At 51.2% G+C, this 68,880-nt stretch overlaps 2 protein-coding genes and 1 non-coding gene across 6 annotated transcripts in view; all 3 read left to right on the forward strand.

The window, feature by feature from the left end:
- Nucleotides 1-6,304: 6,304 nt before the first annotated feature.
- On the forward strand, nucleotides 6,305-59,665 carry AP1B1 (adaptor related protein complex 1 subunit beta 1). 4 transcript variants are annotated; one of them, XM_029225408.1, is made up of 22 exons: nucleotides 6,305-6,435; nucleotides 26,263-26,325; nucleotides 30,103-30,208; nucleotides 32,734-32,869; nucleotides 33,640-33,885; nucleotides 35,106-35,296; nucleotides 36,332-36,553; nucleotides 39,033-39,153; nucleotides 39,510-39,605; nucleotides 40,609-40,724; nucleotides 41,074-41,239; nucleotides 46,464-46,562; nucleotides 47,034-47,293; nucleotides 47,902-48,103; nucleotides 49,530-49,673; nucleotides 54,210-54,355; nucleotides 55,609-55,738; nucleotides 56,040-56,124; nucleotides 56,757-56,843; nucleotides 56,936-57,090; nucleotides 57,768-57,776; nucleotides 58,577-59,665. In XM_029225408.1, exons 2-22 carry the CDS (start codon nucleotides 26,289-26,291, stop codon nucleotides 58,649-58,651), a joined length of 2,829 nt encoding a protein of 942 aa, XP_029081241.1. In that variant the 5' UTR covers nucleotides 6,305-6,435; nucleotides 26,263-26,288; the 3' UTR covers nucleotides 58,652-59,665. The 4 variants fall into 4 exon arrangements, with proteins under 4 accessions (XP_029081241.1, XP_029081265.1, XP_029081256.1 ...); XM_029225423.1 differs by lacking the exon at nucleotides 6,305-6,435 and adding an exon at nucleotides 20,061-20,078; XM_029225416.1 differs by lacking the exon at nucleotides 6,305-6,435 and adding an exon at nucleotides 23,340-23,519.
- On the forward strand, nucleotides 54,849-54,945 carry LOC114902249. The gene has a single exon (XR_003795426.1). It is a non-coding gene; the product is annotated as a small nucleolar RNA SNORD125 (small nucleolar RNA).
- An 8,330-nt stretch (nucleotides 59,666-67,995) lies between the features above and the next one.
- Nucleotides 67,996-68,880, forward strand: part of RASL10A (RAS like family 10 member A) — a 2,761-nt gene continuing 1,876 nt past the window's right edge. The window contains exon 1 of the mRNA XM_029232732.1: nucleotides 67,996-68,614. Within this exon, the coding sequence (XP_029088565.1) occupies nucleotides 68,396-68,614 (219 nt within the window). The 5' untranslated portion in view covers nucleotides 67,996-68,395. The remainder of the gene's footprint in view (nucleotides 68,615-68,880) is intronic.

Raw genomic sequence — 68,880 nt, forward strand, 5'->3', positions numbered from 1 at the left:
TGCGAATGTTGTTGCATTTAATGTTGTCCCAGAGGTCTCTTAGGCCGTCTTCATTTCTTTTCATTCTTTTTTCTTTATTCTGTTCCACAGCAGTGAATTCCACCATTCTGTCTTCCAGGTCATGTATCCGTTCTTCTGCTTCAGTTATTCTGCTATTGATTCCTTCTAGTGTATTTTTCATTTCAATTATTGTATAGTTCATCTCTGTTTGTTTGTTCTTTAATTCTTCTAGGTCTTTGTTAAACATTTCTTGCATCTTCTCGATCTTTGCTTCATTCTTTTTCCGAGGTCCTGGATCATCTTCACTATCATTATTCTGAATTCTTTCTCTGGAAGTTTGCCTATTTCCACTTCATTTAGTTGTTTTTCTGGGGTTTTATCTTGTTCCTTCATCTGGTACAAAGTCCTCTGCCTTTTCATTTTGTCTACCTTTCTGTGAATGTGGTTTTCCTTCCACAGGCTGCAGAATTGTAGTTCTTCTTGCTTCTGCTGTCTGCCCTCTGGTGGATGAGTCTATCTAAGAGGCTTGTGCAAGCTTCCTGATGGGAGGGACTGGTGGTGGGTAGAGCTGGGTGTTGCTCTGGTGGGCAGAGCTCAGTAAAACTTTAATCCTCTTGTCTGCTGATGGGTGGGGCTGGGTTCCCTCCCTACTGGTTGTTTGGCATGAGGTGACCCAGCACTGGAGCCTACGTGGCTCTTTGGTGGGGCTAATGGCGGACTCTGGGAGGGCTCACACCAAGGAGTACTTCCCAGAACTTCCGCTGCCATTGTCCTTGACACCACGGTGAGCCACAGCCACCCACTGCCTCTGCAGAAGATCCTCCAACACTAGCAGATAGGTCTGGTTCAGTCTCCTATGGGGTCACTGCTCTTTGCCCTGGGTCCCAATGCACACCCTACTTTGTGTGTGCCCTCCAAGAGTGGAGTCTGTTTCCCCCATTGTACACCAATATTTCTATAGCATTATTCACAATAGCCAAAAGGTGGAAGCAACACAACTGTCCACTGATGGATGGATAAATATAATAAAATATGGTCTATCCATACAATGGAATGTTATTCAACCATAAAAAGGAATGAAATTCTGACACATGCCACAACATGGATGAACCTTTAGGACATTATGCTAAGTGAATTAAGCCAGACACAAAAGGACAAACACTATGATTCCACTTACATGAGGTACCTAGAACAGTCAAATTTGTAGATACAGAAAGTAGAATCGTGGTTGCCAGGGGCTAAGGGAAGGGGGAACTGGGGAGTTTAGTGTTTAATGGGTTTAGAGTGTCGGTTTGGAAAGATGAAAAAGCTCTGGAGATGGATGGTGGTGATGGTTGTACAACAATGTGAATCTACTTAATCCCATTAAAGCGTACACTTAAAAATGGTTTAAAAGACAAATTTTGTTTTATCTATAGTTTGTCAAAATTTTAAAGTTCCCTTACTGTTGTTTTAGTAGAATTTCAGAAAGGAGCAGAATCACATGCCCATGTTGAATCCACTACCTGACCCAGAAGTCTCAGGAGTTGTTTAAAATAAAGGGTTTTATTTGCCAGGTGTAGGGGTAGTTTTCTGGTTTTATTTTTAATTTCTAGTTTTGTAGATTGTTATCAAAGAAGGATGTATGAACTCCAGTTCTTCTATATTGGAATTTATTGACATTTTCTCTGTGCCCTAATCTATGGCCTTTAATAAACGTAATCACTATGCTTATTTAGTGCCTGCTAGCTGTTGCTCTAGGAATATTACCTACAACATCTACTGTAATTTTCTTGACATCTGTATAGAGTATTAGTACCACTTTCTAGATAGGGAAGCTGAGGCTCAAAGAAGCTACGTCATGTGCTCACAGACACAGTCAGGAAGTGGCTGAGCTGAACTAATATTAACACAAATAACAGCTGCCTTGAAGGAGGGTTTCTAGGTTGCCAAGCACTCTACAGAAGTTGTACAATTTAATCTCTGTAACAGCTTTGCACGAAGGCTCAATCAGTCCCATTTTCCAAATTGGAAAGTGAGGTCCAGCTGGGGATTTGAACCCAGGTGCGTTTCAGAGTCTGGGCCTTTTCGATTGCACCAGTGGAGGGTCATCCAGCCCTCTCAGGGGCACCTGAGAGAGGAGAGCAGAGCCCTTTGAGAAGCAGCCTGCGGTGGCGGAGAAACCAGGAGGGTTGAGCAGCATTTTGTTCCTGGGAAGCCCAGGGATGGTGTAACGCGAACATTTGCAGCAGGGGGAGATGGGGGCAGCGGAGGAGGGGTCCTGGGCAGACTCTAGGCCCCTCTGTCCTGGGAGCTGTGCCAGTCCTGGCCTGGGCGGGGCGGGGGGAGATGGAGCTGCCCACCTTCAGCAGGTGGGACACTAGCCTAGTCAGTGAGGCTCGTGGACAGTCACCTCCTGCTTCCTTCCAGAAAGGCTCTGCGGCAACTTTTAGAAATGTGTAAGATAAAAACAACAGAAAAAACAAGCACACACAAACTGAAGTAGAGGAATAGTAATTACAGGAAGAAGAATCTAGAAAGAAGGTCTAGACGTAGAAAGGCTGACGTGGGGCTGCCCATGCAACAATTCCATTGGAAGGGAAGGGTGGCAATTAATGTCACCCGTGCGCCCTCTAGTGGGCACAGACGGAAAGAATATTTAATTTGTTCAACCTTTATTTATTATGCACCAGTGTGGAGAGAGGGTGGGAAGGGCGTGCTCTGAGCTTCTGTGTGTCACAAAGAGGAAGGAACTTGCTGAAGGTCACACAGCACCAGGTCAATTCTCGACACCACCTTCCTCTGATTGGATGAGACCTCATTGGCAGGTGAGGATGGGACAAGGGGGAAAGCCTGGGCCCTGCAGTCACCAGCCCTGGCCTGGACTCCCAGCTCGGCACATTGTTGCCTTGTGAAGTTGGGAAAGTTCCTCAGCCTCTCAGGGCTTCAGTGTGCTCACCTGTAAAGTGAGGGTTATCGTAGCACCCACCTCTTGAGAACAGTGAGGGTTAAATAAAGTGATGGAGGTCAAGGGTATACAAAGTACTTGGCCCGTGATGGGTTCAGAGTTCTCAGAGTGGAGAAATTGAGGCCCAAAGAGGTGCACAGGCCTGTCCAACATCAGTCAGCTCAGTAGGGCAGGGTAGAAAATGAAAAACGTCCTCCTCCAATCAGGAGGTGATGTTGTTAGTAATGGTGTATTTGTTGGGAGAAGCTGGTTCTCTCTCCAGTTGGGCTTGGCCATCATCGGCTCTGCTCCACCCATCCTGGAGTCTCAGAGGGCCCGGGTGAACCACACGTGCCCCAGGAGCGACTGTTCTAGCCACAGCGGTCAGCGTTTGATGGTGAGTGTGACTCGGCCGTGTGGCCAGCTGGGTTTGGTGGTGGCGGTGGGGAGGGAAGCCCCCAAGCGCCCCCTTTCCCTGCTTCCGTCTCCCACCTCTGCAAGCTGTAACTATCCGGCCTTTGGCCTCCTCTTATTAGTAGCATCCTTTTAGCTTTCCTGTCAGGCCGAGCTGTGGGAGAGAAGGCCCAGGCCCACAAGGGAGTCGGGGAGAAATCGGCTCTGCCCACTGGCCTAAGTCTTCTCATCTTTCCTTGGAGACAGTCATGGGATTGAATTGTTGGGAGAGTTCAGTGGGTTAATATGTGAAAAAGCCAAGCACAGTGATTCGTTCACAGTAACTGTTAGTAGGAGGAATATCATCCTTCACAGTTCAGGCTGGATGTCACCTCCTCCAGGAAGCCATCCTGAGTGGTGTTATAATTATTCCTTTGTTTGTCTTTCTCCCACACTCCACCATAGCCCCAAGGAGGGATCGTGCTGCCTTTTGCTCATTGTTGTATTCCCAATATGGCTGGTTTAGTGACAAATATATTTTAGGTGAATGAGTGGGACTTGTGAGAACACATATCCAAGGGCTCTGGGGCCAGTCCCTCAGCGCTGCCACTCACACACTGTTTGGCTTAAGCTCTTGGAGTTGCAACAACCCTCCACCTGGATAAAGTGGGGCTGAAGTGAGAAGGAAATGAGACTCTCTGCACACTGCCTGGCCCACCAGAGGTGCTCCATAAACATTCATTGTTGCTCTGCACTTCCTGCTTTGGACTCCCATAGCCCTCAGCCCATCCCCTACCACAGCACCAATCACACTCGTGTCTGCTGCTCTGTCATCCTCCCCAGACAAACAGTAGGGTCAGCAAGAGCAGGGCCTTTGCCTCAGCCATGCAACTATCCAACACCCAGTCCAGGGCATGATTCAGATCAGGGACTTGGGAACTGCTTTCTGAAGGACCCAGATGTCTGGTTCCCTTGCCTTCCTGCCTCTACACTGTTGTCCCTGAATCACCTTTTCCTTCTGTCTCAGCCTATGCAACTGTGTTCTTATTGGGCAAAGCCTAGCACAAATGTCACTTTCCTCAGGATATCCTTCCTGAGCAAACTGACACTGTGACTTCTGTCTCCTTGGAAATCTTCCATCTCTGACTGCTTCTACCACTAACTTGTCACTTTCACATAAGCTGTCCAGCTTGGTACCTTTAAGTTCCTTGGTTTGTTTTGTTGGATAATTCTTCTCTTTCCATGTCACATTCCCAGTGAAATTTTGTTTTCCAATGAGGCTGATGGCATTTGCCAACATTTATCATTAGGGGAATGGTGATTCCTCCAGACAGCTGTATATAGCACATGGAACATGGCATGTACATATAGAATTTTATTTGTTTCCTGTCTACTTCATAAGAGGATTTTAAAAGTGGAGTAAGGTCTGTAATGTAGTTAATGGTATTGTTCCAATGACAATATCCTGGTTTCAATATTATACTACCAATATATAAAATGTCACCATGGAGGGAAGCTGGGTGAGGGGTACATGATACCCTTTGTGTACTATTTTTGCAATTTCCTGTAAGTCTATAATTATTTTAAAAATAACATTTTATAAAAAGTAGTTGAGGAACTTCCCTGGTGGCACAGTGGTTAAGAATTCACCTGCATCGGCAGGGGACACGTGTTCGAGCCCTGGTCTGGGAAGATCCCACATGCCGTGGAGCAACTAAGCCCGTGTGCCACAACTACTGAGCCTGCACTCTAGAGCCTGTGAGCCACACCTACTGAGCCCGTGTGCCACAACTACTGAAGCCCACACACCTAGAGCCCGTGCTCCGCGACAAAAGAAGCCACTGCAATGAGAAGCCCGCACACTGCAACGAAGAGTAGTCCCCACTTGCCGCAACTAGAGAACGCCAGCGTGCAGCAGTGAAGACCCAATGCAGCCAAAAATAAATAAATAAAATAAATAAATGTTAAAAAAAGTAGTTGAGGCTGATTAAACATAGAAAACTATATTAAATATTAAAACAGTAATATCTGGATTAGATGGGACATACAGACTTGGCTGTGCATGCTTATTTATCAATATATTTTATAATATTAAAAGTTTGGTGACAACCTAAGTGTTCAGCTGTAGGGGATTGTTTTTTAGAACAGTGATGCCACCCATACTGTAGAATTCCATGCAGGCATTGGAAAGCACCAAATAGAAATGTATTTATTGTTTTGGGAAAGCTTTACCAATATCTTGGTGAGTTAAAGATACCGCATGATATGTCGAGTCTGGAAGGGTATTCACCAAAATGTTAAAAATGATTGTCTCAGGTCGGTGGGATTGCAGATGATTTTTTATCTCCTTTTGCTTACTAGTATATTTCCATTTCTCTACAATGCAAATATTATTTTAAATATTTTAAAGAGAATGATCAGAAATTATCTAGGAGGAGGAGAAAGTTAATAGTACCAGAGTTGGGAGCGAGATAGCTATAGCAATTGAGGTCCTGGCCGACCCAGCAAAAGGTGAAATGGGACATTATGAAGTTCTCCTTGGAGGGTCTGAGGTTTTCCCCTAAAACGCGGAATTCCCCTAAGGGCTGCACTGAAGGGCTGCAAGCGCTAGACTAGACTTACAGCTCTAGTTTAACTCTTCCCTTCACAAGGTAAGTGCTCTTGAGCAACACCTGCCCCTTTCAGAACCTCAGTTTTCCCGTCTGTAACACAGAAGGGAAACGGACCTCAAAGTCTCTACGAACTTTTCCATCTCCATCACGTTAAATTGCTTAACGGTTAGCTTGCCTAGTTTTTCTCCGCGCTCTACCGAAGACAGCGGCAGAGAAGGACGTGTCGGGGGCGGAGTTAATTCCGGTAGGCCCCGCCCCTTCTGGCCCCACCCCGCGGGCACCAGCCCCCGCCCCAGCCAGTGCACCCTTGACCCCGCCCCCAGCCCGTGCGTCCACCGGAAGTGCCCGCGCGCGGGCAGCTCACTTCCGCCCGGCAGGTGACAGCCGTGGGGCTCGGAGCTGCCGGCGGCACGGACGCACGGGGAGAGCACGGGGACAAGGCCGCAGACTTTTTACTGCCGCGTCGAGCAGCGCCGTGGCTCCGGGAGCCGTTCGGACCTGTGGGTGAGGAAACGGGAAGCCCGACGAGGCCGGAGAAGTGGTGGGGCGGGGAGTCAGGGGTCTGAGGTGAGGGGGTTCTGGGGTCAAAGGTCACGGAGAGGACAGGGAGCTGGAGGGACTAGAGTGGCTTCCCAAGCCAGGACGAGGCAGAAGGGCTGCGGGTTCATTCATTCGCGCCCCCTTGGCCGCCGGCCTGCACCCCAGCCACCCCAAGTCCGCATTCCCTCCCAGGGCGCCCTCCCCGAGAGACTCCTAGATTTAGGCCTGAGGGACCCTGCGCCTAGCCAGACAGGAAACTTCTCTTTGGGTACTGGTTCCCATTGCACAGTCACCCCCGTGGCTATCCTGAGGCCTCCTCGTCGTTCAGGGCCTTATCTCTTTGCCAAGGTTCAAAAAGGAAAAAAAGAAAAACTAAGAAATGGCCCGGCACCGCCTCCTCTGGGGTGGGGTTGGGCTTGGTCTGTCCGTAGGCGCCTCACAGACAAGTTAACTGGGGACACCTGTAATAATGCCAAAAGTACTGATGGAAATGCTAGCTACTGGTTACTGAGCTCCTACTGTATACCAAGCCCTGTGCTAGGCACTTATAATGCCGCATTTAAGCTTCCCAGCAACCTTTGTGAGGAAGCTACTGTTGTTATCCCCATTTTATCCACGAGGAAACTGAGGTACAGAGCGGTTAAGTCACACCTGTAAGGTGAATCGGGTAGTATACACAAGAGCCAGGGTTCCCACCCAGGCTCTCACGGACCTGTAAGTGCAGAGACAAAGGAGAGGCTGGAGCAATGTTGGGGTGTAGGGGCTATTTAATATTTTTAGCTACTTTTAAATTTGCACCTATATAAAGATGTAGCCTTCTTGCTTCTCGTCTGATCTTCATAAGGAGTATTTGATTCACTTTCTTCAGGATGAAACAGTCCTGTAGGCTATTGCTATAACTGATTACCTTTCAGGGCAAGAGAGGAAGTTTTTCCTGACTATTGAGAACTGTGAGACATAAAACAGGCTGGCCATGAAATGAATTTAAGAATATCCAGGACTTCCCTGGTGGCGCAGTGGTTGGGAATCCGCCTGCCAATGCAGGGGACACGGGTTTGAGCCCTGGTCCGGGAAGATCCCACATGCCGCAGAGTAACTAAGCCCATGTGCCACAACTACTGAGCCTGCACTCTAGAGCCTGTGAGCCACAGCTACTGAGCCCACACACCACAACTACTGAAGCCTACGCACCTAGAGCTCGTGTTCCACAACAAGAGAAGCCATGATAATGAGAAGCCCGCGCACCTCAACGAAGAGTAGCCCCCACTTGCTGCAACTAGAGAAAGCCTGCGTGCAGCCATGAAGACCCAACACAGCCAAAAAACTAAAGAAATTAATTTTTTTAAACAAAGAAAAAAACAATATCCAGAACCTCTCTTGAGAGTGGTTGAGCTGCATTCTTTTTGGAGTGAAGAGAGGAACCACGTGACCGCTAGGGGATCTTTTGGCCCTGGGTTCTTGAAGAACATTCCCAAGGGAAGAGTCTGTGTCTCTGAGAAAAGTACAGGTCCCATGGCTTCTTGACTGGGGAGCCACATCTTGTCCAGGAGCTGGTAAGGTGGTTTCATGGCCAGAGGATGAGGCTTTGTGAGTCTGAGCCTTATTCCTTTGCAGAGACATTCACTTGCTCCAGTTCTGCCTCAGTTTCCCTGATAGCAGCACAGACCTGCTGATTTCCTACCCACTCCTAGGTATTATAAGGCTTAACGAACCCTTGAGGGTTTCCACATGCTTCTGAAGAAAGCTGTGATATAAATATTACTGTAGTGCCTGTTTTTAAACTCTACGATCTGTTCTCCTAGTTCCATTGAATTCACGGAAACTTAATATTGTCACCTTATCCCCATCCTTCCAAGAGAGGATTTGAGATGAAGTGACTTGTCACAGATGGTAGGAACATGAGCAGAGCTCAGAGCATCTGGCTCCCTGTCCTGAGTTGAGCCTACCAGGCTCCTTCGACCTCTTAGAGCAGCTTCATGAAGAGTGACTTCACTAGTTTACAAAGACTCAGATCCCTTAGAGGTTGTGTAGAGATTATCTGTTGAGTGTGGTTTGAGCAGAGGCTTCACCTGAGCGACGTGAATAGCTTAGAGGTGTGATGGAAAAAGCACTCCTCGACTCCCCATCAGTTAACCCTGGGTTCCAGTCCCAGCTCAGCAGCTTCTTGGTAGTGTGACCTGGAGCCTTCTTTACCTCAGCTCTCAAATAATACCTTCCCCTCCCCACCCCCCCACCACCGAACATTGGCATATGTCGGGGCTGGACAAGGACATTTGTCAGAGCCTGTTGTGGTGGTGGGTGCCTTGACCCTAGGCAGTTGATGCCCACTGGGGGCCTGGTTTTGGGGGTGTTACTTCCATCTGCAGACAGAGACCTTTATGTACACAGGACTTCTCCCATCCTTCTTGTTTCACTTCCTAAAAGTGTTTCAGAAGAAATTCAGTCTGTTGGTCCTGCTGGCTCTGGGCTTGGACTTTCATCTTTTTCTAGTCATCCTTTGAAGCTGTTGCATGTCTTGACTGCTCACTTCCTGAAAACCCCCACGCCTGGCACCAAAGCCTGATGTGCTGATGGTGAGCAAACATTGCTTGGTTATGAGTTTTGCGCTTTGGTGTATTTCTGAAAACTAAAGGGGCATCTGTTGCTTGTAGGTATTTCTTTTTCTGAACAGGTCTTTTTTTTTTTTGGTACGTGGGCCTCTCACTGCTGTGGCCTCTCCCATTGCAGAGCACAGGCTCCGGATGCGCAGGCTCAGTGGCCATGGCTCATGGGCCCAGCCACTCCGCATCATATGGGATCTTCCCGGACCGGGGCACGAACCCGCGTCCCCTGCATCGGCAGGCGGACTCTCAACCACTGTGCCACCAGGGAAGCCCTGAACAGGTCTTTTTGCCTAAGATAGGTCACTGATAAATTATTAGAGCACAGGAATGGTTTTTGTGTTCTTCACTTCACACAGAGAGGAACAAATAACTCCAGAGAGAGAATATTACTTGGGCAAGTGGGGAATCCTTTAAAAAAAAAAATTCTGCTTGAATATCCATCAGTGGATCCTCATTGCTCTCAGGCTGAAACTCACATTCCTTAGCGTGGCGGTCAAAGCCTTTTGAGCTCTGACCTCTGCGGGGTTCTCCTGCCTCATCTCTCCTACTACTCACTTCCAGCATCTCCCCAAGTTCCAGTCAAACTCAACTGCTTGCCACTTCTGCCAGCCCCAGTTGTTTACCTCTGTGTCTTTGCTTTGTGCTGTTCCCACCTCCTGAGCACCAGTTCCTGTCACACACACCCGCTTCTTTGCTAGACCACTACTTGGTGCTTCCCATCTGATCATCTCCCCCACCTTGCAGGCCTGAACTGGTTGTCCTGTGGCATTGATCACAGTGGGTTGTCATTGTCTGTGTACTTGGCTGTCTTCTAAGTAAACAGCTCTTAATCCCTGGAGAGGACTTGTTTTCTGTGTCTCCAGCACCTAGTGAAATATCTGGCACATAGTAGGTGCTCAGTAAATGTCTGGTGAATGAATGAATGAATATCACATTGAATTTTTAGGATTCTTTGACTCCTAAGGAATTCAGAGCACTTTCCAGATGATGTCCTGTCCATCATCATGTCACCCCAGGGGAGTAAGGAGAAATCTGCCCAATGGTGGGAATAACTACTCTCGAACTACTGCTACCACCCAGCCAGCCATCAGAGTGCTTCAGGGCCTCCAGAGACCTGGGGATTGGGGAGCAGCAGGAGGTGCTGGTGGTAACGGCTCTCCCTGTGTAGTAGTAAAAGTGGCTAACATTTATCAAGCACTTGGTGGGCTGGGTACTGCTGAGGGCTTTGCATGTATTCACTTGTTTTAGCCTCACAAACCCCTCAAGTATGTGACATTGTAATTCTCGTTTTGCAGTTGTGGTATGGTTGTGCCTGTTAGGTTGTGTAGACCCCCTGAGAGCCCATGTTGTACCCTCTGTGGCCACCTTTCCTTTCCCAATCCCTTGTTCTTGAATTGTCTCCTGTTATTTAATGGAGCTGAGGAAGGGCTTGGCTATGGTTCTAGCCTCCCAAGCCTCATGCTTTTTGGGTCTTTGGCCTTGGGCTTGACCTCTGACCTCCATTAAGAGGGTCTCCCTGAAGCTGGGAGGCCTTCTCTAGTTAAGGTAACAGTATGGTTGGTTGACTACAGAATGCCCAGAGGTCATCATCAGCCAGGATGCCTTAGTCATTGATCCATTGTCTCCTCTGTGGACTTGAGCTGCAAGATTTGTAGGTTTGGAAGTCAGGTCTCAAAAGCTTTAAAACTGGGACTTCAATGGCAGTCCAGTGGTTAAGACTCCACGCTTCCACTGCAGGGGGTGCGGGTTCAATCCCTAGTATGGGAAAGAAGATCCCACAAGCTGTGTGGCGTGGCCAGAAAGTTTAAAAAAAAAAAAAGTTTTAAAACCAGCCCTTCAGTGTTGGTTTTCAGCACTGAAGACATTCGTTACAGCTGAGCTCTATAGAGGACTAGCCTTGGGTGACATACTTTTTTTTTTTTTTTTTGCGGTACGCGGGCCTCTCACTGTTGCGGCCTCTCCCGTTGCGGAGCACAGGCTCCGGACGCGCAGGCTCAGTGGCCATGGCTCGCAGGCCCAGCCGCTCCGCGGCATGTGGGATCTTCCCGGACCGGGGCACGAACCCGTGTCCCCTGCATCAGCAGGCGGACTCTCAACCACTGCGCCACCAGGGAAGCCTGGGTGACGTACTTTTTATCACACCCTAATTGCTTTTAGGGTCCTAAACATATTTAGAGTAGAATGACAAAATTTCATTATAGCAAGCTATTGAGTCTCTTCTGTGGTTTTCACTCTCTGATCTCTAAGGGCTGGGTGGCTGGATGTTGAGACACTGAGGACAGAGCCTTCATATGCCCAACATTCATTTATTCGTTCGTTCCTTCCTTCATTCATTCAGTATTTATTGAGCCCTGCTGTGCACCTGGCACTGAGCTAAATGTGGTGACAGGTAAACAAGCCAGACAGTTTCTGCCCTTGGATTGCTTACCACATTCTAGTGGGGGAGAGAGACAAAGAAGAAATAGAAAACAAATGTTATAATTAGAAAAACAGATAAATCATGAGGGAAATGAGGCAGAGCAGCTCACCCCTGTTAAAATGTAAGCCAGATCTCAGGACTCTTGCTTAAAACCCTCCAGTGGCACTCAGCTTATTCAGAGTAAAAGCCAGAGTCCTTACCTTGACCTGTAAGGCCCCCTCCATTCTCTGACCTCATAACCCACTGCCCCCCTCACAGCTCACTCTGTTCAAGCCACATCGCTTCCCTGCTGTTCCTCAAACAGGCCAGGCATACTCCCACCTTTGCACTATTTTTTATGCCTGGAAGGCTCTTCCCCAGGCAGTGTCACCTCTCTCACGAAAGGAGGCCTTTCGTGGCCACCCTGGTTAAATTTCAACCTCCCACTCGTCCTCCCCCACACTCCCTATCCTCCTTCCCTGCTTTCTTTTTCTCCATAGCATTTATCACTGTCTGAGATACTATATATGTTACTTATTTATCTTGCTTGTAGTTCCTGTCTGCCATTAGGATGTAAGCTCTATGAAGGGAAAGGTTTTTGTCTGTTTAATTCACTGCTTCATCCCCAGCATATAAACCTATTTATGGCTCAGTAAATATGTGAATAGGAGTACTGGGCTATGAGGACAGAAAAATACCTACTTAGTGCGTGCAAGGATGGTATCTTTGAAGTGATGTCACCTAAGCTGAGATTTGAAGGATAAATCTAGAAGCTGGAGAGATAATCCAGGCAGAAGGATCAGCAAGTATGAAGGCAGTGAAGAGCTTGTCAACTAGAGGAACACAGAAGGCTGTGGGCCTGGAGGGTTATAGGCGGAAGGAAGGGCTTAGCTGAGCTCACATCATAGCCTGTGTCAGAGCCCCCTCTGCACACCTCCCCCAGTAATTTGTTTCCCCACTTCCTGCAGCTCTGGTCACTCTGAGCTGATGCCCAGGGCTGGGGATAGTGATCTGATGGTGATCTGAAGGAAGTGGCCTGAACATTTCTCCCATTGGAGATGTTGCCACCTGACCTTCTACCCTTTGCCCTTTCTTCTCTCTCTTATCATTTATTTACTTACCTTCCATTTACTGTCTGTAAAATGGGCTAGGGTGTTTGGCATTCTCAATTTCAAAATAGCTTGACAACCAGAACAGATGTAGCTCTGACCCTGGCAAACACCATGAAATCAACATTGGGAAGCTGCTCTCTAGCTGCGGTTGGTTTACAAAACATGAAATTTCCCCAAGAGGAGGATTGAGCACCAGTCATTTGAATATTTACTGAGCCCCTACTACTTGCCAGGTACCAGTCTAGGAGCTAGGAATATGGTAGGGAACAAAATGAACAAAATCCTTGTCCTTATGGAATTTCATTATGGAGAGGAAAAAAATAGATAAGTGTTTTATCCTATGTTGGTGATAAGTACTTAGAGGAAAAAACAAAAAGAGGAAAGAAGGATAGGAAGTGTGGGGGATTTGTTGGGGGCGTGTTCAGTTTTAAATAAAGTGGTCGGAGAAGACCTCAGTGAGAAGGTGACATTTGAGCCAAGACATGAAAGAGGTGAGGGATACATACACTACCAAATGTAAAACAGATAGCTAGTGGGAAGCAACTGTATAGCACAGGGAGATCAGCTCGGTGCTTTGTGACCACCTAGAGGGGTGGGATAGGGAGGGTGGGATAAGGAGGGTGGGAGAGAGATGCAAGAGGGAGGAGATATGGGGATATATGCATATGTGTAGCTGATTCACTTTGTTATAAAGCAGAAACTAACACACCATTGTAAAGCAATTATACTCCAATTAAGATGTTAAAAAAAAAGAGGTGAGGGACTGGGGTTGGGCGGGGAGGAAAGAAATAGGTGCGGGAGATTAAGAGGTACAAACTTCCAGTTACAACATAAATGAGTCACAGGTATGAAATGTACAGCGTGGAGAATATAGTCCATAACTATGTAATATCTGTATGGTGACATATCATAACTAGACTTACAGTGGTGATAACTTGGAAATATGTATAAATATCGAACCACTATGTTGTGTAAAAGGAACTAACATAGTGTTGTAGGTCAATTATACTTTAAAAAACAAACTTATAGAGAAAGAGATAAGATTTGTGGTTACCAGAGGTGGGGGTTGGGGGGAGGGGAATTGAATGAAGGCAGTCAAAAGGTACAAGCTCCCAGTTAAAAGATACATAAGTATTAGAAATGTAATGTACAACATGATAAATATAATTAACACTGCTGTATGTTGTGTATGAAAGTTGTTGAGAGTAAACTGTTAGATTTCTCATCACAAGGAAAACATTTTTTTTCTGTTTTATTTTGTATTTATATGAGATGATGGATGTTCACTAAACTTATTGTGACAATCATTTCATGATGTATGAAGGTCAAATCATTATGCTGTACACCTTAAACTTTTACAGTGCTGTATGTCAATTATATCTCAATAAAACTGGAGGGGGGAAAAAAGATGAGGAGCTGAGCCATGAGACTTTCTAGAGAAAGAGCCTCCTTGGCAAAGTGAACAGCATGTGCAAAGGCCCTGGGGTTGAAACATGCCTGTTGTGTTCCAGAATCAGCAAAGAGGCCCATATGGCTGGAACTGAGGGAGTGATGGGGAGAACAGTGGAAGAAGAGTTTGAAAGAGATAATGACAGGGAGGGTGTGTGTGTGAGAGACAGAAGTGGGTATGCATCTCATCCAGGGCTTTGTGGTTCATGAGGCCATGGTAGGGACTTTGGCTTTTACTCTGAGTGAGACGGAACCATTGGGGGATTTTGAGCAAAGGGTTGCCATTGTCTGATTTAGACTGTCATAGGACCATTCTGGCTGTTGCTGGGATGGGCTGTCAGGTGCAGTGTGGAAGCAGCTTTGGTAGCAATCTCAGTGGGAGGGGATGATGGCCTGGGGCCAGGTGGTAGTGATAGAGCTGGTGAGAAGCCCCTTCATGGACTTGGAATTCATTTTGAGGTTAGGCCCGACAGGAATTGCTGATGGATTAGATGTGTGATATGAGAGAGAGTGTGTTATCAAGGGTAACTGAGGTTTTGGGCCTGAGAACCTGTCAAAGATGGTTTTGGTAATAACTGGATAATGAAGACTGCAGGATGAGTCAGTTGGGGGATAGGAGGAAGCAAGTGGCAGTTTTTATCATTTTAAGTTTGAGCTGCCTGTTAGCCATATAGACATTCCAGTGATATCAGGCAATTTGAATATATGAGCTGGGAGTTCAGAGGAGAGGTTGGGCCTGGGGATGTAAAGTTGTGAGTTGTCAGCACATAGATGGTACTTAAAGGCATGACACTGGATGAAGCAAGCAGCTGGAGGAGGGAAGAGGGCCTCTGGGAAAGGGCAGAGGAACCAGGCCTGAGCCCTGGGGCACTCCAGGTGTTGAAGGAGAGGGAGAGGAGGAGGAACAAAGGAGACTAGACAGTGGGGTAGAAGGGAAAGTAGAGAGCATGACACCCTGGAATCCAAGGGAAGAAAATGTTTCAAGGAGGATGGAATGATCAGTAGCATCAAATGCTTGTTAGCATGAGACTTGTCATAAGATCACTGCGTCTTCTGCTGGCAGGGTCCAACTCACCCTGGCATCCAAGGCTGTCTTTGAATCTCATCCTTCCCTGACTAACCTCATCTACTCCTTTCCCTGCCACGATCTTGCCTTCAGCCAAGCAGGGGTCTCACAGACTCCTAAATATGTGTGCTTGTTTTGGCCTTGGATATGTCACTCCTCTCTCAGCATCTCTAACTCCTCATTTTTAAATAGGTTACTGGAGAATTAAATGACACAGGGGCTCTAAATTACTTAGCACAGAACCTGTGCCCCAGCCAGTGTTTGTGTTGGTTTAGTTATTCTCAATTCACTCCCTGTTATGCTGTCATCTTGTGGGTCTTCTCCATGTCACCTTCGCCCCACCCTTTCCAAATCCAACACATATTTTCATGTCCAGCCAAGCCCCTTTTAATCCAAGAGGGCTTCCTTTGATGCTCCACCCATCTCAAAGTCTCCTCCTCAGAGCTTTGGTGGCAGTTATCTGGAGGGCATGATTACTCTGCTGTTCCCCTGAAGTCCTTCACCTGCCCTCTGAATCTGTAGGAGCCATCAGGAAAAGATTGTTCTCTGTCTACTGTGTGTGAGCTCCTGTGTGGGGCACAGTTACAGGCTTGGAGCTGATGGTGCTCCACACTGTTAAACATGCTATATCCAAAATGTGACAGATTTTCAGAAAGTGTTCCCAACGTATAGGCGGGAAAACTGAGGTCTCAGGAGCCTAGTTCTTTAGTCTTTGGCCTCTGTTTCCTCATCTTCATTGATTTAAGGATTGTTCAGAAGAAGCCCCTATTATTTCGTTTATTTATTTATTTTTGGCTATGTTGGGTCTTCATTGCTGTGCCCAGGCTTTCTCTAGTTGCGGTGAGCGGGGGCTACTCTTCATTGCAGTACGCAGGCTTCTCATTGCAGTGGCTTCTCTTGTTGCAGAGCAGGGCTCTAGGAGTGTGGGCTTCAGTAGTTATGGCTCACGGGCTCCAGAGCGCAGGCTCAGTAGTTGTGGCGCACAGGCATAGTTGCTCTGTGGCATGTGGGATCTTCCCAGACCAGGGTGCGAACCTGTGTCCCTTGCGTTGGCAGGCAGATTCTTAACCAATGCACCACCAGGGAAGTCCCTATTATTTCGTTTTTAAGGAACTTTTCCTTGGCAGCAGATCTTTCCATGCATTACTGCTTGTAGATTAGTCGAGAACTGGCCCTTGATGCTAGAATTCAGTCCTAGAGACTCAGTGCTGATAGAAGAACATTTGCATGTACCATTTGCCTGCCTTTAGTTCCTTTTCATTTTGAGACTTTAATTGCTAGTGGGTCTCAGAAGATTGACTTTGACTAATCAGTTTTCCTCCAAATCCCAGGAGACCCATAACTGGGTGATCTCATCCAGACAGGCTTTCACTAGGCACATTACCAAGCTTGACATCCCTGCTGTCCAAACTGGATGGGCTGGCCCTAAAATAACCTGTAATTCAACCTTCGAGGGACTCGGCAGGGATGTGTGGCAACATACTTCACATACCATTTAGCCTAGAGTGTGTGTGTTTCTGCCAGGGTTTCATCAGAGAGGAGGAGCTGCCTCACTGGACACAGTGGGATGTGTGTGACCTCATTATGGGGCAAGAGTAGAGTGTGTCGGCGCTACCATTTTCTAGCTGTGTGACTCCAGACAAATGCCTTGACCTCTCTGGGCTTCAGTTTCCTTATATGAAAACTTGGGATATTATCAATACCTTCTTCACAGATTACTGTAAAGCTGTTTACGTAGTTTCTGGCCCATAGCACATATCCATCTGTCATTGCCACTTCCACCGCCACCTTTGTTTCAATTCTTGTGCCAAGCCCAAAGAAGAATACAGTATTTTCTCATAGTAATTGAACTGGCTTTAAAGAGCCTATCTGAGTTTGGTGACCACATTGTCTCAGAGAGAAAGTCTGAAATCTGGTTTCTCTACTGCTGACTCACCTTTTTTTTTTTTTTTTTCTCACTCTTGTGGCCTCTCCTGTTGCGGAGCACAGGCTCTGGATGCGCAGGCTCAGTGGCCATGGCTCACGGGCCCAGCTGCTCTGTGGCATGTGGGATCTTCCCGGACCGGGGCACGAACCCGTGCCCCCTGCATCAGCAGGCGGACTCTCAACCACTGCGCCACCAGGGAAGCCCCTGACTCACCTTTTAATCTTCAAGGTGGCCTTACCTGTTTACCTGTCTGTAATGTGAACTTTAGTACTGACTTGCGAGGACCTTTTCCTTTTTTTTTTTTTTTTTTTCAATTTATTTATTTTATTTTTCTCTGTGTTGGGTCTTCATTGCTGTGCACGGGCTTTCTCTAGTTGTGGCGAGTGGGGGCTACTCTTCATTGTGGTGTGCAGGCTTCTCACTGAGGTCTTCTTGTTGTGGAGCACAGGCTCTAGGCACATGGGCTTCAGTAGTTGCGGCACGCGGTCTCAGTTGTTGTGGCGAGTGGGCTCTAGAGCGCAGGCTCAGTAGTTGTGGCACATGGGCTTAGTAGCTCCACAGCATGTGGGATCTTCCTGGACCAGGGCTCGAACCCATGTCCCCTGCATTGGCAGGTGGATTCTTAACCACTGCGCCACCAGGGAAGTCCCTCTAGCTTAGTCTTGACTGTCCTTGAGCAGGTTTCTGAAAGCTATTCATCAGGCAAGGGTTTAACAGTGAAATTCAGCATTGAAGTTGGAAGCCACCAACACAGACTTTTAAGGATCAGTTTTCCCTGCCCGGATATCCTTGAATTCAGAGATGGGTCTTGGGAGCTGGATCAGACCTTGTCAGATGTCTTTCTCCCCGTTTCGTTTCCTCAACTTCTCTGGCTGGTTTCACTACACCGATAGTCTCCCTGGTTCCATCACTGGATGCCGATGGCGTGCAGTCCACTGTGCTGGTGCTGCCAACTTCATGCTTCTTGTCCGACTGCAGAGTATGGGCTGCTCTGACATGAACCACTGCCCTGAGACTAGAAAAGTCCTCCCCTGGCCATTGGCTGGCCATTTGGGGAATTGCTTGGCTTGTTACTGTTTTCCCTTCTACTGAAGACCTAATGAGGTTTGCTGGCCCTGGCTGCATTCTGAATTTGTTTTCTTTTTTGTCCCCTTGGAAACGTTTTCTGTCATGCTCTGTGAATGATCATGCTCCATTTTCTCTTGTTTGATACCCAGGAAGAACACTCTGGTGAGGAAGTGGATTCCACCTCTAGCAAGGAATCATAGAACATGAGATGCAGGAGGGATCTTGTCCTTTAAACTTTGTCTTCAAACTTTGTTCTGTGGAACTGTGGGGTGTCTGAAGGGCCCCCGGTGAGGAGGGGGAAAAGTGGACATAGTGAAATGAGTCAGGCTCTGGGCCCTCACCGTTACTTCAATCAGAGCAGTTCCACTTTTATTTTAAACAATTTAGAAATGGGGTGATGGGGGGTGGGGCTTGAAAAGCCATTGATCTGGTTGAATTCTCTTGTTTGACAGTTGGAGAAAGGAAGGCCCAGAGATGGGGGGGTATTTGCCCAGGGTCACACAGCTGTTGGTAGCAAAGCTAGAATTCCTGGCAGCCATCTTGGCATTGGATCAGCCGTGCCATGTTTGTGGAAAGTTAGCTGCAAAGCCTCATGTTCCCGGTTTGCCCAGTTGTCGCTGTCTGGCACTCATCAGCGAGTCCTATTGTTTTGATCTATTATGGGCCCTTGGTTTTCTAGCTTCTCTGGGAACCTGTCCTTTCATTTTGTCAGCAAACATTTGGTGAACTCCTGGAATATGTCAGACATTGTGCCAGTCACTGGGTTGACAGCATTAAACAGGAAAAATCCTAAATTAGAGTTGTGAGGAGGGCTATGGAGAAGTCCACAGTATGATTGACTCAAATGTCGAGGAGGCTTCTGCCCCTCTGGGTCTGGAGAGGGGTCCTCTGGGGCAATGGTGTTTGAGCAGAGACTGAAGGAGGAGCCCGGGGGTGGGGATAGTGTTTTGAATTAGATGCACCATTGTTTTCTAAACTGCATTATGTTTAAAAGAGATGATACATGCATAGGATATAAAATTCCCAAGATAGACAAAGGTAAACGATGAAGGGTCAGTCTCTTACCCCAACCATTGGTAATCCAGCTTCCTTTCTTGAGGCAACCACTGTCCACTTTTCTTATTTACCCTTTCAAGGATAGTCCATGCATTTGCAAACACTTGGTATTTATGTTTTATTAATATTTTAATTTTTAATAGAAATGGTAGTATACTACATATAGTTTTTCATCTTGCTTTTTTTCACTTAACATCTTAGAGAGTGTTACATACAAGTACATGTAGAACTGCCTCATTCTTTTTCATGATTGCACAGTATTCCCCATGTCTGTATGTAGTGCCGTAATTTTTTGTTTTTTTAACATCTTTATTGGGGTATAATTGCTTTACAATGGTGTGTTAGTTTCTGCTTTATAACAAAGTGAATCAGTTATACATATGTTCCCATATCTCTTCCCTCTTGCATCTCCCTCCCTCCCACCCTCCCTATCCCACCCCTCCAGGCGGTCACAAAGCACTGAGCTGATCTCCCTGTGCTATGCGGCTGCTTCCCACTAGCTATCTACCTTACGTTTGTTAGTGTATATATGTCCATGCCTCTCTCTCGCCTTGTCAGAGCTCACCCTTCCCCCTCACCATATCCTCAAGTCCGTTCTCCAGTAGGTCTGTGTCTTTATTCCTGTCTTACCCCTAGGTTCTTCATGACATTTTTTTTTTCTTAAATTCCATATATATGTGTTAGCATACGGTATTTGTCTTTCTCTTTCTGACTTACTTCACTCTGTATGACAGACTCTAGGTCTATCCCACCTCATTACAAATAGCTCAATTTCGTTTCTGTTTTAAACCAGTCAGTCCTCTGTGGGAGGACATTTAAGGTGTTTACAGTGTTTTGCTATTATAAAGGATGCTACATGAGTAACTGTATCTACATAGTTTTATACATATAGAAGAAACCCCTGGAAGGAGAATTGCTAGGTCAGTGGGTAAGTACCTTTGCAATTTTGGTAGCTGCTGTTGCCAAATTACTATAGAGGTTGTAGCAATTTAGACTCTCACTAGCATCGTATGAGGGTATCTATTTCCCCACATCAACACCAACAAGGAGTGTTAGCAGACTTCTGGGCCTTTACCAATCCAATAGCTGATGGATGGTATTTCATTGTAATTTTAATTTCCATTTCTCTTACAAGTAAGCCTAAATCGTTGTATTTCATTTTCTATGAATGGGTCACATCCTTCGCCATTCTTCTCTTCGTAGTCACTTTTTATGTATTAAGGAAAATAAGCTTTTGTGATGTGATGCAACTTTTTTTTGGTGTGTGTTTCTTTTGTTTTGTATGCCATTTGGTTTTTATTGGTTTTGGCCATGCAGGAAAACTTGATTTTTATATAATTGAATTCATAGATCTTTTAAGACTTCTTGATTTTATGTCATACTCAGAAAGGCTTTATTTCCGTTGGATTATACAGTGCTCTATTTTTCTTCTCCAGCATTGGGTTCTACTTTGTTATTTTTTTTTTAAAAATTAATGTTTGTTTAATTTACACCAAGTGAAATGCTCAGCTCTTACGTGTACAGTTTGGCCAGTATCTGCATCAAAATACAGATCATTTCCGTCACCCCTAGAGTTCTTTCACCCACGCATAAATCAGTCCTTCCCACCTAGAAGCATCCACTGATCAGACTTCTGTCACTATAGGTTAATTTTGCCTCTTCTGCTTATTCTAGAATTTCATATTTACGATGTTTATGTTTGCAGTTGTCAGTGTCTTTCATTCTCACATTATCCCGTCAGTGGTAAATTCCCCATTTTTTTTAAATTTATTTTTTTATTTATCTTTGGCTGCTTTGGGTCTTCGTTGCTGTGCGCGGGCTTTCTCTAGTTGTGGCGGGCGGGGGCTACTCTTCATTGCGGTGCGCGGGTTTCTCATTGCAGTGACTTCTCTTGTTGTGGAGCACGGACTCTAGGCGCACGGGCTTCAGTATTTGCGGCTCGCGGGCTCTAGAGTGCAGGCTCAGTAGTTGTGGCGCACGGGCTTAGTTGCTCCGCGGCATGTGGGATCTTCCTGGACCAGGGCTCAAACCCGTGCCCCCTGCGTTGGCAGGTGGATTCTTAACCACTGCGCCACCAGGGAAGTCCCTGAGTTCCCCATTTTTAAGAGATGAAGTTGAATTGTAGAGACGCAGTAAACTGTAACCTCAGCTCAGTATTCTTCAGTTAATTATTATTAGCAAGTTTGAGACCTTGGAGAAAAGTTGAAATATATTCAATATTTTCTTTTTTAAAAAATTTATTTATTTATTTATTGATCTTGGTTGCGTTGGGTCTTCGTTGCTGCGTGCGGGCTTTCTCCAGTTGCGGCAAGCAAGGGCCACTCCTCGTTGCTGTGCACAGGCTTCTCACTGCAGTGGCCTCTCCCATTGCAGAGCACGGGCTCCAGGCACACGGGCCTCAGTAGTTGTGGCATGTGGGCTCAGTAGTTGTGGTGCACGGGCTCTAGAGCGCCAGCTCAGTTTCTGGCGCACAGGCTCAGTTTCTCTGCGGCATGTGGGATCCTCCTGGACCAGGGATCGAACCCATGTCCCCTTCATTGGCAGGCATATTCCTAACCACTGCGCCACCAGGGAAGCCCCTCAATATTTTCTCAAAAAAAAAATTTTTTTTTTTTTTTTGTGGCGCTATGCGGCATGCGGGATCCTAGTTCCCCAGCCAGGGATCTAACCCATGCCTCCTGCACTGGGAGCATGGAGTCTTAACCACTGGACCACCAGGGAAGTCCCATAATGTGTTTTTTAATAGATTTAAATTCATTTTGTTAGCTTAAAACACAGAAAAGATACTTTTAATCTCCTGGTCATAAAATTACATTTAGATTTGTGATGACTCAAAAATTTTTAAAGTGTTGAGGACTTTTTTTCTTAAACCCAACCCTAACTCCAGTTGCTAAAGTTCAGTCTTTAGCTGACAATATTTTTTGTGAGTTTTTTTCCTTTCCTTTTCTTCCTAGGGCCTCATTTTTCCACTCTTAAATTACATCTTTGTCCCTGGCCAGTACGTCAGTGATTCTCACCAAGGACTTCTTTATAATTCTAGAAAACGTAGGAGAAAACTACTCTGTTTCAGGCCTTATTACTCAGTTCATTTCTTTACACCTAGTGACAAGGGAAGCAGCCCTTGTCAATAGGATTTAAAACCAAGAAAAAAGTGAGATTAACAGGAACTGGCCCTGGGATTGTGGCATCAGAGTCATCTACTGAGAATGGATGTGGGGAGGGAGGACAGAGGTGGGGACAGCAGCAGTGTCTCCTCCAAAGGCAAACTGGTCCCAGGTGTGACCCAGGTGTGCCCCGCTTTGAATTTGGACAGTGCCATCCCCTTCAGGCATTCCTTGGCCTGTAAATACTGAAACTGAGGGGTATCCCAGCATAGAATGCTGTATCCTTAGCAGAAGTGACTCATCACATTGGCCAGAGCAGCTTCTGAAACAAAAATTCCCTCCAATTATTGCTTTTTTTAATGCGCTCTTCCACTTCCAAAGATGGAATCCAAACCCTAAGCTTTTTCTTGCCTAAATTGGCTGCTTGCTTTCAATTGTGGCTCATGTACATGGTCAGAGTCTTGGCCCCTGTGGCCTCCATTAGCAGGGATACAATGCATAGCAACGGCTGAGAGCAGGGCCAAGAAAAGCACCAGTCTTTCCTGTGGCATCTGCAAGTCTGAGCTCAAAGTCTGACTGAACTGTAGGGTTTTTTCCATTCCTGCAGAGAGAATGAAAAATCTCTCTTGCGCTGATACCCTAGGCAACTGCGGTGAAAGAACATGCGGAGATAGCCACCCTCAGTAGATCCACATGGTGCTGGTGATCTTTCATGGTGAGGTGAGGTTTTTTAATCGGTGCTCTGGGGTGGCTTTGCAAAAGCATTTTCATTTCTCTCCATCTTCTCCTTCCTCCTCTACCTTAATTTCCTGTATGTGAAACAACTTCAGAGGGATACAATTTCTGCATCAGCAGTCCCACTGGGCCCTCTGCAGAGGGATATGCGAAATAGATACTGTGGAGGAAAGAGGCCGCCAGCGCCAGCCGTTGCATGGGGTGGCGGTTTAAGTTTGTGAGTAGTTGCTTAGCACCTGTAAAAGGAAGAGTGTCATCAAAAGCTCCAGCTGTAGGGGCATCAGCAGCTGTGGTGGCTTCACTAGCTGACCTTGCAGCTCTCTTGCTTTTTTTAATCCCCCAAAGAGAAATTTTCCCACCCTTTCCTCCATCTGGGTGGTTGCATCCAACACAGATCTGCCAGGCTGTGTTCTGGGAATTCAGGGCCCTTGGATGTTGTGTTGTGCCTGCAGATGAGGGGAATGCCTGTGACACCCTCCTCTACCAGAGAAGGAAGAATTTCTGGGCAGCGCTGAAGTTGGACATCTAAGGTAGTTTTTGCTTTGTTCACTTTGATTTCCTTCTAGATTTAACGTTGGAGGGGTTTGTACGTTACTTTCTGTGATTTTTTTGGCCTGTGATTTTTAGCCCCTCTTGCCTTCATTGATCCCTCTTCTTCAACTAAATTTAACCTTGGGAAACCCAAGGTACTCTCCTATTCTGGATACCTCTGGTTATGCTCTCAGGCCTGTGACTTCTGAAGCCATACAGCCTTTTATTGTGTGACAGACGTGCCATTGCCTTCTTTACCTGCTCATTCTCAGAGCTCCACAAAGAACCTCTAGGTTGGTGAGGTTTCTCTGAGAAAATGGCTTTCTCTGTGCTCAAAATGAAATTATTTTTAATGTATGTAAACTCCGGTAGGAAACAAATGCTTAGTAACCTCACAGCTGTCGGAGAGCAGGCTGAGGGTTCCTGGGCTTTTCAGTGGCTACTTTTCATTTCTTTCAACAACTATTGACTGAACCCTGGCCACGCTTGTGTGGAGGATGGATGCAGCTGTGGACCAGGCCGACTTGGGTCCTTGCCTTTGTGGATCTGTTTGCAGCCCTGACTCCCGCTGCCGAGACTGGCAGTTAGTGGCCCCGCAGTGGCACTGGCATCAGCAGACACAGGGGTCTCTTCTGCTCTTTCCCATAGGTCCCACAGAAAAGTGCCATCATCCCTTTTCAACCTGACAAAGCAAAAGGAATGTGGAATTGTGTCTTTTTCTTTATACTTTTGTCAGTGAAGCCTTTATTCCTTTATCCTAATGGGATCCACAAAGGCTTTAAGGCAGCCCTGAGGCAGTACTTATTGGTTCCCTGTTGGTTACTGAAACAAAACCTATGGGCAGGTGTCTCAGTTGGGAAACAGCCCTGTTGCCATCCTGCCATAAATACAGGCTTAAACTGGAGAAATACAGTTGGACTGCAGGGGAGCTGTGTTGCCATTGTTTCCAGAGATTTTTTATAAAATAAATTTATTTATTTTATTTATTTATTTTTGGCTGTGTTGGGTCTTCGTTGCTGCGTATGGGCTTTCTCTAGTTGCAGAGAGCAGGGGCAACTCTTTGTTGCAGTGCATGGGCTTCTCATTGCGGTGGCTTTTCTTGTTGTGGAGCATGGGCTCTAGGTGCACGGGCTTCATTAGTTGTGGCTCATGGGCTCTATAGCTCAGGCTCAGTAGTAGTGGTGCACTGGCTTAGTTGCTCCGCGGCATGTGGGATCTTCCCGGATCAGGGTTTGAACCCATGTCCCCTGTGTTGGCAGGTGGATTCTTAACCACTGTGCCACCAGGGAAGTCCCTCCAGAGACTTTTGAGATGTTCCTTGACTCCTCACATCCATCCCAAGAGTAACCTTAATCTCCCCCCACCGATAGCAATGAATTGGAAGAAGATATTAATGGTTTACATGTTTGAGTCTCTTCTATAGAGGCAACAGAAGGGACCAAGTGAGTGAGTTTTCTCCATGCAAATGTCTGTTCTTTGGGTTGTGTGGTTTTATGTACCATGTGAAACTATAGGTAGGACTGGAAGTTGAAAGTCTCATGGCTTTTTGGACTGAGTCCTTAAGCCACTCTCAGGGTTCTGTCTTTTCTCTCAGATGGGGAAGCAGAATTCCCTCCTCTCTAGAGCACAGGTCCTGAGCTCAGATGGACTTGAAATTGTCTCCCAGTCCAGCCACTTACAAGCCATGTGACCTTGGGCAAGTTACTTAACATCCCTGAGCCTCAGTTTCCTCATCTAAAAAGGGGGTAAAAGCAATTACTTTATTGGTAGAATTAAATGAGATAATGTTTGTAAAGCTTTAATAGGGGTTCAGTAAATGATAGCTTCTTAATAAATGTTAGAACAACCCCTGAAGCCTCTACCATGCATCCAGGGTACTTGGCTCCTGTGTAGCTTCTTATATCTCTCATCTGTTGACCAAGAAAAACTATTGAAGTTACATAGTAAATGCTCAGCAAATTGTTGAATGAATGAGAGGGCCTTGGTACATTCTTTGCCCTGTTGCCTTAGACCAGTACTTCACAGCGTGAGTTTTACCCTAGGAGGTGTCCTGAGAGATGCTTTGAGAAAACTGACCAGTCAGATTTGGGGAGTGCTGTAGAGTCTGCAGTGTGTAGTTTCTAGCCCTCTCTAGAGATGAATAGTGCCTATCACTGTTTAGAGAAGCTTGGGAAAGTTGGGTAGAGAAGAAATCTCTCTAGCTTTTTAACCTTGGCGTTTTCCAAGCTCCTTTGACTATATAGGCAATGATAGTGATAGTACTTCCATGAGGCTGTGATGAGGCTTCAGTGAGTTCACATGTGAGAAGCACTTAGTACTGGGCAGAGTGAGCACCACAGAGGGTCTGCTGTAACCATGATTGTTCAGTGCTTTTTAATCTGTGGACTCTTCCAAAGTATTGAGCCATTCCCTACCGATGGACATTTAAGTTATTTCCAGTGGTATATTGTTATGGACAGTGCTGCAGGATATAAAACCCTTTTATCCTGTGCAGATATTTCTGTGGGAGAGATTCCTAGAAGTAAAATCGCTGGGTCAAAGAATATGCACATTTTAAAATTTGATAGATCCTTTGGAATTACCCTCCAAAATCTAATCAGCCATTATCTAACAGTTCATTTGCCCAGTAAAGAGATGAGAAGCTATCTCCCCTCATCAGGCATGCACTGGATCCCTCTCCCCTCTTGTGAAATGAAAATGGAATGGAACACAAGGGCAAGTTACCTCTTTTCTGTCTTGCAGAGTCTGGCCACAGATAAGGGACCAAAATGACGGACTCAAAATATTTCACCACAACCAAGAAAGGTACTGTTTGTTTCATTGTGGGGTCTTTTCTTTCTTTTTTTTTTTTGGCTGCCTCTGGTCTTCGTTGCTGCACACGGGCTTTCTCTAGTTGCAGCAGATGGGGGCTACTTTTCATTGCAGTGCACGGGCTTCTCATTGCAGTGGCTTCTCTTGTTGCAGAGCACGGGCTCTAGGCGTGTGGGCTCAGTAGTTGTGGCTCGCCGGCTCTAGAACGCAGGCTCAGTAGTTGTGGTGCACGGGCTTAGCTGCTCTGTGGCATGTGGGATCTTCCCGGACCAGGGCTCAAACCCGTGTCCCCTGCATTGGCAGGTGGATTCTTAACCACTGCGCCAGCAGGGACATCCCCATTGTGGGGTCTTATCCTCTTCTTTCCTTGCCCGACCCTTCTGCTTGCTCCCTGTGGTAGTGGGGGGTGAGGGCTTGTGGAGGCCTGGAAGCAAGTGGCAAGAATCCCTGAGAGCATTTTGAACCTTGTGGATCCAGAAATTTGAACTGTGGATGGTGTAAGAAGTATGACTACTTCTTTCAGAATTCCAGAAGGAAAAAGCATTAGCTCCACATATAGAAAAAAGCCCTCTTTTGTTCCCCATGGCTTTAAATTGTTAAAAATGATGCCCCACTGCCCAGAGGAAAGAAAGCACACAATCCTGTCAGCAACTGCACAGTGGTATCTGTGCATGTTTGGTCCTTATCGTTGGGCACATGTTTTACGTGGTTGAAGTCAGAGTTTATATCCTGTTTTTCATCTGGCATTATCATAAACGTTTCCCCACAGTTCTGAAGACTCAGTCTGTTGAGTTGCTGCATCAAAATTTGCTAAGCTAGTCTTGTATTGTTTGGGTATTACACTTGATTTTGCTTTTCGGGAAATGGAGTTGGTTGTAGTGGCTGACAAATGTGCTTTAACCCTGTAAGCAATCTTTCTGGCTGGCCCTTCCTTCCTCCTTCCTTCCCTCCAAGTGAGATTAACACTCGCCTGCTGACCAGATGAGGAGAGTTTGTTGTTGGGTCAGCTGAGCCAGGACCTGCAGTCCCCTCATCAGGTGGTTCATTTCTCAGTCCAGCCAGTTTTCCTGTGTCTCTTCCATGTGCAGTGGAGGAGACAAATGGAGTCTCTGACCTGGCTTTGCTTGCCCTTGGGCAGAGACGACAGTTTATTTATTTATTTATTTATTTTAATTTAAAAAAATTTTTATTTTATTTATTTATTTTTGGCTGTGTTGGGTCTTCGTTGCTGCACGCGGGCTTTCCCTAGTTGTGGCGAGCAGGGACTCCTCTTCGTTGTGTTGTGCGGGCTTCTCATTGTGGTGGTTTCTCTTGTTGTGGAGCACGGGCTCTAGGCGCATGGGCTTCAGTAGTTGTGACGAGCGGGCTCTAGAGCGCAGGCTCAGTAGTTGTGGCGCACGGGCTTAGTTGTTCCGTGGCCTGTGGGATCTTCCTGGACCAGGGATCAAACCTGTGTCCCCTGCATTGGCAGGCAGATTCTTATCCAGTGCGCCACCAGGGAAGCCTGAGAGGACAGTTTATTAAGTAGTGATCACTCTAAAGGGCAGTGGGTGCTGTGATAAGGGAGGGGCGGGGCCCGTGGGAGGGTTGGGGTGGAGCTAGACAGATAAAGTGGGGTGGAGTGAGTGCTGTCCCAGGTCCATCAGGGAAAGGAAAGCCTAGGCACAAGTTACTGAAGAGTGTGATGGAAGAAAGGTTGGAGAGGTTTGTGGTGCCTGGTGAGCCAGGTCAGAGTGGGTGAACAGTGCCGAGTAAACTGAGGTGTCAGTAGTGGGGTTTTTTTTATGGGTTTTCTTTTGAGGAGAATATCTAGAGAAATATCTGGGACCAAATTTGACATCATTGATGGTTTTAGGCAGGTGGAGGTCAGAGGCAGATTCTAATCAAGGATCGAAGTGGGTGAGGCTGTGGGGAGGCAGGGAGATTAGAACCACAGTTCTCATGAGAGATGATGCTGCCTGAGCTGGGGAGGAAGGCGGGGGTGTTGGGGATAGAATTGGATGCCTCGTATGTGATTGATTGGTAACTGGTTGGATTTGGGGCACATTATAGGAAGGAGGCATTGCTGAAGCAGGCAGATCCCCGGATCACCTCACTAGCCTTCTTGGGGCCAAGGTGACTCGGGCCTAGATCCATCAATTGACTGCCAGTTGTACTGAATCTGGCCAAACACCTCAAACAAAGCAGGGGCAGCCCAGCAGCAAGGCCCAGGGTCAGTCACATGGTCTGTTGGATCCCATAGCAGGGACACAGCCCCCTTAGTCCCTTGGAGGAGAAGGGCGTGTGTTCCTTCAGCTCTCCAGAGCCTTGGATTTGAACTGCAAGGTCTGCAGATTCCTTCTGGCTCTGTTGAGCAATATCCTCAATGTGGCCTTGCCCGGGCTGTGCTGCACGATTGTTCTTAATTAACCTGCTTACTGTCTCTCATCTCAAGTCTTTGCTGAACACCACATTGTTCAGTCATTAAAAAAATTTTTTAAAAAAGAACAAAACAAAAAACAACAACAAAAAAGAACAAAACAAAAAAACCCTGTTAGTTTTCTTTTTTTCACTGTAAATCCATCTAGAACTTCTTCTAGCACTTCCCCCCACATGATAGTTTCTGCTTCACCCCCAACCCAAGTAACTTGAGAGGGAAGCCCGGGACTCTCCTACAAAAGAGGGAGCCAAGACAGAGGTTCACGTGGTAAATTAGTAATAATAGTGACCACCTTTAATGCAGGCCACTGAGTGCCAGGCACTGAGCTGAGCGTTTTGCATCTGTTACATGAGAAGAGTCAAGGCCCCAGGCAAGGCAGAGAGTACAGACAAGGAAATGGTTTCAGAGAAGCAGGGTGAATGTCCTGGGTCGGCCAGAGCACATGGGCTTTGGAGCTGGCAGACCTGGTTTTGAATCTTAGCCTTCCTCCTCATGGCTGTGTCCTTGGGCAAGTTCCTGAACCTCTTCTGGCCTCCATTTGCTCATCTGCAAAATGTGGGCAAGTGTGGAGTTGTTGTGAGGATGCAATGAGAAAAGGTGTGGGAAGAAGTTAGGGAGGTGCCTGGCTTAGAGAAAGGCTCAGGAAAGGCTGGCTGCAGCTGGTTTAAGGGCAGGAGGTCTGTCTCACTCCAGCATCTGCCCTCTTAACCTGTTATTGGGGTTATCAGGCCCCTGACTACCTCTCCATGGCAGGGCCCTGAACAGTCCTACTTCCTCGTTTGCTTTTTCCAGATCATCAATTTCTTAAGAACAGTTTATTAAATGCTAGAGCCCTCGTGGGACAGCTGAATTCCCATTTTCAGAGCCAAGCAACCACTTGTGGATCAGGAAGTGAAACCCTGAGTGAGCTCTTTTAACTCTAAGCTCTAGGAAAACAGGAAAAGCCTATGTGTTGAAACTGAGCAAATCCTGCCCTTTTCCCTTAAGTCCCCAGGTTCCATCCCACGCTGCTTTGAGGGCTTTGGGTACGGGTGGCTGAGGAGAGCTTTGCTTCCCTCGGCATGTTTTTAGCCATCTGGCTGAGCAGGACCTGGCAGCAAATTTTTTGTCTCCCTCAGAACCTCTGTAGCTTCCATGGCTCCTCTCCCCTAGATCTGACGTGATCTCCAACCTTCCTTCCTGATAATTCAGAGTTGTTTCTGCCTGCCCCCCAGGGCCAGGGCCTGAAGCTGCCTTCAGCGGGCAGCACAGCATGTCTTCCCTGCCTCCCTCCCATTCTTTTGGAAGCTGGGGACTGGGAATCGCCCCTTGGCAGAGTGGAAATGGATCACTCATGCTGCCTCCTTTTTTAGGGGAGATCTTCGAGCTGAAGGCAGAGCTGAACAGTGACAAGAAGGAGAAGAAGAAGGAGGCAGTGAAGAAAGTGATTGCGTCCATGACCGTGGGCAAAGATGTCAGGTGTGCAGGGGTAGGCTGGCTGGCAGCTGGAGGCAGCTGACAGAGGGAAGCTTTTGAGCTTGGGTCCAGTTCGATCCCTCCTTTAAGATATCCCTAGGGACCCATGTCTCCCCTGGTGTAGCTCCCTTCGCAGATCTTTCCAAATAGAAGGTTTTGTTTGCAGAGGGGTCATGTGCTCAGATGTTGATGGGGCCGGGCAGTAATGGAGCAAGTGAAGTGGGCTGGGTCGAAAAGGCAACAGGCAATGCAGTGGATGTGCTGTGAGTCCTGTCAGGAACTCCAGAGGATGCTGCCTGCTGGGGAAAATGACCCCAATGGGACCAGGTCTTTTGGTTTTTAAAAAGAACAGGGAATCTGGATTTTTCATTTTAAATCTCCTTGTTTTAGATTGCCAGATGAGGGAATTCCCTGGCAGTCCAATGGCTAAGACTTGGCGCTTTCACTGCTATGGCCCCAGGTTCAATCCCTGGTCAGGGAACTAAGATCCCACAAGCCACGTGGTGCGGCAAAAAAAAAAAAAAAAAAAAATTGCCAGATAATACTAAACAAACAAATAAACACTATGCAAGTAAAACACACCTGCATGTTGGGCTTGTTAAATTTGTTGTCAGTTTGCATCCCCTGGTGTGCATCTGTTGCCAGAGCACATCACATGTAGAATTGTGGCCACTCCTTTGCTCATGCATCTCCCCAGCCTGGAACGTCCCTTCCCCTTGTCCATTTACACTGCTGCCTCCCTCATCATGCCAGCTGACTACCCTGAACACACAGCATTTGCTGTGTTCCTGTCGCCTGGCACTAATTGTAGACTGTCCTCTTCTTATGTATACTTGTGCTTACCTGCCCACCACATTGTTGAGTCCCCAAGGACAGGAGCTGGGTTCTGTGACAACTTAGCACTTGCACAGTGTTTGAGAGTCAGCAAAACACGTTTAAATGTTTTCCTAGCAATTCCCATACTGTAGGTAAGGATATTTTTCCTGCCAAAGAAACCAGAAACAATGACTGCCCCATGGTCACGTGGTTAATGGAGGAACTGGACTCATGCTCAGCCCTTCTGAAATCCAGACCCAGGGTGCTTTCCCCCATTCCCTCTCCTTTGGGCCCTTTTGGTGCCCAGTCCTGTGCCTTATAGGCCTGGGTGCTGACGTGGAGCAGCTCCCCATCTGGATCCCTCAGCAGGAACCCACAGCTCCGGACTTCTCCATGGATTTCCCTGTCCCATTGCCATGCTCATCGAGGGGCCTCCTGACAGCGCACAGTAGAAACAGTTCTGCATAGAACCCTGCTGAGGACACAGTGGCAAAGGAATCAGGCGTCTGCTGGAAAACTGGGCCTCCTTCCAAGACAGATTCTTCCCAGGACAAAGCTGCTTTCCTTCAACTAGAACACCCATGTCACAGAGGAGGCACCCCTGTCATCTCAAATGAGCTTGTTTTGCTGATGGGACGGGCCCAAAAGAGCAAGTTAGGCCTCTCAGCTCCCCCCTTTCCTGGTTCGTCATCTTTCAAGGTGATGCATCAGCTTCAGCACTGACTGGACTCTCCTGCCTGTCGGGGCTCAGGAAATTCACTTTGACCTCTTAAGTCTGTGTTACTGGGTCCTCGCCCATAAAATCACGAAAATTGAGAAGGGGGGTGATAGATAATTCCAGAGACAGAAAATTGACCACTAACCATATTTCACATGTCAAGGGGCCTGTGACCCTGGGACTGTGGGGTACCATGTTGGGAAGGGTTCTGCCCAGTATAACAGTGGTCCTGAGCATGGGCTGTGACTCAGACCTGGTGCCTTAGGCAGTTGTTTGATATTTGTGAACCTCAGTATTGTCTTCCGTAAAGTGGGGATAATCCACTGACTTCTCAGGGCTCTTAAACGAGATCATCATGTAAAGCCCCTAGCACCAAGCCTGGTGTGTAGCGCGTGCTCTGTACACATGGGCTGATTCTTAGTGGGTGCCTTGTAGTGACTGCAGCCCAGCCTACCCCTGCTCTCCTAAGCCCTCTGCAACCAGCAGCCCAATATAAGTGGCCATGTCAAGTATCAGAGAAGGAAAAACAATCGTTTTCATTTCTGTAGCAACTCCTAGATGTCAAGGACTAGATACCTTAAGTATGTTGTCTCTTTCAGTTATCACAAGGGCCCTGTGAAATGGGGTTTTGTTATATCTTTCTTGCAAATGAGGAAACTGAAACTGGGGATAAAAGAATTTTCCCAACTTGATTCAGCCAGCAAGAGGCAGAGCTGGGTTTGAGCCAGGTCAGATGGGCTCTAGAGCTCATGTTTGAACCTTGTGTAAAGAACAGAGGACTTCTTTGCTTTTAAAATCACCCTTTGGAATTCCATTTCAACCAACAGATGTTCACGTTAATGGAGCTGTTGCCCTGCCTTTTACTAAGAAGTCCTGTTAAGTTTTCCTTCCCTCCTTCCCACTCACCCTCCTCCCCAGCTCCCATTAGCTGCCTGAAAAGTCTTCCTCTTCTTTTTTTCACCTTTCCCACATTGACGCTACTTTGACCTGCCAGTGCCCTCTTCCCCGACGTGGTGAACTGTATGCAGACGGACAACCTGGAGCTGAAAAAGCTGGTGTACCTGTACTTGATGAACTATGCCAAGAGTCAGCCCGACATGGCCATCATGGCCGTCAACACCTTTGTGAAGGTAAGTAGAAGCTTGGTGTGGGGCTGGGTGCTCACTGCTCCATCTCCCCTCAGTCTCCCGGGGTGGGGCGCTACAGCCCTGGGTAGAAACACGGAGGATCCTTTCCAGGCCGTCTGGCTTCCAGCCTGGGGGCCTCTTCCTCCAGCAGAGGGCTCCCGTTGTCTCCAGAAAATCTGATGCCACAGACCCTGCTAACTCATTCCGTGTGAGGTCGCCCCAGGCCTTTCGATCCCCGTGTGCCCTGGCGTGAGCCATGGCCCTGTGTCATTTGCCAGCTGAGGATGCAGCATGTGTCTGAGGGCTTCCGTATTGCCCTTCTGGACTTCGCTCCTTTCTGCATGTTCTGTCCTCCAGATTGAGGAGAAACAGGGACTTGCGTTGTCAGCTCTGTGCACCTTTAAAACCTTAGCTCCCCAGCCCTGTTGATGCTTAGATGTGGGCGAATGAGGGTTCTGTGGCCCAGTGGGAACATTGAGGGTTGTGGTGCTGGGTGGACGCGGCTTGAAATGTGGCTCTGCTCTGTGACCGGGTGAGCTCCTGACCTTCCTGAGGGCCTTAGCTCCCTCACCTGTGAAATGGGAACAGTATTGTGTGTCTGCTGTGAGGATCAGAGGGAACAGTACAAAGCCTGGTATCTGACAGATGCTACGTGCTAAACACACGGCACTTACTTTTGGTGCTGTTGGCCGCAGTCGGTGGGAGATCCCACAGCAGCTGTCTAATGTTGCTCAGCTCGCCCCTGTCCTCGGCCAATGGCTGGTTTCCCTCAGGACTGTGAGGACCCCAACCCCCTGATCCGGGCCCTGGCTGTGCGGACCATGGGCTGCATCCGCGTTGACAAGATCACAGAGTACCTATGCGAGCCACTCCGGAAGTGCCTGAAGGACGAGGACCCATATGTGCGCAAGACGGCGGCCGTGTGCGTGGCCAAGCTCCACGACATCAATGCCCAGCTGGTAGAGGACCAGGGCTTCCTGGATACCCTTAAAGACCTCATCTCTGACTCTAACCCCATGGTAAGTCTCTGCCACCCACCCTGCCACCTCCACCACCTCCAGGGTTGCTTGGGAAGACCTCTGCTTGACCCTCCACCAGGCAGCCCCAGTTCTTGGAAGTCAGAGCCCTGCGGAGCGGGCTAGCTGTTTTCCTACCCGCAGTGGTTTGGGCGCCATCTTTGGAGTGAGCTAGACCTGGATTCCCTTCTCTGCACAGCCCTCTCTAAGGAGCTGTGTGACCTCAGGCATCCTACCTAACCTTCCAGAGTCCTCTTTTCTTCATTAGTAAGATGGATCTAATTCTGCATGACTGCCGGGGGTGTTGGGAGGCTTAAGCCGCTAAGGTAATGTGCCTGGCATAGCCTGGCACAGCCTGGCACACAGTGGGTGTGCACCCAAGACTAGTACCCTCCTTCCCCTTCCAGTCACTGTCATTGTCACCGTCCTCTCACCAAGACTGTCAGAGAGCTCTGAATGTGAGGTACTTCTCCCTTTCCTCACTTCTTTGCAGGGTTGTAGAGAATCACCCTTGAAGTAGTGTAGCCTGGAGGACAGGGCACCAGAAAGCAGCTGGGAGGGAAGCTGGTCTCCTCACGGCTGGTGATGGCAGCAGTTTGGAGAACAGTTCGGTAGGGCCATGTTTAAAATGAAGTATACAACCCACCCGGCCCAGACGTCTCATTCTGTGTCCCTCTGAAACACTGATCACATGCGGGTGCCGAGTGACCAGTACGACAATGGCCGTGGGAGCATTGCTTGATTACGGGAAAGTTGAAAACCACGCAGAAAACACATAAAAACAGCTGCTCTGGTGGAAATGGGTTGCAGCCCCAGAGCTTCACCTGGCAACCCCTCTGTGCTCCAGCCCCTGAGGGGCTCTGCAGGAGGAACCTTCTAGCTCTGAGAAGCACAGTTGTCAGCTCCCACAGTGAGCTGCTGTAGCTGGTAGAGCGGGACTGCGTGTTAGGTAGCAGGGAGCACTATCTGTTGCAGGAACCTGGAGCTAGATCTTTCTTGTTTTGTGTTTTTCTTTATTGTCAGGTGCACTGACTTTAGTTTCAGCTTACAGAGGAGTCAGTAGGGTGCATGCTTGGAGTGGGTCTCGGTGCTCCAGACCCTGCCCTTCAGGTCATATTCCTTTCAGGATGTTTGAGCTCTGACTGGCCAACATCATTAGCCTCACTACCTCCCTGGCCTGAGAGCAGCATCCCAGCCTCTGTCCCTTCTACCCTCTCAACCAGGTGGTGGCAAACGCAGTGGCTGCCCTCTCGGAGATCGCCGAATCTCACCCCAGCAGCAACCTGCTCGATCTGAACCCGCAGTCCATTAACAAGCTGCTGACAGCCCTGAACGAGTGCACCGAGTGGGGCCAGATCTTCATCCTGGACTGCCTGGCCAACTACACACCCAAGGACGACCGGGAGGCCCAGAGGTAGGAGGCTACCCTTGCTTGCCAGCCTCTCCAGGCCCTGGGGTGGGAGGCTCCAACCATGAGCTGGCCCCAGGCCTCCGGGGGGCTTCTTTCCAGGCCTTGCCCCACAGACCATCCTCAGACACAGAGCCAGCAGGTTGACAGTGGTGTTGCTTCAGGCAGTCAGCTCACTGCTCACTGAGGGCACAGAACAGAAGCCAGGGCCTGACCTGGGAGCTGACAGAGAGATCTTGGTCACTGCGGGCTGAGGAAAGAGGTGGACAGCATGAGAGCCACCACTCGTTGAATTCTTACTGGGTGCCTGGGGCTCTGCTGGGTGCTTCCTACGCGTTAGATAATCTTTAAAGAAACTCTGTGAAGGCAGCCCCATCACTGTCCCCGTTTTACAGGTAGGGAAACTCTGACTTAGGGAGGTGGAAGAAATCACCTAGGTCACCCAGCTGGGTCTCCCCTCACTCTTGGTCCTAACCAACATGGTATCCTGCCCCTTTTTTTTTGTTTTTGTTTCTTGCGGTACGCGGGCCTCTCACTGTTGTGGCCTACTCCCGTTGCGGAGCACAGGCTCCGGACGCGCAGGCTCAGCGGCCGTGGCTCACGGGCCCTGCCACTCCGCGGCACACGGGATCCTCCCAGACCGGGGCACGAACCCATGTCCCCTGCATCGGCAGGCGGACTCTCAACCGCTGCGCCACCAGGGAAGCCCTCCTGCCCCTTTTGAATGCCCTCACAACAGAAGGGCGTGAGTTGACATTCATCCAGTGTTTACTGACTGCCAGGCACTGTGCTCAGTGCTGTACATGCATTGTCTCATTTAAGCCACCAGCGACCGTGTGAAGTTGGCATCATCATCTCCATTTTTTTAGATGAGGAAACTTGAGGCTCAGAGTGGTTTTAAGCTGCTTGGGGTCAGTTAGCAGGAAACAGAACCAGGAGCTAGGTCTTCCTCCTACAGAAGACAAGCTATCTTGATAACTAAAAACAGGGTGTTTCCCCTTGCTTGTCTCTCCTATTTGTCCCCCTCGGAATGGACCGCAGCATCTGTGAGCGGGTCACCCCCAGGCTCTCCCACGCCAACTCCGCTGTAGTGTTGTCTGCTGTGAAGGTGCTGATGAAGTTCATGGAGATGTTGTCCAAGGACCTGGACTACTATGGCACGCTGCTCAAGAAGCTGGCCCCGCCCCTGGTCACACTGCTGTCGGCCGAACCGGAGCTGCAGTACGTGGCCCTGCGAAACATCAACCTCATCGTGCAGAAAAGGTACTGGGACCACCACATATGGGTAGTGTGAGCCCTGGCGCGGGGTGGGGGGGATCTCCTGCTGGGAACAGGGGCTCTGAAGGGAAAGTGACCTGTCACCGTGCAGGATGTCTCAACAGCTTAACCCAGGGGTTCTGAGCCATCGGCATCTTTGTCCCACAGGGGACATTTGACAATGTCTGGAGACATTTTTGGTTGTCACACTGGGGGCTGCTACTGTCATCTAGTGGGTGGAAGCCAGGGATGCTGCTCAACATCCTACAGTACACAGGACAGCTCTGCCCCCCCATAGAACTATCCACACCAAAAAGTCTGTAGTGCTGAGTTTGGGAAACCTCGGCTTAGCCTAACCAGGTAGCATGCCAGATAAAAGCTAGCGTGCACTTCTTAACCTTGGAGAGTGGATGGTCCACAGTCCACACAGCCTTCCTGAAACAGGCTGTAAGATCGTGTATGTGTGCGCACACTCATTTTTCCTGGGAAAGAGTCCATAGCTCTAGAGGCTGGAGGACTCCAAGATGAGGCACCATGGATTTTGCATTCGCCTCAGGGCCACTCAGAATGCTGAGCAGCCAGTTTCAGTCCACCGAGTAGGAATGACCACAGTAGTGAGCCACTGCTTAAGGGAAGGTACCTGACACCGGGGTGGGTTGGGCTAAGAAACAAGGACCAATCCAGTAAGGGTGCCAGGCAGCTCCGTGGAGTGGGGCCAGACTCTGCAGTTCTACTTCCAGCCTCTTTGGTCAAATGGCTGGATCAGCAACTAACTCAAAAGCAGAACAAGGGCCTCTTGTGGACAGGGAGCATGTGTGGAAGACCACACATGCTCCCTGTCTTTATAGCTTCAGTCTGGTTCTTAGTACACACATCGGGGCCCAGAAAAATCAGTGGAATTCAGACATTTGCGAAGGTTTGGGAGGTAAATTGGGGCAAGCTTCCTGAGTGCCTGAACAAAGGGATGAGACTAGGGATTCACAGTTGCAGTGTGGGGTTTAGTGAGGTGTCGTGACCTATGGATCCCAATCAGCAGGAGGGGCTCCCTGTGCTATATTTAACAAGGCAAACCTCCTAAGAAGTTGACCCTGTTGCTGAGGCACTACCAGGCCCAGACCCAACATGCTGTTGGGTAGCTTGTGCCGAGTCCTGATGGCAGAAATCACAACTTCTGCCGCCCAGCTCAGGATCCTGCCTCGCTTTGCCAGGACCTCCCCGCAGCCTGCTCAGCAGCACTGAGGACCACCCTGGGCAGGGTCCCTCCTTTCTCTTTGCTGGGTCTTCTCGCCTCTTCACCATCTGTCCTCATTCCTTTTTGTTCCTGCTCTCTTTTCTGGGAAGGGTGCGGGAGTAGGAGTCAGGTAGGGGAGGTGACTCTCATCTTGCTCCCACCCTTATTAGCACTAGATGTGTGACCTAGGGCAGGCCCCTCCCCCCTCAGGTTTCCTCAGCTAAGAAAAATGAGGTGGGTGGTGCCGGTGAGGGAGGAGCAATGACACTGGTGACAGTTCCTGCCTAGCAAGTGCCTTCTCTGAGGCAGATACGGATCATGCTAGATGCTTTGCATCTACCTCTCACAACAGCCCTGTTATGTAGGTCTCTGTGCCGGGATCCCCAGGACCACCCCCCCACACACACACACACACTTAGAGATTCACTAGAAGGACTCACAGGAGACAGCATATCATTGTTTTCATAGCTGAGGTTTATCATCGACCTCATAGGGCTGCACAGCTGGATCATGAGGGAGAAAGACAGGTGAGTCTGGAGGAATCCTCGTGCAGGCTTCCCATGGGGGGTCACACAGAGCATGTTCCTCCCCCAGCAACAGTGCAGCAGCATGTGTGTAATGTTTCTGCCCAGGGATGCCTGTTTGAGACTTAGCACCCTGGGGTTTTTTTTGGGGGGACGAGTCATAAAGGCACCCTCTGCCTGACACCTACCAAAATTCCAGGCTCCTAGAAGGAAAGCAGGTGTTCAGCAAAAACCATGTTGTTTATACAAACAGTCAAGGCACAGTTAACCACCTTTATCATTTAGGGAATGGTGAGAGCACTCCCAAAAGCTGAATTCCCAGATGCCAGGCCTTTCTAAGACTGGCAACTCGGGCCTGCAAAGGTAATGCTTCTGACACAGAACGCTTCCTATTTCATGAGTGAGGAAATGGGCCTGAGGTCACCAGCTAGGATTGGAACTGAGGCCTGACTCCCAAGCCTGTTGCCTGATGCCTGTGGCCTCTTGAATGTGAACTGTTTCTTGCTCATATTCCCTCTTCCCTTCCTGGAATGTGGTTGGACACACAGGGGCCAGTCAGAACCTTGGTTGGCAGGTCCTGTGCCCAGGAGCGTGCAGCCATGGGGGCGACTACTTTCATGGATGTCAGCTTCCATGTCCGACCCCAGAAATGTCCCAGCAAACGTGGAAGGGTTTTCTCACAGGGCCTGTGACTTGCTCTTTGCTCTTCGGGCAACTTGCCCACCACCAGGCCTGAGATCCTGAAGCACGAGATGAAGGTGTTCTTTGTGAAGTACAATGACCCCATCTACGTGAAGCTGGAGAAGCTGGACATCATGATCCGCCTGGCCTCCCAGGCCAACATCGCCCAGGTCAGCAGGGGTGGTGCCCAGTGCACCGGGCTCTGTGAGCAAGCTCTCCACAAATGTTAACTGATATTTTTGTGATTAAAGAGTTTGTTCTCTCTGTTATTACTTCACATCCATTGAAGTGGTAGTTAGGTGGATATGTTAGCTAGATCAACCAAACTAAGGATTGTCCATCCCTGCCAACTAGTCCTTCCTGTTTTCCTCTTGGGGCACCTGACAGCTATCTCCCTCCCTTGGAACTTCCACTTCGAACAGGAGGCAGAATCCCACCCTTCTAGGGGTGTGTACATACCCACAGCCCAGGGGTGTTCCAGGAGGTTGCCCTGCCAGATCCCCCCAACTGCATCTTTGGGCCACAGGTGTTGGCGGAGTTGAAAGAGTACGCGACAGAAGTGGATGTGGACTTTGTACGGAAGGCTGTGCGAGCCATTGGCCGTTGCGCCATCAAGGTGGAGGTGAGGCTCTGAGACTCTGTCCTTGGCGGGGGGAAGGAGGAAAGGAAAGGAAGCTGAAACCAGTCTGATTCCAGCAGAATCTGCCAGCTGCTCATGGTCCAGGAAGGCCTGAGGGTCACGACTGGAGCCCCCAAGGTACCCACGGTACAGATTTGGTTGGGCTCCTTCTCATCTGTAATCTCCCTTGGGCCTCTGAGTTGCTGCAGGTGAAATTAGCCCGTCATCGTCAGGGGTCTCCAGCAGCATTAGCTAAGACAGTGTGGCAGCCCAAGCTGGTGGTGGCCCTGGTAGACTTAGCTCTCACTTTGTGGAGCTTTGGGGCAGGGGCTCTGCCTATTGGACGTTTTGGCAGATATCATGATTCAGCTGTCCATGTGCCCTTATCTTCAAATTCCCAAGGCTCATTCAGACCCCTGTGTCCTGGCACTTCGTCCCTCCCATTCTTTGCCTCTGGAGAGGTTCCTTGATCACTGATCTGGCTCTCCTTAAATGGGTCTCCTGGAGGCTAGGGGATCTGGGACAGCTGGTCACTTCAGCCCAGCCCCTTGAGACGTTTTCCATTTGGCACCCGTGATGGCAGTCTGAGAAATCTCTCCCATAGAGCCTAGTGCAGCGTGTTGGAGTAGAGGGGTGTGGGGAGGGCTGGTCCAAGCAGAGACCTCCTAAATGCTTCTGGTCACGGGAGCCCATTTTGTGGAACAAGTAGAAGTGAAACCCTGCTCTCAGGGCTTGGCCTAGAAGAGCTCCAAAGACCCTCCCTGCTCTCAGAAGCTCTACTGGCCTTCTCCTCAGTCTAATTCTATCTCCCTGTGTCCCTGCCATCCCAGGACCATCATTTTGTACTCATTCTCCCCTGTTACCTGCAGAGAGGGTTCTCCTGTTTTCCTGCTGTGAAAAGGAAGGTGGGCAAGGTGTGACTGAGCCCTTGACCAAGGCATGTTGGTCAGAGGTTCTGCTGGAAGTGGGTGCAAGGCCTTGCCCACACTCTCCTCTTGCCACACAGCAATCTGCCGAGCGCTGCGTGAGCACGCTGCTCGATCTCATCCAGACCAAGGTCAACTACGTGGTCCAGGAAGCCATCGTGGTCATCAAGGACATCTTCCGCAAGTACCCCAACAAGTATGTGGCTGCCCCCCCGCCCCATGAGGGTGTTGTGGCTCTGCCGGGGACGGACTGGTGGGGAGGAAAAGCAAGGAGGAGCCTCTCCCTCTTCCTTATTTTTCTGCCGTAAACAGCATTCTCAAGAGAAACCGTTTATTTTTTTCTTATTTCTCCTGAGCCGCCCCTGCTCTGCTCCCCAGGCCCAAATAAGAACTGAAATGTAAAGGATAAAACTCAAATCCTGTTACTTGCCAGCCTCTCGGGCTCTTGTGGGACAGCTGCCCGTCTCTGTTGGCCCCTCCCGGGCCTCCCCTGGGTGGCCCGGGCTCCCTCAGTGCTCACGTGCCGGCCGTGCCCTGGTCTCCAGGTATGAGAGCGTGATCGCCACGCTGTGCGAGAACCTGGATTCCCTGGACGAGCCTGAGGCCCGGGCCGCCATGATCTGGATAGTGGGCGAGTACGCCGAGCGGATAGACAACGCAGATGAGCTGCTCGAGAGCTTCCTAGAGGGCTTCCATGACGAGAGCACCCAGGTGAGATGTTGGGTGGCCGACTTGGGCATGGCCGGCAGCTCAGCACCTGCGGTCCCTCCTGCCCTGAAACCCTCCTCTCAGCCAGGAGGCCTCAGGGCCCTGCCCCTCCTAAAACTGCACTGACGGTGTGGACAGACACAGGAGTGCCGTATGGGTGACAGGTGTGGCCCCTTGCCTCCCACACTGCGGTACCTAAGGGGGACATGTGAGGACACTCTGTGGTGGTGGATATTAAAGACTGCAAAAGTTTCTGGTTTTGTTTTAATTTTGTATTTATGTTTGGATAGGTAGTACATTGACTTAGTTCAAAATAGAAAAGACACAAAAGGATATATAGTGAAAATTCTGTTTCCTACCACTTTCCTGGTCACAAGTTCTCCTGGAGAACACCATGTTATTTATTGGTTTCTGGCGGGTACTTCCAGAGAGAGAGTTTAGGAACACACCAGCCAGTTCCTCTACAGAGACATGAATAGTCAATTTTCATCGTTTGTGGTACTTATAATACATAAAGTCAAACACTGATTTAGTAAGTGCTAAACCATTGCTTCCAGGAGAAATATAGAGTTGGGTTCCTACAAACCCCAGTCACAGCATTTTTATCAGCTGGTCAAGGTAAACCTTGTTTTATGTGTGTCTCTGTTTCGAGACACCTTATTTATTAATATATTACTGTTGATTCATTAGCATTGAACTCATAGCCAGCAGCACTGTAACTCACGCCTGAACAAAGCTCATCTAACACATGTATGTTCTCTAAAAGGCACATCACAGCCTTCTTGCGCTTAGGAACACCAGATAGCGCTTTAGCACTACACTGGGGGTGGGGTGGGGGCATTTTAAACAGCAAAATCACCAACAAAAAGCGGCAAAATGTGAAAGACATGGCACTAAGTAGACTGTGAAGAAGTCACTTGTTTACAATATGAGAGTTGAGACAGACGGCAGGGCACCGCCTCACTCGACCTCAGCTGGGAATGTGTACTTCAGGCAACTCGAATTTTTCACTGCTGTGCATGTTTGTGAATGACCGTGAAAACGCCACAAGCACTGATTTCAGGGTCACCAGTAAATTTTAGCAAGCAGACAGATTTGCAGATGTGTCCTCTGTGAATAATGAGGATCAACTATATATATATATATATATATATCCTTCTCACTTTTTTAAAAAATTTCTTTATTTTTGGCTGTGTTGGGTCTTCACTGCTGTGCATGGGCTTTCTCTAGTTGTGGCGAGCAGGGGCTACTATTCGTTGCAGCGCGCAGGCTTCTCACTGCAGTGGCTTCTCTTGTTGCAGAGCACGGGCTCTAGGCACACGGGCTTCAGTAGTTGTGCTACACAGGCTCAGTAGTTGTGGCTTGTGGGCTCTAGAGCGCAGGCTCAGTAGTTGTGGCACATGGGCTTAGTTGCTCTGTGGCATGTGGGATCTTCCCAGACCAGGGCTCAAACCCGTGTCCCCTGCATTGGCAGGCGGATTCTTAACCACTGCGCCACCAGGCAAGTCCCCTCACTTATTTTTAAATACTGATAGTAAACTATACAAATTGAAACTGGTCAGTACCTTTCATTTTTCCCTTAAAAATACATTGGAAGGCCATGCCATAATTAATTTTTGCCATTATTAATTTACAGTTTCAGAGGAGTCCTTCATGCAGAAGGACGATGTTTGTTTAACCAGCCTCCCCTGACAAATATTTAGGTGTCCAACCTTCTGCTCTTTTAAACAGTACTGCTGTGAATAACCTGTGGAAAGCACACCTGCATGTGCAGCTGGAGGGTGAATTCTTAGAAGCATGATGCTAGGTAGAAGGACCCGTGCATCGCAGGTTCAGGTTGCTGTAGCAGATTTCCCTTGGTGTGGAGATTGTTCTGGTTTACACTCCTGTCTCAGAGGTGGGAGAGTCCTCTCCTTACCTCCTTTGCCAGCCTAGTGCATGCTCAGACTTTATTTTTGCCTATCTGATTGATAACAAATGGTACCTTGGTATAGTTTTGTTTGCATTTCTGTTTTGAGTGGGGTTGAACATCTGTACATTTGTATTCCCTCTTACGTGAACTGTGCTCATGCATGTGGGGCCTTTAAAATGTCTGTGAGCACAGAAATCTTAGCTGCCCAGCTGGCGCAGTGGAACCCAGTGGATCAGACTTTGGACCTTGAATCGGAGATACCAGAGTCCAAACCCCTCTTCTGCCCCTTCCTGGCTTGCTGCCTTTATGCTAACCCTTTACCTGTCTGAGCCTCAGTTTCCTCATTTACAAAATGAGAATCATAAGACTTTCCCTCATCCTGTGCTGTGAAAGTTAAATGGGATGCTTTGTGTAATGTCCCTAACACGTGCACAGCCCCTAAATTAGAAGCACTCATTAATGGTGATGTCAGTGTTGGTCGGAATTGGTTTAAAAGCACACTTGTCCAGGCAGAAAAGGGGACCTATAGGTTCCTGTAGCTGAGTCCAAGGAGCGTTCTCTCTTCTGCACCCCTGGGTGAAGGTGCGTGGGTGGTGGCAGTGGGGCTGTCTCTGCCTTCCTTGGGTGGCATTGCCCTTGGGCAGGCTCCCCACCAGTGAAGCTTGCGAGGTGTCAGTGCTTCCAGGCTATGTCCTTCTCACTTAGCAACCCCGTAACTGCCTTCCTCTCAGTGGTTCCAGCAACAGTTCAGGCCTGTTTGCATTACCCTGAGCCAGTCCCTGTCTCTGTGGATTGAGAGGGCCAGAGAGAAGGACAGTCCTCTGAGGGAAAGCCAGCGTTTCAAAGCCAGAAGATCAAATGGATGCTGGTGGGAAAAACAACAGGTGTCTGTCACAAAATAATAATAGTAATTCTCACCGACTCCCACTGCCACCTGCCACATCCAGCTGGCAGCCTGCCCTAGGGCTGCCTCCACTTCCACCGCACTAGCCTCCCTCCCTTGTCAGAGAAGCAAAGCCCGGTCTGGGCTGGTTTCTGCTCCTGTAGTCAGGTCCTGCTGGGATGACTGCAGAGGATGCCCTGTGGGGGTGTTTCTGCCTGTGGCTCCTCCCCCATTGTAGGGTCTGGAGCGTTCAACCCGCCAAGCCCATTTCCTCATCTCTAGCACAGGGTTCCTGCAAAGCTTATTGGATGTTGTGTGTAAACTGTCCGCTCCAGTGCTCAGCAAACAGTAGTTGGGTGGTGGTGGTGTTTTAATTAGGTGGCCTGTTTCCTTTGTTCCTGGGTTCACAGCACAGTTCAGAGCTTTTATAAGAATACTTAATGCTTTGCAGTTTGGGAACTTATTTATTTATTTTTGGCTGCATTGGGTCTTCATTGCTGCGCGGGCTTTCTCTAAGTTGCGGCGAGCAGGGGCTTCTTATTACGGTGGCTTCTCTTGTTGCAGACCGCGGGCTCAGTAGTTGTGGCGCACGGGCTTAGTTGCTCTGCGGCATGTAGGATCTTCTCGGACCAGGGCTCAAACCTGTGTCCCCTGCATTGGCAGGCAGATTCTTAACCACTGCGTCACCAGGGAAGTCCTAGGAACTTACTTTAGATTGTCTCTTTGAGCCCCCTCATCCTGGCTCCTAAGCCTCTCCAGCCGTGGACAGGGAGCGCTGCGTCTGGCCTGTCTGAGGGCAGGGGCAGCGGCATCTTGGCAGGGGGACTGCCCGGACCTGCAGGCTAACGGGAGCCTCGGTGTGTGTGTGGGGAGACGAGGTAGGGAGCTGAGGCGGCCCTGTTCCCAGGCAGCACTGCAGACCCGACAGTGATGAATGAGCGCTGGCAGCCAGCTGCCTGGGATTGGGGAGAACTTGGTAAAGAGTCCCTGTGTGGCAGTTGTGGTGACGTTGACGATGATGACAGCTGTTGTGCATTGAGCAGAGGACACAGTTCTTTCCGTTTGTTGTCTCATTGACTCTTCCCATCAACTCTGTGAGGTGTTGCCTCCATTTTATAGATGAGGAAACAGACTCAGAAGTTAAATGGCTCGTCCAGGGTCACCAGCTGGGAAGTGGTAGAATCAGAGTTCAAATGAGGTGTGATCTAACTCTGGCTCCAAGTGAGCTGCCATAGATTGGTCTTCAGAGCTCACAAGAACCCCCTGAGGTAGGCCACACATCTCCCTCAACGACTGAGGGTAAGTGGCTTTCTCTAGGCTACCCAGCCAGCGACTCGAGCCAGGTCCGGAAGCCAGTCCCCGAGCCGCCTCCTGCCTTGGACACAGCTAGCCTGCTCCTCTGCCATTGGCCCATGTGTCACCAAATTGCAGGGACTCCGGATGCTTAGTCCCAGAAACAGACTGCATCCCCTCAATCCTGCATACCAGGGCAGCTAAGCCATTTGTTTTTGTAAGTGCCCTCCTACCGGACAGGCCCAGGAGGTGCAGCCAGCCCCGTTGCCACCCTTCTGCCGCAGGCCTGTCCCTAGCACAGTCTGGGGAGCCTCAGGCTGTCCTCTTGTCCCAGGACTGACAAAATGCGATGGGGCTAAGGAAGGTCTATGCACAGAATTGTTCTTTCAGAGGTATGTTTTTAGTCAGCAGGTTTTTCTTAAGTGCGCGTTGCACACCAGGCACTAGAATGAACAATAGCCAGGGATGCAGCAGTGACAGACACGATCCCTGACCTCAAGGGGATCTCTCCATAGGGCGGCCCAGTGGCTTGAAAGCATCTCCAGTACTGTGGGGTGGTGCCAGTGAGGGGGACAGGAGGCTACAGAAGTGGGGAGGGGGCACAGGAGGTACGTTCAGGTGAAGACAGTGGCAGGTGAGAGGTGGGGCTGGTGGGGCGGGGCAGGAATGGTTCCCGCCCTCTGGTGGAAGCACAGTTCCTCACAGCAGGCTGACTGTGTGGGCCCTGCTGCCCCAGTCTGCTGGGCATCCCTGGCACCTGTTCCACTTGTTGGCAGATGGTCTTTAATAAGCATACCAGGCACATGTGTTGCCTCTGTAAGCTGCGAGCTCCTGAAGGCTGTGAGGCCTGGAGCCCTGATGGGTTTCTGGGACCCTAGCACTGGGCAGCAGCCCCCACCTGCCTGGGGTTGCCAGATAGCACCGTGGCCAGCTCCTTCCTGAGCGGTCGGGCGGAGGTCCAGGCTTCTCAGCACTACCTCTCCCCTGCTGGGCTTGGCCTGTTTGTGTGGCCAACCCCAAACCCCAGAAAGCTGTTCTCAGCCTTTGAACATCGTTTTACCTCACTGAGGTCCTCACCTGGTTTCCTACCGTCCCCACAAGAAGCTTACACTCCTTCCTCGCCTCCTGTCTTCCTGCAGGTCCAGCTGCAGCTGCTGACAGCCATCGTGAAACTCTTTCTGAAGAAGCCGACAGAGACTCAGGAGCTGGTGCAGCAGGTCCTCAGCTTGGCCACTCAGGTGGGTGCGCAGCCTCCCTGCTGTGCCCAGCACAGCCCTTGTTCCACGGAGGGAGCTTCAGTCCAAGGAGCCAGACCTGGGTGGTCCTGCCCCTAAAACTGGCACCACTGGGATTTGGTCCCAGAGCATTCCAGGATCCCTGCTCAGGGAGCTCAGTCACAATCAAATAGAGGTGGGGCAGGGGCAGGTGGTGACTTTGAGCCAGACCATACATGAGAGAGGAGAGGGAAGTCCCTGAGAACTGGGAGGGCAGACAGTGGAGGAGGCAGGGAACGGAGGCAGGAGTGGGCTGGGGGGAAACCGGGGGGCTGGGCCACATCTATTCAGGCAGTTTACGGGTGTGCTCCCGCCAGCGCTCAGGTTGCCATCAGTCGCCCTGTGATCCCACCCATGTCATGGGACTACGGATGGGGCTCCCCCTTCCCCTCACCTGGTTGCTCCGAGTTTCACTGGCTTCTCATCACCTCCCAGGACTCAGACAACCCGGACCTGCGAGACCGCGGCTACATCTACTGGCGCCTGCTCTCCACGGACCCCGTGGCTGCCAAGGAGGTGGTGCTGGCGGAGAAGCCGCTCATCTCGGAGGAGACAGACCTCATCGAGCCCACGCTGCTGGACGAGCTCATCTGCTACATTGGCACCCTGGCCTCCGTATACCACAAGCCGCCCAGTGCCTTTGTGGAGGGGGGCCGGGGCGTCGTGCACAAGAGCCTGCCGCCCCGTACCGCCTCGTGAGTACCAGGGGCCACTCGCTGGCCTGAGCCTCCCCATCTGCTTCCTCGGTTCAGTAGCACAAGCACTCGGGCCTGAGTCTGAGCAAAATTACGATTCTAGCAACTTTTTAGTGAATGCTTACTACATACCAGGTATTGACTCGGTGACAACAGCTCTGAGAGATGTCCCCTCTTAAGAGATGGAGACAAGAGGCATAGAGAGCTTGAGTGCCTGGTGCAGCATCCCAGGCAGCAGAGCTGGGCTCAGACTCGATTCTGCCTGACTCCAGAGCCCCGTTCCTCTCGCCTTCCTGCTCTGCGGCTCCCAGGGTTGTTGGCCTGGTTGTCCAGTCCTCTGGGGACCAGCACCCGCTCTTCTCTTTAGAGTGGGCTGAGTGAGGGGAATACAGATGGCCCTCCCTTCCCTCAGCCCATGAAGCTGGATGTCTCGGAGAGCCAACATGATGGATCAGGCGTCGGAAGGGGGAGGAAGAGGGGATATAGACAGGCTTCTGGGATAGTGAGGAGACCCAGGTGCCTCTCCTGAGGGTGGAGACTGGGGGCTCTGACCTCCCTGAGATAGCCTGACCCCCCACCCTGCTGAGTCTCTTTCCCTGTCCTGACAGGAGTGAGAGCACAGAGAGCCCAGAGACGGCCCCTGCCGGAGCGCCCCCTGGCGAGCAGCTGGATGTCATCCCCACCCAGGGCGACCTGCTGGGCGACCTCCTCAACCTGGACCTCGGCCCTCCGGTGAGTGGCCCACCCCTGGCCACCTCCTCGGTGCAGATGGGAGCTGTGGATCTTCTTGGCAGCGGCCTCGACAGCCTGGTATGTCCTAGGGCCCCCTCTGGATGAGGTTGATAGTGATCTTTGGAGGACCGATCGTTGAACGCCCTCTCTGCCAGACGCCAACCAAGGGCTTCAGGCACATTTGCCTGCAAAGGTGATCATGTAGCTCCTTACACATCGGTGAGAGACTGAGGCTTAAAGAGGTCAGGTGACCTTCCTTCCAAAGAGAACACAGCTGCTAAGTGGCAGACACAGGATTTAGCCCCTTGCCCGGCTGCTGAACCCCAAGAGACCTGGAGCAGTGTAGGGCCTGTCCTAGCCCCTTCCCCTGAGTCTGGCACCTCGGCCCTGTAAGGCTGGAGGAGCCATACCTGCATGCACTTACCCCACATGCTGCACTGGTTGGGGGTAGCAGCCCAGCAGGCCTGAGAGAGGCCCATGAGAGGTCAGGGACAGTCCCTCTTCCCCTGTGAAAGGGGGTGGTAAGACTGGCCTGGGTGTTTCCCTTGGATTTCTTCAGGCAGCTGGTAGAGCCGGGTGAAGGGGGCAGTGGCGCCCTTGTCACTTGGCTATGCCTGGCTCAGGTCCCCAAGGCCACAGCATAGGAAAGGGTAGGAAGGACGAGGGTGGTCAAGTGAGGCCAGTGGGTCATGCCCTTCATAGAGACAATGTGGGCCCCTCATAGGCCCGGCACAGCTTCACACCAGGCCCCTTTTGGTTGGAGCAGCAATGACTAATTTTCTCCCTCTTTCCCTCTCTTTCTTATCTCTCTGTGTCTTCTTTCCTGGCTTTTCTCTCTGCATGTGGCTGCCTGTTCTCTTCACCCTGCCTGCTTCTGCTTGGAGATGGGGGATGAGCCTGAAGGGGTATGGTTCAACCCTTGTGCCACCAACCCTGCTGCTCCTAGATCGCCCCCCCCAGCATCCCAAGGGTCGGATGATGTCAAAGCAGTCCCTCCCTGCTAGCCCTGGCCTCTGTCCAGTGTCCTGGCAGCCTCTGCATTGACTGCCCAGCATCCAGCTGCCCTTGGGCCCCCATGTCCATTAATTCCTCAGCCCATCCTCACTGCCCTACAATGAAGTTGCCTTGTCATCCTGAGGCTCGCCGGCCCTCTCAGTCCCCACAACCCCTCTCTGACATCCTGGGGTGCGTGCTTTCATCTGCTGAGCACAGCCCCCTCACAGTATTGTGTCTCAAGTACCCCTTTATCCATGGGCTGTTAGTTTGTGAGTGTCCCCAGCCCTTTCCCTCAGGGCCTGCGGAGCACGGGAGGGCTCGGCCTCTCCTCTCCACCCACCTCGCTCTGTCTTGTTTCTGCAACTTAGAGTTGATGTGATGGCAGCCCTGCAATACCCCCTCCTGGCCTGCCCCCGTTTTCTAAAGGGCCAGGTGGCCACACTCATCCTGGGGCCCTGATGTCCCTGCCTTTGATGCCCGCCTTTGACCCGTTTCCCTTCCTTTCTAGATCGGGGCCTCCAACTTCGTGTCACCCCCAGCAGCAGCAGTACCAGCCAACCTAGGAGCACCCATGGGCAGTGGCCTGAGTGACCTCTTTGACCTGACCAGTGGTGTGGGCACCTTATCAGGATCATATGTGGCTCCCAAAGCAGTAAGTGCCATGGCTTCTCTTGTGGCAGGACGTGTGGCTCCTTAAGTGGCCCACTGTGTGGGATTGGCCCTGGCCGGCCAGGATGGGCTCCTGGAGCAGCAGTTGGCCAGCACGATGCTGAGGGCAGCAGGGAGCACAGGGAAGGGATGCTAAGTCAGGCGTGGAGGCCTGGGGAAGGGTTCGCAGAGGATGGTGTTGCTGGAGCTCAGGCCTTCGGATCAAGTCAGAATTAGCAAGGCAAAAATGGGGAGCGGGCTCCAGGCCCAGAGTTGAGGGAAAGCCCACACCTTCCAGAAAACTGGCAAAAGTCCCATCTAGTTGGGTCAGTGGTTCTCAGTGCTGTCCTACCCAATGCTCCTAATTGATAACAGGGGTTTTATAATGCCTCCTCCTTTCATAATAAATGAGATCTGTGGACTGTACATCCTACCTATACATATAATTTCAAAAATGGTAAGATGTTGTCATCGCATAAAAGAGACTTAAGGGCTTCCCTGGTGGCGCAGTGGTTGAGAGTCCGCCTGCCGATGCAGGGGACACAGGTTCGTGCCCCGGTCCGGGAAGATCCCACATACCGCGGAGCGGCTGGGCCCATGAGCCATGGCCGCTGAGCCTGCGCATCCGGAGCCTGTGCTCTGCAACGGGAGAGGCCACAACAGTGAGAGGCCCGTGTACAGCAAAAGAAAAAAAAAAAGAGAGACTTAAAAGGAAGAGAGTAAAATGATGTATTTCAGTGTTGTGGAGGCTTGGGCATGCCCGCCCCAGATCTGATTGCATTGTTGGGTGCTGGCAGCAGTGCAGAGTCACAGTGACACCACAGCTATAGAGAGTGTTTGTAGCTCACGTGCCATGAGTGATGTGGCCAGAGGTGCCATTAGTTTCTGAAATGGTGACTGACTTCCAGTTAAGTTCCAAACAAAACAAGAAACAGGCTTCCCTTGATTTTCACCATCATTAGTTTCCTGGAAATTGCAGGGCATGTTGAAACCATGCAGAAAATAGTCAAGGGCTGCAGGACAGTAGCTCATTGTGAAGACCGTTGTCCTCAAGGTAGCATCCCTGACCCCAGCCCACTAAACACAGTGTGTCCCCCCCACACACCATTGCCTGCCTGGCGGTGCCTCACAATGCCCACTGGGCCACCCAGGGCAGTACCCCTGCCCCCAGACTCCCGCCTAGACCAGAGCTGAGGAGGGAGGAAGCTGGCAAGGTCGGCTGCACCAGCTTTGAGCCTTTGTTCTTGATCCTGGTGCAGCAGGAGACATTGGAAGGTTTTAAGCAGGGATGAAGCAGATTTGCACTTGATAGCGATCCTCTGGCCACCATGTGGAGGCCGGACTGGAAAGGCTAGAGCAGAAGCAAGGAGCCGGTGGGGAGACTGGCAGGAGTTGGCTAATGGCTGCCGGACAGCAAGGCACTTGTAGGGGTGGAAAGGAGGCTGGACTGGAGGCAGGCATGGCAGGACGTGGCAGGACATGGGGCTGGTGGGGAGGGGGATTCCAGCTGGAACAGTGGGCAAGGGGCAGGGTGAGGGAAGGAGAGCTGAGTTCGGGGTGTGAGAACATGTGGGCCTGGCACTAAGGAGAGCACAGTGTGGGCCAGGCTTTTAGCCTCAAGGAAGCTGCCAGAGGGGACAGACGTGGCCTGATCCCTCACAACACTCAGGTCACACATCATGTCTGCCGCTTCATTCCCAGCCAGAGCCGCTCTCTATTCCAAGGTCCCCTCGCCAAAGCAGGACACAGCAGGGCTTCAGGGGCACAGGGACATCTCCCTCATGACTGGGGAGCTATGAGCCAGCACCTGCCCTGCCCTGCCCACTATACCACAGTGGTGGTGGCCAGAGTCCCCAGCCAGGATTCCTGGCAGGATCTGGGCCTGAGGGGCCCCCAGCAGACGGCAAGTCTAGTGCTAGCAACCACACACTTCCGTGCTGGGTACTGCATGAACATGGCATGGCCACCATCCCACTAAGTCCTCCCAGCAGCCTTATGATGCTGTTATTCCCATTTTTGCAATTGAGAAATCTGAGTGCTTTTTCCTAAGGTCACATAGCTGGTAAGTGACAGAGTCTGGAACTAAATGTAGGGCTGTGGCACCAAAGCCTCTGCCCCCAACCCTTATGCGATCTTTTTGTTTTTCTTTAAAGATTTAATTTCATTTATTTTTGGCTGCATTGGGTCTTCATTGCTGTGCACAGGCTTTCTCTAGTTGTGGTGAGCGGGGGCTACTCTTCGTTGTGGTGTGAGGGCTTCTTTTTGCAGTGGCTTCTCTTGTTGCACAGCACGGGCTCTAGGTGCGCGGGCTTCAGTAGTTGTGGTTTGCGGGCTCTAGAGCCAGGCTCAGTAGTTGTGGTTCACGGGCTTAGTTGCTCCGCAGCATGTGGGATCTTCTCGGACCAGGGCTCGAACCCGTGTCCCCTGCATTGGCAGGCGGATTCTTAACCACTGCGCCACCAGGGAGGTCCCCCTTATGTGATCTTAAAGTGTTTAAGAACCTCAGTGTGCCTATCTTAATGTCAGGGGTTGTCAGAATCAGCTGGCCCTCGAGGAGCTTGCCCTCTACATTGGGTTCATTTTAACAGGTATTATCACTGCTTTGTCTTAGTGGAGGGCCAGATGAGTGTACCAACTGGAAGGAGAGGTGAGGGGATTCCAGGTTAGGAGTAATCAGGGCAGGCTGCCTGGAGGAGGAGTCCTTGCAACATGGGCAGGACTTTCTCCCTCCCGCTACCGTAGTCACAGGCGGGTTCTGGGATGTGGGTGTGCTCTCCCTCCAGAAGCAGTGGCTGTGCGGGCTACATTTTCCTGACAGCGCTGTGACTACCTCGAATAGTTTGTCCTGTGTGCATTCCCCGCTCCTCCTGGTCAAGGGGAATGAGGCTCTCTGTACAAGAACTTGGAGTTCCTCAAGCACTTGGGCCAGTGGATGCTGACAGTTCTAGACTCCATGAACCTACAATGACCAAGAGAGATGAGGTCCCCACCCTCGGCAGTCAGGATGGTGACAGTGCCAGAAAGAGCCAGTTCTGCAAGAACCTGGGAAAGGAAGCCAGGTTCCTTGGAGGGGCAGGGAGCAGGGAAGTCACCGTGGGAGCCCTCTGAATGCTGTGTGCCAAATCACAGCTCATGGCTAAAGCCATGAGATTCTGCCCTCATAGATTTGTCTGGGGGAAGCAAAGCATGATCAGAGTTAGCAATTAGGACGGGGTTAGCGTGGGGCATGCTTTCCAAGCAGAGGGAACAGTGTGTGTGTGAGGACCAGAGCCCAGGGAGAGCAGGGCACCAGGCCTCGGAGGCCGTGGGCAGTGGAAGCATTGCAGGATTGAGGGCGTTCAAGGGTGCTGTGATCTGATTTGCATTTTAAAAGATGGCTTTGGCTGCTGTGGAAATTGGGGATAGAAGAATTGGGCAGCTATGCGAGTGGCTGCCATCTTACCTGGGGAACTCTGATGGTGGCTCAGACACGAGCAGTGCCTGTGGAGAGGGGAGAGCAGAGAACGTGGTGGCAGATGGGAGGAGGTGGTGTTGACAGGACCTGAGCTGCATGACCATGGGGGTCATGGGTGGGCTGAGGGCTGGTGCCCAGATGCTCTGGTTCCTGGCATTGGCGACTTGAGAGACAGTGGGGCGTTCACTGACACAGGGCACCTGGAGAAGCTGGCCTGGGGCGGGGCTGTGAGCTGTCCTGGTGAGAATGGCAACTTGAGAGGCATTTGCGCGTCCACAGGATGGCCCCCACTGGTGTCCCTCATGGGCAGAGCTTTTAATTCATGCTGTTGCTTAGCAAACGTTCCTTGCATACCAATCTCACACCAGGCTCCGAGCCAAGGATGCAAAGACAGAAAAGCAGAGCCCTCCCCTCGAAGAGAGCTGTCTGGGGACCGAGAAGACAGTTTATTTGCTAAAACGTCACTGCAGCGGGAGCCTGGAGAAGGAACCTGGGGGCAGGCTTCCAGGAGGAGGTGGGCTTGAGCTGAGACTCGGATGACAAGGGCAGCCAAGCAAGCAGCAGAAGACCTGCCAGGCGAGGGGTGCTCTTAGTACTGTCCTTGGTCAGGCCAGTTGGTACAATTAAAGGCCAGCCCTGCCTTCTGTGAGATAGGGCAGGCTGTGACAGCCAGGGAGGCCTCAGGCTCTGGCTGAGGCCCAGAGTGCCCTTGGCTCTCGACTCTCCTTGGCTCGTCAGGAGGCTGGCAGGGCCCGCTTGTCTCATCGCTTTCCTCAGCCCTGCTTCTGAGTCATCCTTCTCTGACCTCCAGAGACTCAGCTCAGCTTTGGGCACACCAGGTTCCTCCCTGCCCTGCGCTGCTCCAGCACGTGGCCACACGGCTCGGGGGTCCTGGGCAGGCTGTGCAGGAGCCTTCCTCCCATCCCATGGTTCACATGGTCGTCCCCTGATGGTAAAGGCAGGTGTGATCAATCTGAGAGGCCCCTTTAGGTGTGAGGGAAGGGGGGTGGGGGAAGGACCCTCACGTGGGCTATGGAGTTGGGGACATGGTGAACACCAGCCCCCTTCCCATCGTCTTCCCTGCAGGTCTGGCTCCCAGCTATGAAGGCCAAAGGATTGGAGATCTCAGGCACCTTCACCCGCCAGGTGGGGTCCATCTCCATGGACCTGCAGCTGACCAACAAGGCCTTGCAGGTCATGACCGACTTCGCCATCCAGTTCAACCGCAACAGGTGAGCTCCCTGAGGCCAGCCTGCTGAGAGGCCATGCTGGTGACTGCAGGCAGGCGCTGAGGGCTGTGGGCCTGGAGCCTCTTTCTGGTGAAGGAGGATATTCCTCACAACCACAGCTCAGGCCAAAACTCTCTAAAGCAGTGATTTTTCCCCACAGTAACCTCTTTATGTGGACACCAAAGTATGAGGTGGAGGGGCAGCGCACCTCCCTTTATTTTTGCCTTCCCCCACTGCCCCGGGGGCATTTTACTGACATAATCTCCAGATCTGAGCAGCTCCCGTCTCAGGAGTCTCTAAGAAGGTGGATGGGGAGTGGGCCTGCCCGCCAGCCTCCCCCATGTGGCAGGATTAAACCACCAGACAGGGCCTCTGTGAATGGTGGCTGCTCCAGGCTCCTAACCCCTACCAGGTCCCCTGTCAGCAGGGAAGTTCTCCTGTCTGGCACCATCAGGGTCTTCATGGACCAGGCCAGGTAGGCCAGGGCTCTCTGGGGGACCCCAGCAGCCTCTCCTGATGATCCTTCTTCCTGAGCGGCTCTAGTGATGAGCAAACTGAGCCTCTAAGAAGTTGACTGAAGGGGCTGTTTCCTCAGGGAGAGCCTGTGGGCCAGTGGTTTCCGACCCTCTGTCAGACCAGGGAGACCCTAGAGGCCACAGAAACACTCCAGTGTCTCTTACGCTCTTGGGCATCCTCCTGATTTGCTCACATGCTGCTATACCAAGAAGCAGGGCTTTTCTGAATCTCTGTGGCCATCTTATGATCTAGCCAGTTCTGGCCCAGACAGTAAAACCCAGTGTCTCGTTTGGGATGGTCACATCCCTCCTGGGAGATGGAGGTTGGTCACTGAGAGTTGGGCAGTCACAGAGTTTTCAAATTAAAAGAAGCTTAAAGGCTCCCTGGTTTGTTTTGTTTTGTTTTTTCCCCTGGTTTTAAATGGAGCTCCTTGAGGGCAGGGCAGGGGCACTCTTACCTGGGCCTGCCCAGCGCCTCACCCAGAGGAGAAAGAGGAACAGAGATGGGCTTCAGGCCTTCAGCTGTCCCAGATTTCTCTTCCTGTTCCTGTGGCCATTGAGGGGTGGGGAGTGGGGGTCAGGAGCTTGTCCTTCAGGCCTGGGTCTGGGCCTGGGATGAGGCCGGCTCAATGGAGAGGCTTCTCGCCAGCTGCTGCCCAGGCTCCGGAGCCCCAGGAGCCTACCTGTCCTGTGTCAGCACCTGTTCCCCCGCCACCCCCACGGGGGCTTGTCTCTCCCCAGCTTTGGCCTGGCCCCCGCCGCCCCCCTCCAGGTCCATGCGCCACTCAGCCCCAACCAGACTGTGGAGATCTCCCTGCCTCTCAACACAGTGGGCTCAGTCATGAAGATGGAGCCTCTGAACAACCTCCAGGTGTGTTCCAGGCAGGGCTTGGCACCCCAGTCCTTACCCACCTGCCCCGGGGAGGAGCCTGGGGGAACCGTCTGGGGCCGGGCTGGTGCTGGCAAAGGGCTGTCTGTGGAATCTTGCCCTTGGACACAGACTGGGGGCAGGGATGGGGAGTGGGGGAGGCCGGTGGGAGGGGGTGTTGGGCATGGCTTCCGGGGAAGTCATGAGAGGGAACCTGCTCAGGTGGGCTCACAGGGAGCAGGCACTTCCTGGGGCCTTAGGGTGTCGAGCATCAGGGACTAATCGGGGACCCCCTTGTTCCTAGGTGGCCATAAAGAACAACATTGACGTCTTCTACTTCAGCACCTTGTACCCGCTGCACATCCTCTTTGTGGAGGATGGGAAGATGGGTGAGTCATGAGGGTGCCCCTGGGATCCCTAGAACAGATGGATTGGCTTTGCCCCACGATAGAGTCCATGAGTCACCGGCTCCCCTGCAGAGCCTGGAGTGAGGGTCACAACTTCACCGGGGCCCCCAGGGTCTTATCTGGCCAGCTCTGCCCCTCAGTCTTGCCTGCAGCCTCTAGACAGTCGTCGCATGGGCCCCCCAAGGCAGGGAGCCTCGGCCATGTGTCACACCTGATGCCCATCCCCTGTGCCCCAGCTGGAACCCCTGGGAAGACTCATCCCAGCACCCAGAGGGCATGGAGCACTTTGCCCACGACACCTCTGTCACATCAGAAGCTCTGTAACACCGCTGTGACTAATGAGCAGGGTGCTCGGCTCCAGAGCAGCAGGAGGTCGGATGTGGGTGGTAGTGGGGAGAGCTTCGAGGCCCAGAGGCAGGAACCCTGGGTCTTTTGGGAACAGCACAAGTGGCCACCCTCACAGAGCTCAGGGTTTGCTCAGGGAAGCAGGAGGGGCTGTGGCAGAGCCAGTCCTGTCCTCAGCTGCAAGGTGGCACTGCCCCCCGACCCACTTCCTGCTGAGGGTTACTGAGCGGGACCAAAGGTGTATCAGGATCCCACCTCTACCCCTTCAGACCGGCAGATGTTCCTGGCCACGTGGAAGGACATTCCCAATGAGAACGAAGCCCAGTTCCAGATCAGAGACTGCCCCCTGAATGCGGGTAGGACTCCTGAGCCCCGCCCCCACTCCATGCTGCCCCTCGCCTGTGCCCCAGGCCTCCCCATCTCTGACTGGGGGCCTTCTGACCCCCAGAGGCCGTGAGCAGTAGGCTGCAGAGCAGCAACATCTTCACCATCGCCAAGAGGAACGTGGAGGGCCAGGACATGCTTTACCAGTCCCTCAAGCTGACCAATGGCATCTGGGTGCTGGCGGAGCTGCGCATCCAGCCCGGCAACCCCAGCTTCATGGTGAGGGCCCCCGCTCCTGCCTGCTTGCCATGGGGCCTCTGCCTTCCTATCTGGGCAGGCTCTCCCGTTCCCCTCCTTCCCGGGCCAGGGGTCGGCCCTGATCGGGGGGCACTCTAGCCCAGCTGAGCTGGGATCCCTTTGAGCCTGGCATTGGAGGATCATCAGAATTCTGACCTTAGAAAGCTTTCAACTCAGTCCCATCTAGTTTCTCAGATAAGACACCAAATTGGGTCTCAGAACAGTGAGTTGGACCAGAAGATTCTGTAAAATTGGGCCCTGTGAGGTGGCCCAGTTGGCCCAAGTCCCGTCTGACTGGGAAGTGGCTCCGCTGGGCGCCGGCCCTGGCCCTCCGGCTCTTCCCCACCTGAGTGTCCTCCTGGGAGGACGTAGATTCTGAGCAACTCATCCTTCCTGACCTTTGAGTCAGACCTCAGTCAGGACGTGCCTTCCCAGAGGCCAAGCCGCTGTTCCAGGCCCCAGAGAGTCCAGACTTTGCTTCTCCCTGCACCCAAGTCTCGGGCAGGCATGACCCTCCAGAGACTGCTCCCTGGGCTCCGCTGGTGGTGTGGGCGCAGAGGTCGGGTGGGGCCTCGGCGGTGGCTTCGGTGGTGGTAATTTCCGTCTCCCTGTGTTCGGTTGCTGCATGTCCACCTTCCCTGCTGGTGCCCGTGGTGCAGGACTTGGAGGTTAGCGGATTGCTTTTCTCTTCCTCTTCCCCTCCATCCTCCCAGCTGTACCTCGCACACCCCATCTCTTGGCCCGGCTCTCCCGAGTTGGCCTCACCCCGCTGCTCCCCAAAGCCGGGCAGACACGCATGCAGGCTGCAGGCAGGAGGATTGGCTGCCCTGTGCTCCCCAGCCTGGTGCCTTCACTTCCCACAGTCAGTGTGCACAGAGCCCTTCAGAGGAGACTGGGACCCTGACTGCTAGAGCGCCACGTGCCCCTCCCCCTTCCCAACGGCCCCCTTCAGAGCAGTGATGTTGGCAGGAGGGGTGGCTGCGCTTGTCTCCGCTGCCAGGGCTCTCCAGGCTCTTCCCACAGTTAGAGCCGAGCCAAGTCTGATGTGCCTGCTTCCTGTGCAAGAAACCAGAAAGACCACCCAGCGTCCCCATGGCCTCCCTCCTGGCCCCAAACCTCCTCTGCCCTCCATGGGCTGTGGGGGGCCTGGCAGCTCTGCAGGGTGCGGCCAGCACTGCCTGGCAGCCTCGGGCTCGTGATTCACGCTGCAGAGGGCCATGGTGGTGGGCGGACAGCAGGCATGTGGGCTGCGAGTAAATTTGGTCCCCACCCGGCTGGCTGCAGCGGCCGCCCCCTCACCTAAACCACACAGCTGCCCCAGCCGCTGCTGCCACCAGGCCACGTGTGCGCACCACCCTCTCCCATCTGGTTCCCTTCTTCTCTGCCTTCCCCGCCTGTTCCTTCCCAGCCCTGGAGAGGAGCTCCGGGAATGAGCGCTCCCTGTCCCCCGACCCCTCTCTCCCTGCAGCTATCCCTGAAGTGCCGAGCACCGGAGGTGTCCCAGCACGTGTACCAGGCCTATGAGACCATCCTCAAGAACTGAGGCCCCGTCCAGCATCCGCTCCAGCCTTCCACCAGCCGCGTCAAGGAGCCCCCTGGGAGGTGGCAGCACCTCCTTCTCCCAGGAGGGGCCGGGCAAGGCTCCTGGCACCCACGGGCTTCCCTGGTTCTGACAGTAGGGCCTGCCTGGGTCCTCGGGATACTCGCGTGCTTGAGACCCCCCTCTTTCCATTGCTGCTGACGTTTAGCATCAGGTGAGGAGGGGACCAAAGGAGCCAGTGCGGCACAAGAGCTGGACGGGGAGATCCAGGGTTCTTCTCTTGCTTTTCCCAGCACCTGAGGGCGAGCACACAGTTCCCTCCTCGGCTCCCAGCCCAGGAAGCCCCCTACCCCAGTCTCTCTTGGGGTGGTGTTAGTCTCTCTTGGTGGTGCCCTCCTCACCGCCCCTCTCTTGGGATGGACCCTGGCAGGCATCCTGGCATGTGTGGAGGGTCCACTGGGTACCAGGAGAGCTGCTCTGTCAGGGCCTGGGGGCTCCCAGGGCCTACAACCCCACCCTCCCGAGCACTGAGCCGCTCGGGGAAGACCATGCAGAAGCTCCCAGAGCCCCTCCTGGGCTCCTGCTCCCCTGGCAGACACACCCGCCCGCTCCCCCTCTTGCCCGCGAGGAGCTCTGCCTCTGATACATTCCTCGATGTGTCCAGGGTTCCTGGAGCGGAGACACGGCTGAGAGGTGGGGCATGTGGGCGAGCGTGGTGCATCCTGTCTGGGGTTTCTCCTTAGCATCTGCTGCCCCCCTCCTGGCCTCCTTCAGTTGTGTCTGACAGAGCATTAGGTTTTCCTGTTACTGCTGTTTAATAATAAAGAAAGATTCTGCTTTTGGCAATCACGGACACTTTTTTCCTCTTCCACCAAATGTCAGAATTAAAAACTGCTTCCAAGTGGTTGAGGATGGTTTTCTTGAGCCCTGCAGTAACGATGTCTAATATATATAAATAGAGACTATATATTGTATGTTTACTCTTATTTTCAGAAAGAGAAAGTGAATAAAAATGATGACATCAAGTGTGTCCCTGGCCAGTGTGTCAGGTCCTGAGGCTCTTCTGGGCAGGGTCCTGGATCTCCTGGGGTCCAGGGTCAAGGGCTTGAGCTGTGTCAGCCCCTGCCTAGCCCTGCTGACAGTACCTTTCCCTCTCTTGTCCTTGGAAACTGCCTGCTGAGGCCTGCTGGTCTCCCAGCACCTCTCCCACCCTTGATCCCAGCTCCACCCGAGCCCACGCCGTCTTGCCTTTAGATGCTGGGAGGGCCGAGCCCATCTTGGTTTTCCTCAGCTCCTGGGAGCGGCAGGGAGGCCCAGCACCAGGCCTGTCTGGGCGGGCTGTTCCCCGCCCTGCATCTGCAGCGGCCTCCCCAGCCACCACCAGGGACACCTCATGTGGCCCCAGTTCTGGCACTGGCCTGGCTCCCGGGGTGGGGAAGGAGGTGGGGGGACTCTGGGCAGGGCTCTGTGGGCAGAGCTGCCAGTGGGTTCTCAGTGCCTCGTGGCTGGTGGGCCCTCAGCCCCTTCTTGCCATGGCCACTCCCTGCACCCTGCCCATGCTGGACACACTGCTGTAGGCATTGTTAGGGGCGCCTGGCCTTCCACTGCCCCACCTCTGACCCCTGGGGTGTCACCATACTGCCCTGGGACCCCAGAGTCTAGAACCAACCAAGGCCCCTGACCGCACAACCCCAGTTCTCGCCTCACCTGAAAGTCCCCAGCTCAGAAGGCCACACACAAACGCAGCTGGAGTCCCCTCCGTCTGTGGACTCACTGCAGCCTGCCCTGTCGCCTGCCATCCTGACCTGCTGAGGCCCAACGCCCACCCAGCCTTGTGAGTGCACTGCTGTCCCCAGTGGGGCGATGATGAGGCCCAGGACCAAGCCCCTGAGGTGAGGGGGAAGTGCCAGTGAGGAACGCTGTCCTGGCCAGACAGAGGCCCTTGGACCGTCATCGGACACCTTGGGTTCGTGTGCTCAGGCCTCAGGTGGTCGTGGGAGGAAACTTACCATGATTTTGTCCCTCGCCAGCTTTCCTGTCCCTCCCTCACCCCAGTGACACCCATCACAGTGCTCTCCACAGTCCCGGTGTGCTCAGGTGTCCTTATTCTCAGCTCTCTATGCTTCTCAGGGGCCTTGGCATCTTGCAGAAGATTCTCCAGGGTCCTGAGCCTTCCCAGCCAGTCGGGGAATTCAACACAGCAACCAGTTATTTGAGAGGGTCCAACAAACACCCAGGGGCCTGATGGGTTCCCTGTGTGCCAGACACCCTGCCAAGGCCTGCGGCGTGACCTCATTGTACATTTTTTTTATCTTCAACTAGTGGTTTGTTTTATGGAGCGAGTGATTCTGGACCACGGTGAGATCAGTCACACAAAGGATAAAGTTTTCCCTTCCACACTTCCTCAGTTCTTATTTTCCTCCCTAGAGGCAAAGTTCGTTGCTACATTTTGGTTTTCCAGGAATAATTCTGTGCCTGTATAAAGCAAATCCAGGGACGTGTTTACTAAATAAATAGCACACCCTAGACGCTACCAGCACTTTGCTTTATTTACCTATCAGTACAAATAGAGCCACCTTGGAATTTCTTGTGCAGTTGGGCTGGTGTCTGCATACGGACATTCTGGCTGTTTCCATCTTCTGGAGTCCAAGCAAAGGTGCAGTGAATATCTTTCTAGACATCCTTGCTCGTAGACACAAATGCAGCTATAGGATCTAGCCCCAGAATTGCTGGACCAGAGGGTATAAGCATTTCACATTTTAAATTTTAGTTCTTGTTTTGAAAAGGTAATGCATTCACATGGTTCAAAATCCAAAAGGCAAAACGAACGTAGAAGTGAAATAATCCTTCTCATTCCTCTCCCTAAAGGGACCAGTGTTACCTTCCAAAGAGACTCAATGACGTCTAATACGATTTTTTCCCTTTTTATACACAAAGAGTAGCATGGAATACACCCCGATCTGCATCGTACTTGTATCTTGGAGACTTTTCCATTATTAGCCCATTATAGAGAGCGGCCTCATGCCTTTATGTAACAGCTGTGTGGTTTTCCATTGAATGGAGGCACCATGATGAACCAGTCCTCGCCGTGATGTCCTCTTAATTGTGTCTTTGGTGGTGTTGGTGCAACTGATACTGCAAAGAACATTCATTTTCATGTCAGTAAATTCCTCAGAGTGAAATTGCTGGTTCGAAGGTAGGTACGTTCATCATTTTGATAGCTACTGCTAAAACTTCTCTAGTTTACAGCCCCACCAACCAGAAATGCGAAGCCTGTTTCCCCACACCCTCACACACTCAGCATATCGCGGTGTGTTTAAGTGACGGGCAAAAAACTGTACCTTACTGTGTTTTAAACATGCCTCCATTCGTGTGTTTTTGAGCCATTTGTGTGTCCTTTTCTGTGAGCCGTTTTCATATTTGTTGCCCTTTTTTGACATGGTTATTGGTCCTTTTCTTCCCGATTTGTCGTTATTTCTCCCCATTTTGTTAGTTTTTACTTTTACATGCTGAAATTGTGTTGGGCATTGTCTTCTTTTAATCTCTTCTTCCTTTTTTTTTTAAAATAAATTTATTTATTTATTTTTGGCTGTGTTGGGTCTTCGTTGCTGTGCGCGGGCTTTCTCTAGTTGCGGCAGGCGGGGGCTACTCTTCGTTGCGGTGCGCGGGCTTCTCGTGGCAGTGGCTTCTCTTGTTGTGGAGCACGGGCTCTAGGCGTGTGGGCTTCAGTAGTTGTGGCTCGCGGGCTCTAGAGCTCAGGCTCAGTAGTTGTGGCGCACGGGCTTAGTTGCTCTGCAGTATGTGGCATCTTCCTGGACCAGGGCTTGAACCCGTGTACCCTGCTTTGGCAGGTGGACTCTTAACCACTGCACCACCAGGGAAGTCCTAATCTCTTCTTTCTTTCCAGTGCTTGTCTCATCTCAGTTTTTGCATTTTGAGCCTGTTCCATGTGGGCTTTATGTTAGGAACGAGAGGGATTCAACTTTCTTTTCCCAGATGGTTATGTAGTTGTTTCCACACCATTTACTGTATAATTCATCTTTTCCCCACAGATCTGAAATATCATTTGTATCATATACTAAATTTCCACATATATATCAGTGTTTTTCTGGATTCTGTTCAGTACCAGAGAATTTGTCTATTCATCGGTCATTGCATTTGTTTCTGTTTGTTTTTGTTTTTGTTTGGCTGTATCGTGTGGCTTGTGGGATCTTCCCCAACCAGATATTGAACCCAGGCCATGGCAGTGAAAGTCCAGAATCCTAACCACTAGGCCACCAGAGAACTCCCCATCACTGAGTTTTTTAGAAAGTATTGTACCTTTATATTTTCATAATTTATAGTACCCTCTTATTCACCCTTTTGGTCCCATTTGAACTTTAGAACTAAGTTTCTTTTTTTTTAATGATGGTATTATTTTTGTTTGGATCACATCAAGTGTTTATATTAACTTATGGAGAATTGACATCCTCAAAACGATGTGAGGATAATAATATTAATCTGGACTCCCCTAGTGGCACAGTGGTTAAGAATCTGCCTGCCAACGCAAGGGACACGGGTTCGAGCCCTGGTCTGGGAAGATCCCACATGCCGTGGAACAACAAACAAATAAACAAAATAAATTTTTTAAAAATCCCAAAACAAATAATAATAATAATATTAATCTGTACATCCAAATATAGGAGTAGATGCCTTTCCATTGGTTCATGCTTTCTTTTACGTCTCTATAACCTTTTTTTTATATATATAAATTTATTTATTTATTTTTGGCTGCGTTGGGTCTTTGTTGCTGCGCGTGGGTTTTCTCTAGTTGTGGCGAGCAGGGGCTGCTCTTCATTGTGTGCATGGGCTTCTCATTGCGGTGGCTTCTTTTGTTGTGGAGCACAGGCTCTAGAGCACAGGCTCAGTAGTTGTGGCTCGCGAGCTCTAGAGCGCAGGCTCAGTAGTTGTGGTGCACGGGCTTAGTTGCTCTGTGGCATGTGGGGTCTTCCTGGACCAGGGATTGAACCCGTGTCTCCTGCATTGGCAGGTGGATTCTTAACCACTGCTCCACCAGGGAAGTCCTCTATAACCTTTTAAGTTTTCTTCATTTAAAAGTTCTTGCATGCGGAATTCCCTGGCAGTCCAGTGGTTAGGACTCGGCGCTTTCACTGCCAGGGCCCGGGTTTGATCCCTGCAAGCTGTGGTGTGCCAGAAAAAAAAAAATTCTTGCATGCACATTTATTCTTCATAGATACATGAGTTTTTTCTATTTTTTTGTTCCTTTTGTAAATGGGATCTTTTCTGTTCTTTTCTATATATATAATGTTTATGATGTAAATGTTTATTAATATATAATACAAAAGAATAACATATATTTATAATATAAAATAAATAACAAATTATATAACATATAATTTTAAAACTAAACTCCAGACTTTATTCAGTTTTCACTAGTTTTCCCACTCATGTCCTCGTTCTGTTCCCGGATCCCACGTTCCATGTGGTTGTCATGTTTCCTGAGTCTCCTTAGGTCTGTGATAGTTTCTGAGACTTTGTCATGACCTTAACCATTCCAAGGAGTGCTGGTCAGGTATTTTGTAGACTGTCCCTCAACTTGGGTCTGTCTGATGTTTTTCTCACAGTTAGACTGGGGTTACAGGTTTTTAGGAAGGAGACAAGGGAGGCGCCCTTCTCGTCCCATCGTATCAGGGGTCCACGCTATCGACGTGAGTTATCGCCGTCACATCAGCCTGGATCACTTGGCCGAGGTAGTGTTTCCAGTGGTCTCCACTGTGAAGTTACTTTCTCCCCTTTCCACACACTGTTCTTCAGAAGCAAGTCACGAAGTGCAGCCTACACTCGGGAAAGAGCGTGGGGGCAGGGAGCAGCTACATAAAATGTTTGGAATTCTTCTGTAAGGAAAATTTGTTTCTTCTCCTGCATTTATGTATTAATTCAATCATTTTATATCAGTTTGGACTCATGGATATTTATTTTATAATTTGGGTTTAATCCAAAAGTGCATTATTTATTTTGTTGCTTAAATTTTTTAAGCTTTGGCTATTGGGAGCTCTTTCAAGTAGGCTCTGTGTCTCTTTGACATGCCCCCATCCTTTGGCTTCTTTTGAGCACTTCCTTACTTTCCAGTACTATAAGATGCTCCAGGCTCATCTTTTATTCATCCTCCTCCAACCCTAGCATCAGCCATTTTCCAGGAAGCCGGAGAACAGAATTAGAAACCAAGATCTGGGTGCTGGGTGTGTGTGTTGCTCTTGGGGTGGCACTTCTAGGCCCTTTCAGCAGACAGAACTAGGAAATATCTGTCTACATACTTACCTCTGTGTACACACATATGCCTCCGTTATAGTTGGTAAACTAGCATATAAAATGAAATTATTTTATATGTACAAACTTAGTCCCCCCACCAGCCTTACTAAATTGTCTTGTTTTCCTCTTTGTATCATCTCATTTCATCCCACAACAACTATATGAAGTCAAGACCATTATTATCCCCTTTAGAGAAGGAAACTGAGGTTCAGAGAGTTTAAATAACTTGTGCAGATGACACCCCTCCAGGAAGGAGGTTTCAAACCCTAGAGGTCTCACTCCAGAGGCCTGGAAGCCCTGCCCTGTGCTGCCTCCTTGTGTCCTGACGGTTACAAAAACCCATGGCATTCAAGGGGCTGACCGGCTACAATCAATGGGCAGTCTTACGATGGCCACCAAGGACCCACCGTGCATGAGGCATCCAAATGGTAAGGGTTTCCCCCATCAGGACTCTGGGGGAGTGAGTTAAGCTGGGACAAGTGATTAACAGGCAGGACAGACTATGATTAATGGTCAGTGGACTGACGCAGATGGCTGGGTGAGAGGAGTCCAGAGCAAATACCCCTGGGAGCTGGACGTGGTCCACGGTGCTCAACCCCAGAGAAGGTCTGGAATCAGGCCGGATGGGAAGAAACCTTTTGGGCAAATGTCAGGCAGCGGCCAACAGGCAGCCCAAGTTCTCTGGCTAGCTAGTCTTTGGGAAGCCTGGCCCTGGGTGGCCCACTTCTGTCTCAGCTCAGCTCCCACAGTGACAGGGGCTTCCTCAGAGTCCCTCCCTACAGGGCCCTAGGCTCCAGCTGACCTCCTCCTGAAGCCCTTCTGGTCTCTGAGCCCCAATGAAGTTGGGCTTCTCAGAAAGTCAGCTTCAGTGGCCTAAGGTCCTGGGTTCTGGTCCCTGTGCTACCACTTTCCTGCTCATCCCTTTGGGCCTCAATGAGCATAGCTACAGTCAAGGCTTGGCACATCACAGGTCCTTTTTTTTTTTTGGCTGCACCTTGTGGCTTGTGGGATCTTAATTCCCCGACCAGGGATCGAACCCATGCTCCCTGCAGTGGAAGTTTGGAGTCCTAACCACTGGACCACCAGGGAATTCCCCACAGGTCCTTGATACATGGGAATGGCTGCTAGCGATACTGATGGGAGACTTCCCTTGGGAATGTGTCACCCCTGTGGAGTGTGGACGACTTTGTGGGAGCTTTTGGACGTACTCTGTCCAGAGTGTCTTCCGTCACTCCAAAAACCACACGCTGGGGCCCTGAGATGCCTCACACACAGCCCTGTCTGTGGTTCCCAAAGAAGCCCTACCCAAGAAAAGGGCTCTCTGTCAGAAAGTGAAGCAAGGAAGGTTTCCAGGACACCCAGAGCTGGCTCCCACGTGTGGGAGGGAGGGTGCTCCAGGCAGGGGTTGGTGGTCCCGAGTGCCCCAAGGAAGACCATAATGATGTCAGCCCCACACCCTGCTGAGTGCCAACAGGGAAAGTGGTGCCTAGTTTATTTACTCCCTGCCTTGTTCCCCATAGGAACTGAGGCGGCTCACAAAACCCAGATGCCTGAAAAGTTAAAAAGTCAGAGGCGAAATCGGGTGAAGGGAAAAATCACAGCAGAAAGTAAAATAAAGCCAAGGGTCCCCACTCACTGGGCCTGAAGACCTGGAACACCTGTCAGATGTAGCCACAACTCTGGCTCTGCTCTCCCTAGTGGCTGAGAAGAAGAGTGAAAGCAGACCCATATCCCTGATCCAGGTACCATCACCTGCTCCCAGGAGGATGAACCCCACTCTCCACTTCAAGACTCAGCTCCTTCTCCCTCTCCCACTTCTCCCAGGCTAGGGTGGGCACGTTGTCTGTGCTCTTACAATTCCTGCATCCCATCCCTAGAACGTTCTCTCTTAAGGCAGGACTTTTTAAAAAACCTATCTCAGCATCCTGGCAAGCAGTAAGATTGGAGATGTTTGTTGAAGAGACAGATAAGAAAAACCCTTGTTCAGTGCAGAAACAGACATGCCTGTGCATTTCCCCCAGTACCTGGGCATCAGAGATGTGGGAGCCCCCCACTGTAGGGGGTAGGCAAGCAGAGGCAGAGGATGGGGCTGGTAAACCCAGACTTCCCAAGCCCTGATGGGGAAGGAGCTTCCGGCCAGCTCCAGGGAGGGATTTGGGCTCTGAGAATCTGGCGTGGAGGCTGCAGGGTTTGAGGGAAGCTACAGTGGAGACTTAGGCAGAAAATTTGGCCTTAGCTATGACGAAGGTGGTGGTGTCGACCAATTTCTGGATCTTTCAGCATTGTTGGGACAGGGATTTGGGGCTGAGCTGCTGGGACCTGGTGCATGCCGGGTTCAGCACCCTCTGTCCCACGCCCCCCTCCATGATGCCATTTGACATGTTATTTAGTGCTGGCCATTTACCCCTGTGGGCAGGAGGGAGGTGGGAGAGCTCCTCAGAAGAGACCGCAGGGCGGCGGGTCAGGGGCCACCCACTGCCCCCCAACCTCGGAGAGTCCCCTCTCCAGCCTTAGTTTTCTTTTCCTCTCTCAGAGACACCAGGTTGAGGCTTTGATTCAAGGATCACATATCTTAGTATAGGGCTTGGCACGTAGTAGGTTCTCAAGAAACGGTGTCTGCGTTTGATGGATGTGGAGCAGAGCCGGCGCAGTGCGGCAACTCGTCCAAGGTCACACAGCTGGGCTGGATCCGACCCGGGCGCCCTGACTCCAGCGGGCCGGATTTGTGAGGAGCCAGCTTAGGGGAGCGGTGTTTGGAGGAGGGGACAAGGATGTGGGCGGGAAGGGACTTCTATTTTGGAGCGGGTGACAGGAGTGCGGAACGCAGAGGGGGCTGGGTCCCTCCCCGGGCTCCCCGAGTCCCAGTCACCTTCCCGCGACCCTTCCCGGGAGGGGCGTCCCGGGCGGGTAGGGGGGAGGTGGGAGGGGCGGGCGGGCAGGCGGTTACCTCATCGCCGCCTCCGGGAGGCTCCACTCGCTCGCTTTCTCGCGCCGCCGGCTGGGGCGGCGACTCCGGGCGCCGGAGCTAGAGAAGGACAGAGGGACGGAGGCGCCGAGAGGCAGTGCCGCCCCCAGCGCCCCTCTCCGCCGCGGGACCCAAGCAGGGGGTCCGACCTCGGTGCCCCGCGCTGCGGGCGGCGCCTCCAGTCGCGCTGCGAGAGGAGGCCGTGTCTGTGCGCGGCGCGCTCGGTCTGTTCTCTTCCGAGCTTGGCACCCGCCGGAGCTGCTCTCACGTCTTCCGTCGGCCTGCTCGGCTGTCTGTCTGCCCGCCCACCGCCAGTTGCGTCCTCCGGCCTGGCCTCCCTGGGCCCCGGGTCCTCCGAGGGGCGATGAGGAGCGCGGCGGGGCCGGGGCGTACCGGGCAGGGCGCGCGGCGCGCGCCGAGCGGCGTCGGCCCATGAGGCTTCTCAGCGCGGGGCGCGGCAGCACGCGCGGGCCATGGGGGGCAGCCTGCGGGTGGCGGTGCTGGGCGCCCCGGGCGTGGGCAAGACAGCCATCATCCGCCAGTTCCTGTTCGGTGACTACCCCGAGCGCCACCGGCCCACGGACGGGCCGCGCCTCTACCGGCCCGCGGTGCTGCTTGACGGCGCCGTCTACGACCTGAGCATCCGCGACGGCGACGGTGCTGGCCCCGGTCAGAGCCCCGGGGGGCTAGAGGTAGCAGCTCGAGGAGTGGGCAGGGGCGTGTGACAGCATGTGTGTGGGTGCTCGGTACACACGTGCGAGTCCGCGTGGACGACCCAGGGGTGCCCGACTGTGTTCATGGGCCGAAGAATGAATGTGTGCCCTGGCGTTTGTGTGTCTCACCCCTTCTGCTGGCCTGAAGTTGCCCAAAATCAGGCCCGAGACCTGGCGAGTTTGCAAGGTGGCTTTTTCTAGCTCGCTTAAGTGCCTATTTGCCTGCCTCCGCTGGTGGGTGGGGA

This window comes from Monodon monoceros, unplaced genomic scaffold (genome assembly GCF_005190385.1).
Source record: "Monodon monoceros isolate NGI ecotype Baffin Bay Population unplaced genomic scaffold, NGI_Narwhal_1 Super_Scaffold_1, whole genome shotgun sequence".
Lineage (NCBI taxonomy): Eukaryota > Metazoa > Chordata > Mammalia > Artiodactyla > Monodontidae > Monodon > Monodon monoceros.

What these genes read in the sequence shown, in the direction of transcription:
- AP1B1 (XM_029225408.1), top strand. Translation starts at nt 26,289, where the DNA reads ATGACGGACTCAAAATATTTCACCACAACCAAGAAAG. An exon ending in CCCAGGCCAACATCGCCCAG is followed by an intron (nt 39,154 to 39,509) that starts GTCAGCAGGGGT and finishes TTTGGGCCACAG; the next exon opens with GTGTTGGCGGAGTTGAAAGA. An exon ending in AGCCTCTGAACAACCTCCAG is followed by an intron (nt 55,739 to 56,039) that starts GTGTGTTCCAGG and finishes CCTTGTTCCTAG; the next exon opens with GTGGCCATAAAGAACAACAT.